This window comes from Ambystoma mexicanum, chromosome 6q (assembly GCF_040938575.1).
Source record: "Ambystoma mexicanum isolate Mex_15411 chromosome 6q, UKY_AmexF1_1, whole genome shotgun sequence".
Classification (NCBI taxonomy): Eukaryota; Metazoa; Chordata; class Amphibia; order Caudata; family Ambystomatidae; genus Ambystoma; species Ambystoma mexicanum.
In genome coordinates this window covers 149,370,288-149,442,376 of record NC_090937.1, presented here as the reverse complement: position 1 = coordinate 149,442,376, position 72,089 = coordinate 149,370,288, and positions in this window count along the sequence as shown.

Sequence of the window (72,089 nt, the reverse complement as noted above, 5' to 3'; positions counted from 1 at the left end):
TGCGATTGAGAATTGTATAAAAAATGAGGATATGTAGACGTCCAGTACCTCTCACTTCTCACACCGAAAGGGCTGGTATTCGTTGTGATGTACTGAGGGCCAGATAGCTATCTGATACTTTGTTCCTTTGTAGACTGTACAGTTATTTGAATAAAGATCTGAGAATCTTTATAAACCTGTGTTTGGTGTATTTCCTTTTGTGGTACTCAGCCTCGATATTTCTTTTTTGATTTTACAAAGTGGGAGGGTCAAGTGGACCGACAATGTTGATGCTCACCCTCTCAAACGGTGTGCCAACCACTGGCAATGGCTGCAGTGGGGCAATGACACTGCACTGCCTCCAGTCTTGCCAGACAACTGACAAGTTGGGCAGGTCCTGCAGTGGGACTTCACTTCTACTCCCATCCGAGGCCAGTAGAAATTGGCATAGAGCCTCTGCTTAGTATTCCTGGTACCAATATGACAAGCTAAAGACACCTCATGTGGTAACTGCATCAGGAAGGGCCTGTAAACCTGGGGTACCACTGACCTCTTGAGGGCACGAGGTTCAGGCTTAGTGGGCTCACTAACAAGGAGCTCATCCTCCCAATACATCCGGAATGTCCTAATCACTTCTCCTTGTGCCTGGGACACGGCCTGTTCCCTCAGACTCTTGAGAGAGTGGCACTCTCTCTGTCCCTTACAGAAGTCCACCTGGGAGGGTCCCCTTCAGCCAACAGGCATTGAAGATCAGGGTGTTCCACCGGGTTGAGAACCTCTCCCACAGGAGAGTCTTCTGTCTCTTCTCCCTCAGGAGGTGAGTTTGGGTTTTCCACTGGACCCAGCCCGTCCGGAGCATGGATCCCAATGGGTGCTGTAGAAACAGCAGGAAGAGAAGGAACCCCATCACAGAGGTAGCTTTCTTGGTCTTCCGTCTTCTTGCCTTAGGCCTCGCCTTTGGCTCGGGTACCTGACTCACAGCCAGACCCTGTGTCACCTGTGACCTAGTGACTGCAGCAGCAGTCATGGGGAGACCATCAGAGATCAGCCTCAACTCTACTAGATCATTGCCTAATAGAATGTTAACAGGGACATTGTCCTGAACCAGGATATGAAGCTTTGCTGTCTTGTCTCCAATCATGAGTGTGACTAAGGCTACAGATGATAATTGGGGAGGCCCACCAGCTAACCTGGTGGTTCTCAGAGGAGCACCTACATAGTCCTCTGGCTTGAGCAGGGTCCAGTCCACTACTGTCATGCTTGCCCCAGTGTCTCTCAAACCAGCAGAAGGCTGGCCATCCAAGAGGACACTTCTAAAAAACCTACTGGAGTTCTGTGGGATAGTCGCCAGTACTTCTGCATACTGGTCCCAGGCCCCAAGGGACACTATGGAAATCTCTACAGGAGCACCAAATGTGATTCCTGTAGAGGAGGGGAGGACAGTGGTCTCCACCTCAGACATGGGGTAAGGGTAGATCAGGCTGGTAGCCTGGACTCCAAGTGCCTTACCTTTACACTTGGGGTCACCCTTCTTGTGATCCAGAGCCCCACAGTCCCCACAAGTGCCAGGAATGCGGGGTATGGTACTGGGACCACAGGGAGCCTGCTTTTAAGCAGGTGGACTCCCACCAACAGATAACTTATCCCCACTAAATTTTTGGGTCTTAGGAGAGGAAGGTTTTGGTTTACCCGACTGTGATTGCTTGTGGGCCTCCTCAGTTTTCGGAGTGGTCCCCTTTTCTTTGTCCTTGTTCTTCCCACTGGAGTCGTTAGGTGACACTTGGTGGGAGACCCACTTGTCAGCTTGCCTGGCCAGCTTAAAGGGATCCAAAAGGTTTTGGTCAGCAACATACTGACGCAGCTCTGGTGAACAGGCTTCAGAAAAATGCTCAAAAAACAAAAGGTGGGACAGTTCAACAAAAGTTTTCACCTTGTAACCATCAATCCATCCCATCATGTTCATATGTGCAGCACTCAGCCAGCCAACCTAAGACACATTCTCTCTTTTCTTAAAATCCCTGAACCTTTTAAGGTATTGGGTAGGTGTCTTGCCAAACTTGGCAATCAAAGCAGACTTCATGCACTTATACTGACCCCTTTCTTCCACACTCAGTTTCAGAATACAGTCATACCCTCTCTGAGGCACTCTGCTTAACAAACACTTAGACTAATCTCTCTTATCTACATCATGAATTGCACAAGCCATTTCAAACGCTTCAGTCCATTGGAGGATATCTGAACCCTCCACAAACACACCAACCAAATCTTTCATAAGCTTGGTAGCTGGGGACCTGCCACTCTCAACTGGTTTAGCTGACGTCTCCACTCTACCTTTCTCTAGCTGGATTCTCTGGTGCTCAGTGTCCCTATCTTTGAGTATGACTTGCTGTGCCAACTCCTCTTTCTTCAACTCAGCTTCAGTTTCCAACTTTTTGTATTGAAAGGCTAACTGTTCCCGTTGTAGCTCCAATTGTAAAGGTTCAAGCTTCAGGGCTTCCCCCTGAAGAGCAGTGCTGGGGTTTGGAACAGATACAGCAGGAATGGTGGCATTACCAGAATCAGATTCAGCAACAACCCCAAGGGCAGAGTCATCATTGGTTGCACCCCCCCCTTCAAGAGTTTCACCATCAGTCTGGTATTCCACCAGGGCAGCTATCAGCTCAGCCCTAGACTTATCCATAAAGTCTAACTCCCTGGCTTCACAAGCACTCTGGAGAGGTTCTAAGCTCATCCTAGTCAATTTACCATTTGCAATAGACTCCATTGCTTGTAATGCAGTTATCTTGTACACAACTAAACCTCAATGTAACAAAGTGCAGATATTTTGTAAGTGACACGGTTATACACTGTTTCTTAAAACCATAAGCATCCCACCATTGCCACCAGTGTAAAGACTGGAGTGGGTGTCTGTACTTCTGCTCTTTATATGGCAGAGGAGAGGCACAGACGACCCCAGCCAAGATTCTTGTAACGCTCACCTGAATCCCTCGGAGGCGCAGGTCTGGGCTGGGGGTTCTCGGAGTCTTCTAGGGTCACGCGCAGGCCTCGAATGCCACCCTGGAAAGGCCCTTTCCTCACTGAGATCTTGATCTGAAGGGTGAGGTGTCTGCAATTATGAGAGCAAGGGGTTAATATGGATATATAAGCCTGACTGGGTAAACTGCCTCCCCTTCCTGGTACTCCCAAGTAGTTCGTAGGCTAAATGTGCTCACCTTATGTAGGTGAAAGCGGAGCTCTCCATCCTGCGTCTGTGCAGGGGCGCCGAAGCCAGTTATTTCACTGGTTAATTGTCCAGATTCTTGGTTGCAGAGGATGAAGATTTGGAGCTAGGCCGTTGTTAGAAGCACGAACTGCGGTTGCTTGAATATGGAGGTCCGGAGAGCGATGGAATGGCGAAGGTATTGCAGGCAAGTAAGTAGAAAATGTCAATTCGAAGTTAAAAGCACTTCTTAATGTCTCTTTTCCTTTTTCAGGTCGCAGAAGCAGCTGGGTAGAAAAATGGATGTCGAGGAATGCGCCGAGGAGTGAGAAAGATGAGCGCTGCCCAAAACACGTGCGTATAGATGGAGTTTGTATTTCTTAATGATGTCCTTTTGTTTTGCAGATGCGAGTAGCAGCGTCGGCGGAGGCGAGAAGAATGCAGCGCAGGTAAGGAAAGTTTCACGGAGGTTTACTAACCAATGTCTTTGCTTCCACAGGGTGCCGGAAAAAAAATGGAAAGCTGCAGCCCGTGGCTTGAGATGCACCGATGGACTGGGTAAGTGCTGCGCTGGTTTTTATCTCGTGCTAACCTGGTGTTCTTTTCCCTTTTCAGATGCTCCTGAAGACGAAGATGGTATTTCAGAAGGTAAGATTGCAGATTTCTCTTCCCCAGATGCAGAAGTTGAAGATTCTCTGGAGCTGACACGGTGAGCGTCCTGCTGCTATTGCAGAATAACGCGAAGCACGTTGCTCTGATCGGGCGTGGTTTAAATATCTTACTGGAGTGCTTAGGTGTCTCCTTCCACAGCAGCCTCGCCCAGGTAAGAAGTCCCAGCTTCCAGAATAGTTCCAGTATCCAGTCCCAGGGAGTGGTGCTGGCCACACCCAGAAGGTAAAGTAGTTCCAGCCATGGATGGATGAGGATTTCATCCTGCAGGTGAGTGAGCAGCATGGTCTGCAGCAGGTAGGTCCACCCAAGCACCATTCCTTACATCATGAGCCCGGCACGTCCTGTGCCGGGACTGGGTCCCCTTATGAGCCTGGCGCCACTGGCGCCAGGACAAGGTCCATAAGGCCCCTATGGGAGCCGATGGGTACCTGGAAATGAAGTTGTGACCCAGCTTCCGAGGCAGTTGGGCTAAACCTGACTCCTTGGAGGCTGCGGTCATGACAATTCTCTATTATTGGTACGTGGTCGAGCAATCAAGGCCTAGCTTCTCAGGAGGTGATGCAGGCTGGTTCTTAAGTACAGTGTAGCCCCCAAGCCCCCACAAAGGAATGTCCACACACTGGGCCTCATTGCAACCCAGGCGCTAAGTGGTTAACGGTGCCGTAAAAGGCTGCGGCGCCGTTAACCACTTAGCGTCTTACTAGGAGGTCCCTTTGCGGGACCCGACCTGAACGGCTGGTCTGGACCAGCCGTTAAAGTAGGGACCCGCAAAGGGACCTCGCAGGCAAATACGGTACCGCAATTTGCCGCCTTCCCCATTCCCATTGAGCCCTATGGGGCAAAAATGGGAATGGGGAAGGACCATGGTGAAATGGGGAAATACTGCCCCGCCATACTTGGAATGGGGTGGTATTTCCCCATTTCACCATGGGGGACTCGTTACAACACCGGCACCAACCATGGTGCTAATAGCGCCATGGTTTTGCGCCGATGTTGTAATGAGGGCCACTGTATTATTTAAAACACATTCTTCATATATTTAAGTTCAAAGTTATATACAATCACAATAACTCACTTTGTGCTTAGTTAATCTACAATGGCAAATATATACCGTTCTAAAGTGGTACCACAATTATTATCAGATCTTATTAAAGTGCATCAACTATACTCTGGTTAAATGTCACACAGATCACTTAATAAAGGCAACCAACCATAGACTTAGGAGGAAAGCAGTTGGTTAGAACAATTGGCAACGTACTGGCTGCTACCGTTAAACACAGTTCTTTGTGGAGATCCCCCACCTGGGCAACCTGTAAAGTAAAGATATATCACAAGCCAGTCCATATATTGTTCTACAAGTCTTATTTCCTTCTAAGATAGTTCTACAACCCCAAAGTACCTGGAATAGCAGAGTTTGTCGTTGGGTCGTCGATGGATCCTTCTTGAGCGGCTCCCTTTAAGGCAGGAGCCACGGATCATCGAGATCCCATGAGGAAAAGGGTTGAATGACGACGGTGAGGTGGCAGCTTCGTTCCTAGCGGTGCTCGTCGATGACGGAGCGTTGGCGTCCTGCAAGAAAGAGGCATGCGGGGCACCTCAGTGACAATAGTTCAGGACCGCAAAGCGTTTAAAGAACTGTGGCCCAGCAAGGGCATTGAGTCGTCGGCGTCTGTGTGGTCTTTAGGTGGCGGGAAACCCACCGGCGGATGCTCCTCGGCACACCAGTGGCCTCGTCATTCTCTGGCGGGACAAAGTGGTCGACAGTGCAGGCGAGAGTGTCCTTGGATGAAATGTTACTTAGGCAAAGGGAGCATGGCCTTTCCGGTCGGCGACAGTGATGGACGACAGTGTCCGGGCGCCTCTCCTTGTGATTCCGCAGCTGTCCCCGTCTCCGGTCAGCAGCCTGTCGTAGGTCTGTCTACCAGGGAGCTTTGGCAAAGATCAGCTGGTGCACGATAGTCCCTCATAGCTCGAGAAGAGAGCGCCTTACCAGATCCTCTCTGGGTCAGTCCTTGGAGACACAGCAGCTTTCAGATCGACGAAGTAGAGCAGCAGCAATACTTCTCTTCGAGCAGGGCTTCAAGGTTAAGCTTCAGTTTCAACTCCAGTTTCTCTTCAGCTTCTGAACACAAATTCTAGTAGTGAGAGGCCCCCAGATATACTGCTTGATCTCCCATTCATTCTGCTAGGTCACACTCAGGCAAGCAATCGGTCAGAAGGGCATTCATGCAGGCAAGCAGCCAATCAGGTGCATGGTGCATTCAGGCCATTCACTTCTCTCCAGGCACTCACAAGTTATGTGTATTGGGACAAGTACCCAGCCATTCAACACTTCACCCTGCTACAGCCAGTCTGGCCTGGACTTCACATCAACACCATATATGGAACTTCCACCCAACAGCCAGCCAGGGGGAAAGTACAGAGTCAGGGCTTCCCAGGACTATGGGAAAAAAAGGTAACAGGCAATAGAAAGCATGAGGCCACAGGGGCCATCTTGTTTCCTATCAGGAATCAACTGATTCCAGTGCCAGGGCCTGGGTATCCCAAAATGGAGGATACTCAGAGCACCTATCAAATTCAGCATGGAGCTGCCACCAGCCCATACCTTGCTCTGTGGGCCACACATAGGTGCCCAAAAACATACACTAGGGGCACAGGGTTGCACCCCCACCGATGGGTGCCATAAGGGTATCCCATGGGTCTGTACACCAAACCAAAAACAGGAAGAGCTGCACTGCCAGGCGTCCCACATGGACTCCTGGGCAGATAAAATTACAGAACACAAATGAAAAAGGACGACAGGACAAGGACAGGGAGGCACTGTCCCTCGGAGGCACTGTCCCTCCAATACGTTTCCTGATTCACAAAAGCAAAGCAGGAAAACTATCCCCTTTGCAAGATGTAGGTTTCAGCTTGAGTATAGTGTCTTAAATTTCACCTTCTGATATCGCATGAAGGAAGAAGAAAGGGGACGTCGATCGTGTCTACAATCAACAACTGGCAAGTATAGTGGATGACATAGAACAGGTTGCATGTTAGTCGAGGTTACCAAGCAGCCAGTTCTGCTGCAGGTCCATAATTATGTATATGGCATGCTGTCAATCGGCATATGATATATCACATAAACTATACACGGAATGCTTTGTGCTCACTGGGTTTGCCTTGCAGATCGTGTAGGCATTGAGTGAATACATCACCTGCTCCCTGTCTGTTAGGGGACGATCCTGACATGAATACCATCTATGCAGCCAAAGACTTTAGGGAAGGATGCAAGACTGCAGAAGCCTGTCTTCACCACCATTACTTCTCCATTGTTCGTAATGAAAGAAATACATTTGTTCATTGAGTCCACCACTTCTTCCACACTCAAGTCCAATGTTGTTGCCTACATTTCCACAACCCAGGCAACTGTCCTATGAAAAGTACAAGTGGCACACAAATGCAGTACAAAAATGACCTTCAAAAGAGGAGGCGTTGCAATACAAGGCTCTACATTTACTTGTGTCTGATAGATTTTCTCTTCCGTCTTTTTCTGAACTTGCATATTCGTCATTGACCACCGGCACGAACAGTGTTAGGTCATATGTTATTAAGTCCAGAAACATTTGCTCTTCCATCTTTGCATTAGGAATGTTGCAGCTGTACCTGCCGTTATGCACTATGTGTGTCCTTTCTATCAGACACCAAAATAGCAATCCCTGGTTGTGCAGCTATTGCCGCTCCCAAGAACGCACAAACCAAAAATACAAAATGAGTGCAAATGTAAAGAATCAAAAACCCAATGCTGAATCGCTACTATCATACGGTCAATTCCAAACGTGCTGCCTCACAAAGATGGTGTAAATTGCCTGCATTTTACAAAATCCACACTTTAGGATATAAATCATTAAGGAACAAATATGGATGCCATTCCAAAAAAGCATAAAAATATGCACAATGGCAAAACATGCATGAACACTGCTACGCCAGAGCGTAAGGCCTTGATTCATGGAATTATTTGCATGGAAAATAGGGGACTTGCACGCAAATCCACGTTTGGCGATTCATGGAACTGACTGTGCAGGACTTTCTTGGGACTTTCATGGAGTTTGCACAAGCCCGGAACGTCTGTGCGAGCCGTTGAGCACCTTGCGCGAGACACCACACAGAGCGTGGGCGTGGCTTGCGCAGAGGGCTCGGAAGGGGCGGAACTCAGGAAATGGGGAATAACATGCGAAAAAGTGGGCGTTACAAGGGACGGTGCAGTTGAAGGTCCTTTAAATTGACAGGGTAATTCATAGAATTTCGCAGAAAAGTGTCGCAAGCGGCTGGCGCAGAGTGTCCGCGTGCGATTGACTGCGCCAGGCACGTGCGCTAAAACCGATTTCCGCGCACAGCGTATTCATGGATTTCAGGCTCCCAAACCAGCCGTGGCGCAGACTATCGCAGCTACCCTGCAGCAGCGCCAGTAACGCCCCCAAGAACGCCCTCGCGCAAGGAAAAGCCATCAAAATCGCTAAATCATCGCAAAGGGCAGCCCTAACCCTGGACCAGTCCACAGGGCTGCCAAACAAGGAACGCAAAGCGGGTAACGTGCATATCAGGGGTACGCGTGAAGTTTTACACGCGATTAGCCAGGGCACGTGTATCACAGGGGTACGCAGGAATTATCACACGCGATTTGGCTGGGTACGTATATTACAGGGGTGCGCGGGAATTATCACACGCGATTTGGCTGGGTACGTGTATTCCAGGGGTGCGCGGGAATTATCACACGCGATTTGGCTGGGTAGGTGTACTACAGGGGTACACGGGAAGTTCTACACGCGATTCGGCTGGGTACGTGTATTACAGGGGTGCGCGGGAATTCTCACATGCGATTTGGCCAGGTACGTGTATTACAGGGGTGCGTGGGAATTATCACACGCGATTTGGCTGGGTAGGTGTATTACAGGGGTGCGTGGGAAGTTCTACACGCGATTGGCCAGGGTACGTGTATTACAGGGGTATGTGGGAATTATCACACGCGATTTGGCTGGGTACGTGTATTACAGGGGTACACGTGAAGTTCTACACGCGATTCGGCTGGGTACGTGTATTACAGGGGTGCGCGGGAATTTTCACATGCGATTTGGCCAGGTACGTGTATTACAGGGGTGCGTGGGAATTATCACACGCGATTTGGCTGGGTAGGTGTATTACAGGGGTGCGTGGGAAGTTCTACACGCGATTGGCCAGGGTACGTGTATTACAGGGGTATGTGGGAATTATCACACGCGATTTGGCTGGGTACGTGTATTACAGGGGTACACGTGAAGTTCTACACGCGATTCGGCTGGGTACGTGTATTACAGGGGTGCGCGGGAATTTTCACATGCGATTTGGCCAGGTACGTGTATTACAGGGGTGCGTGGGAATTATCACACGCGATTTGGCTTGGTACGTGTATTACAGGGGTGTGCGGGAATCATCACACGCAATTAGGCTGGGTGGGTCCTCACAGGTGTTCCCTGTACACCCTCCACAGCCCCTGCAGGCAGCCCACAAAACAGGGGACTACCCTGCACACCTGCTCATGTCCACCTGCACCCCCACCCCCCAGCAGTGCAGGGGCAGCCTCCACCAGGCCCCCACTCATGTCACCCACCACCCCCACCCCCCAGCCACCAGGGTCACCCTCCACCAGGCCCCCACTCATGTCTCCCACCACCCCCACCCCCCAGCAGTGCAGGGGCAGCCTCCACCAGGCCCCCACTCATGTCCCCTATCACCCCCACCCCCCCGCCACCAGGGGCACCCTCCACCAGGCCCCCACTCATGTCTCCCACCACCCCCACCCCCCAGCAGTGCAGGGGCACCCTCCACCAGGCCCCCACTCATGTCTCCCACCACCCCCCACCCCCCAGCAGTGCAGGGGCAGCCTCCACCAGGCCCCCACTCATGTCCCCTATCACCCCCACCCCCCAGCAGTGCAGGGGCACCCTCCACCAGGCCCCCACTCATGTCACCCACCACCCCCACCCCCCAGCCACCAGGGGCACCCTCCACCAGGCCCCCACTCATGTCTCCCACCACCCCCACCCCCCAGCAGTGCAGGGGCAGCCTCCACCAGGCCCCCACTCATGTCACCCACCACCCCCACCCCCCAGCCACCAGGGTCACCCTCCACCAGGCCCCCACTCATGTCTCCCACCACCCCCACCCCCCAGCAGTGCAGGGGCACCCTCCACCAGGCCCCCACTCATGTCTCCCACCACCCCCACCCCCCAGCAGTGCAGGGGCACCCTCCACCAGGCCCCCACTCATGTCACCCACCACCCCCACCCCCCCGCCACCAGGGGCACCCTCCACCAGGCCCCCACTCATGTCTCCCACCACCCCCACCCCCCAGCAGTGCAGGGGCAGCCTCCACCAGGCCCCCACTCATGTCTTCCACCACCCCCACCCCCCAGCAGTGCAGGGGCAGCCTCCACCAGGCCCCCACTCATGTCCCCTATCACCCCCACCCCCCCGCCACCAGGGGCACCCTCCACCAGGCCCCCACTCATGTCTCCCACCACCCCCACCCCCCAGCAGTGCAGGGGCACCCTCCACCAGGCCCCCACTCATGTCTCCCACCACCCCCACCCCCCAGCAGTGCAGGGGCACCCTCCACCAGGCCCCCACTCATGTCACCCACCACCCCCACCCCCCCGCCACCAGGGGCACCCTCCACCAGGCCCCCACTCATGTCTCCCACCACCCCCACCCCCCAGCAGTGCAGGGGCAGCCTCCACCAGGCCCCCACTCATGTCTTCCACCACCCCCACCCCCCAGCAGTGCAGGGGCAGCCTCCACCAGGCCCCCACTCATGTCCCCTATCACCCCCACCCCCCCGCCACCAGGGGCACCCTCCACCAGGCCCCCACTCATGTCTCCCACCACCCCCACCCCCCAGCAGTGCAGGGGCAGCCTCCACCAGGCCCCCACTCATGTCACCCACCACCCCCACCCCCCAGCCACCAGGGGCACCCTCCACCAGGCCCCCACTCATGTCTCCCACCACCCCCACCCCCCAGCAGTGCAGGGGCACCCTCCACCAGGCCCCCACTCATGTCACCCACCACCCCCACCCCCCAGCCACCAGGGGCACCCTCCACCAGGCCCCCACTCATGTCTCCCACCACCCCCACCCCCCAGCAGTGCAGGGGCAGCCTCCACCAGGCCCCCACTCATGTCACCCACCACCCCCACCCCCCAGCCACCAGGGGCACCCTCCACCAGGCCCCCACTCATGTCTCCCACCACCCCCACCCCCAGCAGTGCAGGGGCAGCCACCACCAGGCCCCCACTCATGTCACCCACCACCCCCACCCCCCAGCTACCGGGGGCACCCTCCACCAGGCCCCCACTCATGTCTCCCACCACCCCCACCCCCCAGCAGTGCAGGGGCAGCCTCCACCAGGCCCCCACTCATGTCACCCACCACCCCCACCCCCCCGCCACCAGGGGCACCCTCCACCAGGCCCCCACTCATGTCTCCCACCACCCCCACCCCCCAGCAGTGCAGGGGCAGCCTCCACCAGGCCCCCACTCATGTCTCCCACCACCCCCACCCCCCTGCCACCATGTGCAGCCCCCACCAGATCCTCACAATGTGCGTAATGGTCAGCCTCCACAGCCAAAAAGCCCTACCAAGTAACCCATTCACCCACATGGAAATGGAAATCACATGTTACACCCCCAATGTTCATGAAGCAAATGAACCCATGTCCGTCACACACATATTTTCCAATTGAATGGGAAAACACACAACATGACATGCATGAAACCAATGAGATGAAACCACACAGTGAACAATGTAAAAAAAAATGTATTAGAAAAAAATACGAATGCTTAAGAAAGAAAACTAACTACAATGTAAATGTGAAAAAAGAAGCTGCATGTCCGCATAAAAACACAAAACTAGAAAATCTAATCCAAAAAATTTTGTCCAAAGTGAAATGTCAAAACTCTCCGTGCAACAAAGAACTATGTACAAAAATAACAAGGGTCCATCATCACAACAGAACTAAGGAAACCTCCTAAAAAACCTACCTAAATATCAACTATATACAAAAAGTGGAGCAGTGTCCGTCGACTCCAAATCATAAGAAAAAACAAAGGAAACCTAAAACTAAAGAACTATATACAAAGGCGGCGGGCAAGTCCAGCGGCTCACTCTGTGGTGTTCCGGGCCAGGGCATCATCGAACTCCTGTTCGATGTCCCGGAGGCGGTCCAGTTCCATGGCCCCGAGGGTCCGCAGGGACGACGCCGTGTCCTCCTCCAACCCCCTGCGGATTGCCTCGAGGCACTCGGCCCGCCTCAGGGCCCTCCGCATGGAGTTCTCCGCCCTGACCATTGTGAGCCGCGCCTCTTCCGCCCGCCGCCGCTCCGCACCTATGGCGTGGCCCAACCGCTGCCACACGGAAGACACTCTCTGTCCTGGGTCCTCCTGCCCTCCGGCCGATGCCTGCCCCTCCGATGTCGAAGGCCCCGAGCCTTCATGGCTCCCACCATCTTGCTGCTGCTGCTGCTCTGCCTCTACCCGTGCACTGCCTCCTGCTGCCTGCACATCCTCCGCCGGCTGGGGTGCAGTTGTTGATGTGGCCACCCCTGCTGGACGTCCGACTCCCGACTGTGGCAGGGATGCCTCCTCCACCAGCCTGGTCGCACTGTCAGAGGCAGCTCCACAGGGCACCCAGGTGACTGATGGGTGGGAAGATGGCACAGAGGACGACTGGCGCGTAGGGGGTCCAGTTGAGGAGGGGGTCGGAACAAGCCCCATCAGACGGAGGAATCCGGTCTGGGTGACCTGTCCCAGCAGGCTGACGTGGTCAACGAGCCATTCGAGATGACGTGCAGTCTCTCCATGAAAAGACTGCAGGTCAGCTCGCATGGCCCGTTGACGCAACGCCACACCAGCCAGGACAGGCTCAACCCGGACCTGGATAGCCACGTCCGCAGGCAGAGGAAGGCCAGTTGACGTCAGCTCATCCCCTGCCTGAAAACGGGTCTGGACGTAGGCATCCCTGCTGGTGCAAGATGATGCAGGGACAGGATCGGGGACAGGATTGCACACAGGCACCTCCGCGGCCGCCTGTGCTGCCTCCTGTCCCTGGTCCTGCACTGCACCACTAGCACCAGTGGGATCCCCACCTCCAGACCCCGTCTCTGGTGCTTGCACGGCCTCCTCCTCCACCAGACCCCCCACCAACCTGGATGACTCTGTGCCATCTTCCCCTGTTGGGCCCTGTGGGGTCCCAGCTGCCCCTTCTGCTGCCGAGGAGTCCAACTGCAACCTCCGCCTCTTGGACCTCCCCCCGGCAGCTGCGGCCTGGGACGCGGCACCGGACTCCTCACTCCCCGACGAGATGACAACACGGGAGGGGAGCCGGGCCTTGCGTCTCCGGCTGGCGGTCGGATCCCCGCCGCTGTGCTCCACAGCACCTTCTGCGCCCTCTTCATCAGTTGACGCTGCAGACAGGGAGAAACGAAACACAGGCATCAGGGCACTGTACAATGGACACATACACGCACGACAGTTGCACATGAGTGGCATTGGCAAACCTCAGACATGTCATCACAATCCCCAACACACATGTCATTGCAACTGGCACACATGAGCCATACCACAGCCATATCGCAACTGCCACCACCATCCCTACACATACAACAGCATCAGCAGCCAAAGGGGAGCCATACATCACATGCAACACAGGAAGTGCACCACACATGTACACACACCACCACACTTGCATGCATGTCTACACCTCTGCCAAGTGTCGCACTGTTCAGACGGGCATCCATGTCACATCTGCCAATCAGGCTTCCACATACCGCTGTCACATGCATCCATGTAGCATCACTGTTGCACCTTTGACAAATACACACACATGCACATGTACACAGTGCTCATACATGCAGCCGAAAACAACATACATGCCTGACATCACGGACATGTCTACTTACATACACATTCATCCAAACATGTGTGCACGCACAACTGCATTTGCCATGCAAGCCCACACACACAAGCACCATCCATGTCTCACACATTACAGCCCTCGCATGTGTCAGCCCCACGGCCCTGTACACCCCCACCCATACTCCACCCCATACAAACAGATGTGCAACCGGCACAATGGGGAATGATCACCACACGCCCTGCTCACAACCAGGATGCATGTACACTCACCGCTCGACTCCAGGCGGCTCTGCTTCTCTAGGACCTGGACGTGGAGCGCTGGGGATATGCGTTCCAGGACCCCCATCTGTTCTTCCGACAAGTGGCCCCGGCGCCCCTTGGCATCCGCTGCCTTCAAGAGGCGCCGGGCCTTGTTCAGGGTCCTGGACCTGAAGTCCTCCCAGCGCTTCCTGACATGTTGTAAGTCCCGGACTGCCACCCCCTCCGCGTTGATGGCAGTCACGATGTCTGTCCAGATCCGAGTCCGTCCTTCCTTGTCGGCGCGGGAACTTCCAAAGAGGGCATCATACTGCCCCAGGACTTGCTCCACCAGGACACCAACTTCGGTGGCACTGAAGCTGGTGCCCCTCTGCCTCTCTGGCCGGGGGTTGTCAGTGGTCACAGATGGTGTTAGCCCCGACATGACAACCCCAGAGGCAGGAGTGGGTGGGCAACTGGGTCCTGGGGCTGGGCTGTGGAGCGATGGAATTCCAGTCGGGAGTCTTCTGTTCCAGCAGGGGTGGTCACAGCAACAGCACCCCTGGCTGATGTGCAGGCAGCAAATGGCAGTGCACGTGGGCAGCAGGCAGTCAGGCAGCAGCAGATAGCAGGTGGGAGCGTGCTCGGGGCTCTGGGGGGCAGTAATTCGGCCTTCTGGGCAGGAGCGTGGTCTCCCGTGTGCTCACGCGTGGCCAGCTTGGTACGGAGTGAATTGGCACGTGAAAATCCTGCACGTCAGCGTGAAAACCGAGGAAAGGCCCTTAGCGCGTAAGTACGTCAGCACGCATACGCGATTCCATTGGACCAAAGGCCCTCAGCGCGTAAGCGCGTCTGTGACGTGACCCGCACGGGTGTTTCCCACACAGCACGTGATGACAGAGCACACGTGGAAAGACTGCACGTCAGAGTCTCATCGCGTGTAATTGGACAAAAGTGCGTGTACACGCGATTGGCCTATGTACGTGTATATGAGGTGTGCGCGGACACTTACACACGCAAGTACGTCAGCGCACCTGTATCCCGGTGTACGGCCATTTCCACCAATCACACGCAATGAGACTCTGACGTGCAGTCTTTCCACGTGTGCTCTGTCATCACGTGCTGTGTGGGAAACACCCGTGCGGGTCACGTCACAGACGCGCTTACGCGCTGAGGGCCTTTGGTCCAATGGAATCGCGTATGCGTGCTGACGTACTTACGCGCTAAGGGCCTTTCCTCGGTTTCCACGCTGACGTGCAGGATTTTCACGTGCCAATTCACTCCGTACCAAGCTGGCCACGCGTGAGCACACGGGAGACCACGCTCCTGCCCAGAAGGCCGAATTACTGCCCCCCAGAGCCCCGAGCACGCTCCCACCTGCTATCTGCTGCTGCCTGACTGCCTGCTGCCCACGTGCACTGCCATTTGCTGCCTGCACATCAGCCAGGGGTGCTGTTGCTGTGACCACCCCTGCTGGAACAGAAGACTCCCGACTGGAATTCCATCGCTCCACAGCCCAGCCCCAGGACCCAGTTGCCCACCCACTCCTGCCTCTGGGGTTGTCATGTCGGGGCTAACACCATCTGTGACCACTGACAACCCCCGGCCAGAGAGGCAGAGGGGCACCAGCTTCAGTGCCACCGAAGTTGGTGTCCTGGTGGAGCAAGTCCTGGGGCAGTATGATGCCCTCTTTGGAAGTTCCCGCGCCGACAAGGAAGGACGGACTCGGATCTGGACAGACATCGTGACTGCCATCAACGCGGAGGGGGTGGCAGTCCGGGACTTACAACATGTCAGGAAGCGCTGGGAGGACTTCAGGTCCAGGACCCTGAACAAGGCCCGGCGCCTCTTGAAGGCAGCGGATGCCAAGGGGCGCCGGGGCCACTTGTCGGAAGAACAGATGGGGGTCCTGGAACGCATATCCCCAGCGCTCCACGTCCAGGTCCTAGAGAAGCAGAGCCGTCTGGAGTCGAGCGGTGAGTGTACATGCATCCTGGTTGTGAGCAGGGCGTGTGGTGATCATTCCCCATTGTGCCGGTTGCACATCTGTTTGTATGGGGTGGAGTATGGGTGGGGGTGTACAGGGCCGTGGGGCTGACACATGCGAGGGCTGTAATGTGTGAGACATGGATGGTGCTTGTGTGTGTGGGCTTGCATGGCAAATGCAGTTGTGCGTGCACACATGTTTGGATGAATGTGTATGTAAGTAGACATGTCCGTGATGTCAGGCATGTATGTTGTTTTCGGCTGCATGTATGAGCACTGTGTACATGTGCATGTGTGTGTATTTGTCAAAGGTGCAACAGTGATGCTACATGGATGCATGTGACAGCGGTATGTGGAAGCATGATTGGCAGATGTGACATGGATGCCCGTCTGAACAGTGCGACACTTGGCAGAGGTGTAGACATGCATGCAAGTGTGGTGGTGTGTGTACATGTGTGGTGCACTTCCTGTGTTGCATGTGATGTATGGCTCCCCTTTGGCTGCTGATGCTGTTGTATGTGTAGGGATGGTGGTGGCAGTTGCGATATGGCTGTGGTATGGCTCATGTGTGCCAGTTGCAATGACATGTGTGTTGGGGATTGTGATGACATGTCTGAGGTTTGCCAATGCCACTCATGTGCAACTGTCATGCGTGTATGTGTCCATTGTACAGTGCCCTGATGCCTGTGTTTTGTTTCTCCCTGTCTGCAGCGTCAACTGATGAAGAGGGCGGAGAAGGTGCTGTGGAGCACAGCGGCGGGGATACGACCGCCAGCCGGAGACGCAAGGCCCGGCTCCCCTCCCGTGTTGTCATCTCGTCGGGGAGTGAGGAGTCCGGTGCCGCGTCCCAGGCCGCAGCTGCCGGGGGGAGGTCCAAGAGGCGGAGGTTGCAGTTGGACTCCTCGGCAGCAGAAGGGGCAGCTGGGACCCCACAGGGCCCAACAGGGGAAGATGGCACAGAGTCATCCAGGTTGGTGGGGGGTTTGGTGGAGGAGGGGGCCGCGCAAGCACCAGAGACAGGGTCTGGAGGTGGGGATCCCACTGGTGCTAGTGGTGCAGTGCAGGACCAGGGACAGGAGGCAGCACAGGCGGCCGCGGAGGTGCCTGTGTGCAATCCTGTCCCCGATCCTGTCCCTGCATCATCTTGCACCAGCAGGGATGCCTACGTCCAGACCCGTTTTCAGGCAGGGGATGAGCTGACGTCAACTGGCCTTCCTCTGCCTGCGGACGTGGCCATCCAGGACCGGGTTGAGCCTGTCCTGGCTGGTGTGGCATTGCGTCAACGGGCCATGCGAGGTGACCTGCAGTCTTTTCATGGAGAGACTGCACGTCATCTCGAATGGCTCGTTGACCACGTCAGCCTGCTGGGACAGGTCACCCAGGCCGGATTCCGCTGTCTGATGGGGCTTGCTCCGACCCCCTCCTCAACTGGACCCCCTACGCGCCAGTCGTCCTCTGTGCCATCTTCCCACCCATCAGTCACCTGGGTGCCCTGTGGAGCTGCCTCTGACAGTGCGGCCAGGCTGGTGGAGGAGGCATCCCTGCCACAGTCGGGAGTCGGACGTCCAGCAGGGGTGGCCACATCAACAGGTGCACCCCAGCCGGCGGAGGATGTGCAGGCAGCAGGAGGCAGTGCACGGGCAGAGGCAGAGCAGCAGCAGCAGCAAGATGGTGGGAGCCATGAAGGCTCGGGGCCTTCGACATCGGAGGGGCAGTCATCGGCCGGAGGGCAGGAGGACCCAGGACAGAGAGTGTCTTCCGTGTGGCAGCGGTTGGGCCACGCCATAGGTGCGGAGCGGCGGCGGGCGGAAGAGGCGCGGCTCACAATGGTCAGGGCGGAGAACTCCATGCGGAGGGCCCTGAGGCGGGCCGAGTGCCTCGAGGCAATCCGCAGGGGGTTGGAGGAGGACACGGCGTCGTCCCTGCGGACCCTCGGGGCCATGGAACTGGACCGCCTCCGGGACATCGAACAGGAGTTCGATGATGCCCTGGCCCGGAACACCACAGAGTGAGCTGCTGGACTTGCCCGCCGCCTTTGTATATAGTTCTTTAGTTTTAGGTTTCCTTTCGTTCTTATTATTATTTGGAGTCGACGGACACTGCTCCACTTTTTGTATATAGTTGATATTTAGGTAGGTTTTTTAGGAGGTTTCCTTAGTTCAGTTGTGTTGATGGACCCTTGTTATTTTTGTACATAGTTCTTTGTTGCATGGAGAGTTTTTACATTTCACTTTGGACATGATTTTTTTGATTTGATTTTCTAGTTTTGTGTTTTTATGCGGACATGCAGCTTATTTTTTCACATTTACATTGTAGTTAGTTTTCTTTCTTTGGCATTTGTATTTTGTTCAATACATTTTTTTTTCCATTGTTCACTGTGTGGTTTCATCTCATTGGTTTCATGCATGTCATGTTGTGTGTTTTCCCATTCAATTTGAAAATATGTGTGTGACGGACATGGGTTCATTTGCTTCATGTACATTGGGGGTGTAACATGTGATTTCCATTTCCATGTGGGTGAATGGGTTACTTGGTAGGTCTTTTTGGCTGTGGAGGCTGACCATTACGCACATGATTGGGGATTGTGAGGACCTGGTGGGGGCTGCACATGGTGGCAGGGGGGTGGGGGTGGTGGGTGACATGAGTGGGGGCCTGGTGGAGGCTGCCCCTGCACTGCTGGGGTGTGGGGGTGGTGGGAGACATGAGTGGGGGCCTGGTGGAGGGTGCCCCTGGTGGCGGGGGGGTGGGGGTGATAGGGGACATGAGTGGGGGCCTGGTGGAGGCTGCCCCTGCACTGCTGGGGGGTGGGGGTGGTGGGAGACATGAGTGGGGGCCTGGTGGAGGCTGCCCCTGCACTGCTGGGGTGTGGGGGTGGTGGGAGACATGAGTGGGGGCCTGGTGGAGGGTGCCCCTGGTGGCGGGGGGGTGGGGGTGATAGGGGACATGAGTGGGGGCCTGGTGGAGGCTGCCCCTGCACGGCTGGGGGGTGGGGGTGGTGGGAGACATGAGTTGGACATGGGTGGGGGCCTGCTGGCAGGTGCCCCACAGTGCTGGGGGGTGGGGGTGGTGGGAGACATGAGTGGGGCCCTGGTGGAGGGTGACCCTGGTGGCTGGGGGGTGGGGGTGGTGGGAGACATGAGTTGGACATGGGTGGGGGCCTACTGGCAGGTGCCCCACAGTGCTGGGGGGTGGGGGTGGTGGGTGACATGAGTTGGACATGGGTGGGGGCCTGCTGGCAGGTGCCCCACAGTGCTGGCGGGTGGGGGTGGTGGGAGACATGAGTTGGACATGGGTGGGGGCCTGCTGGCAGGTGCCCCACAGTGCTGGGGGGTGGGGGTGGTGGGAGACATGAGTGGGGCCCTGGTGGAGGGTGACCCTGCAATGCTGGGGTGTGGGGGTGGTGGGAGACATGAGTGGGGCCCTGGTGGAGGGTGACCCTGGTGGCTGGGGGGTGGGGGTGGTGGGAGACATGAGTTGGACATGGGTGGGGGCCTACTGGCAGGTGCCCCACAGTGCTGGGGGGTGGGGGTGGTGGGAGACATGAGTGGGGCCCTGGTGGAGGGTGACCCTGCACTGCTGGGGGGTGGGGGTGGTGGGAGACATGAGTGGGGCCCTGGTGGAGGGTGACCCTGGTGGCTGGGGGGTGGGGGTGGTGGGAGACATGAGTTGGACATGGGTGGGGGCCTACTGGCAGGTGCCCCACAGTGCTGGGGGGTGGGGGTGGTGGGAGACATGAGTAGGGCCCTGGTGGAGGGTGACCCTGCACTGCTGGGGTGTGGGGGTGGTGGGAGACATGAGTGGGGCCCTGGTGGAGGGTGACCCTGGTGGCTGGGGGGTGGGGGTGGTGGGAGACATGAGTTGGACATGGGTGGGGGCCTACTGGCAGGTGCCCCACAGTGCTGGGGGGTGGGGGTGGTGGGGGACATGAGTTGGACATGGGTGGGGGACTGCTGGCATGTGCCCCACAGTGCTGGGGGGTGGGGGTGCAAGGGGACATGTGTTGGTGTTCATTAGTTCAAGGAGACATGTGCCTTTGCTGGGGGGCATGCCCATGTTGGGTGGGCTGCCTGCGGGACATGACCAGGGATGCAGGGTAGTCCCCTGTGGTGTGTGCTGCCTGCAGGGGCCGTGGAGGGTGTACAGGGTACACCTGGGAGGACCCACACTGTCAAATCACATGTGGGACTCCCCGGCACCCCTGAAATACACGTACCGTGCAGAAATCGCGTGTAAAACTTCCCGCGCACCGCTGAAATACACGCGCCCAGGCTATTCGCGTGTAAAACTTCCCGTGCACCCCTGAAATACACGCGCCCAGGCTATTCGCGTGTAAAACTTCCCGCGCACCCCTGAAATACACGCGCCCAGGCTATTCGCGTGTGGAACTTCCCGCGCACCGCTGAAATACACGGGCCCAGGCTATTCGCGTGTGGAACTCCCCGCGCACCCCTGAAATACACGCGCCCAGGCTATTCGCGTGTGGAACTTCCCGCGCACCCCTGAAATACACGCGCCCAGGCTATTCGCGTGTGGAACTACCCGCGCACCCCTGAAATACACACGCCCAGGCTATTCGCGTGTGGAACTTCCCGCGCACCCCTCAAATTCACGCGCCCAAGCTATTCGCGTGTGGAACTTCCCGCGAACCCCTGAAATACACGCGCCCAGGCTATTCGCGTGTGGAACTTCCCGCGCACCCCTGAAATACACGCGCCCAGGCTATTCGTGTGTGGAACTTCCCGCGCACCCCTGAAATACACGCGCCCAGGCTATTCGCGTGTGGAACTTCCCGCGAACCCCTGAAATACACGCGCCCAGGCTATTCGCGTGTGGAACTTCCCGCGAACCCCTGTAATACACGTAGCCCGCTCCCCCAGGCCCGATCGCGTGAGGAACTTCCCGCGCACCCCTCAAATTCACGCGCCCAGGCTATTCGCGTGTGAAACTTCACGCGAACCCCTGAAATACACGTAGCACGCTCCCCCAGGCCCGATCGCGTGAGGAACTTCCCGCGAACCCCTGTAATAAACGTAGCCCGCTCCCCCAGGCCCGATCGCGTGTGGAACTTCCCGCGCACCCCTCAAATTCACGCGCCCAGGCTATTCGTGTGTGGAACTTCCCGCGCACCCCTGAAATACACGCGCCCAGGCTATTCGCGTGTGGAACTTCCCGCGAACCCCTGAAATACACGCGCCCAGGCTATTCGCGTGTGGAACTTCCCGCGAACCCCTGTAATACACGTAGCCCGCTCCCCCAGGCCCCATCGCGTGTGGAACTTCCCGCGCACCCCTCAAATTCACGCGCCCAGGCTATTCGCGTGTGAAACTTCACGCGAACCCCTGAAATACACGTAGCCCGCTCCCCCAGGCCCGATCGCGTGAGGAACTTCACGCGAACCCCTGTAATACACGTAGCCCGCTCCCCCAGGCCCGATCGCGTGTGGAACTTCACGCGAACCCCTGTAATACACATAGCCCGCTCCCCCAGGCTCGATCGCGTGAGGAACTTCACGCGAACCCCTGTAATACACGTAGACCGCTCCCCCAGGCCCGATCGCGTGAGGAACTTCACGCGAACCCCTGTAATACACGTAGCCCGCTCCCCCAGGCCCGATCGCGTGAGGAACTTCACGCGAACCCCTGTAATACACGTAGCCCGCTCCCCCAGGCCCGATCGCGTGTGGAACTTCACGCGAACCCCTGTAATACACGTAGCCCGCTCCCCCAGGCTCGATCGCGTGAGGAACTTCACGCGAACCCCTGTAATACACGTAGACCGCTCCCCCAGGCCCGATCGCGTGAGGAACTTCACGCGAACCCCTGTAATACACGTAGCCGGCTCCCCCAGGCCCGATCGCGTGAGGAACTTCACGCGAACCCCTGTAATACACGTAGCCCGCTCCCCCAGGCCCGATCGCGTGAATAACTTCACGCGAACCCCTGTGATGCACGTACCCTGCAAATCGCGTGTGACACTTCCCGCGCACCCCGGTATACATGCACACGTATTTTTTGTCAGCGGGTGTCCGTGTTTGTGGGTACCCCTTTGCACGTCATTTTTCCTGGAGGCCCACAGTATGGGACATTCATCATGGCAGTATATAGGTGCTATTTGTTGGCGCACCTTTTGGCGCACATTTCTTACAGCCGCAGAGACGCTACCGCCTCCTTTCTTGTGGCGGTCGTGTTTGTGCCTGTGCGCTGGTTTGAGCGTGCGCTTTTTTCCCCTATTCTATTCCATGAATACGTGTTGTAGGCGAGCGTGTGGGCGTTCCGCGCACTTGTGCCCTGTACTTCCCCCGTGACGCCCACGTTTTGGCAAGTTGTTCCCCATTCCGAGTGTTACGCCCGTGTTCCGCCTACTTTTATTGCGTGCGCCGCGCTATGTGCGAATTTCGCTGTGGCCTGTGCGATTTTCGCTGTGACCTGGCGCACGCTGTTAGATGGCCTGTGCGCCAACGTGCGCCAACGTGCGCCGCGCACTTTTTTATCGCACATCCGCTGGTTTTCTCGCGCACGGCCTTCCATGAATCGACGTGCGCTGCTTTTCGTGCGATTTTCGCACTTGCACTGCGATTTTCGCTATTCCACTGCGATTCGCACGTTTTTGCCCACTTGCGCCGCGCTAATTATTCCATGAATCGGCCTCTTAGTCTTCCTCAGAACCAAGATGGGATATGTTTCCCTTAACGTGTATAAGTTGTCATCTTTGAACTTATTTGAACCCAACTATTCACTTCCGTTCTGCTACTATTTTCTTTACCTTCTTTCCTCCTCTTTTCATTGTCAATTTTCACCACATAAACCAAAATGAAAAAAGTGCAGTTTCTAGTTAAAACCATCAGCTATTTTGACACGAAATGACCAATTGTTGGAGGATAATGTTACTCTTCCATGTTTAATATATTATGTCCAGAATATATATATATTTTTTTAAATCAGACCATGCCAGCTTCAAATTGAAATCATGGATCTTTTAAAGATGTATTACGCCGTGACATTATATTACCTAATAAAATACTCTAATCATTTGGTATTGTTGTGTTCTCTTTTTATTTTCCTATCCATGTCATCTTAACACAAGTTGCATTTTTTAACCCTAATCATACTACACATTACACATTATTTAACAGCAGAATCCATTCCTGCTTGGTTTCCATCTTTCTATGTTTTTGATTGTACCAAAAAACGGTGTTGTTGATTTTGCAGGCCCCCCTCATGCTTTCTGTAGAGAAACGTTAGGCATGATTTTCCACTGTACACAGAGAGTTTCTCCCTGATTATGGGCGACGACTAGCCCTTTCAGTCTTCTAAGGAAAAGATAAATCATTACCTGTGATATTACCCAAGGGGTTAACTGTAGTGGCAGGTTTATGTATTTATTGCATTCTGTTAAAAAGTCATGGTTACTTAAACGTGCTTACTTTCATCCAGATCAATGGTATACTGCTTGCTGAACTAGAAACATGGCTAGGGGGGCAAGGAAATACACTACACAAGCTTGCTTATCTACTTTTATAACCCTTTAACCCACCTCTGTTTGGTTCTTCAGCTAAAGACCCACCTATAAGACAACACTATTGCATCATGGTACAGCTAGGGAGAAATGGCATGCCTGTGTTTGACAGGACTTTACTGAACGACAAGCATAGTGCTTATATATCGAGTGGCTGAAGGCACACCTGGTTAAGACATTTGTATTACACCAGTGGGGAGGAGTGGGCACGGTCAGTAACTGGGTGTGAATGGTCATAGGGATTAGTATGGCCATGTTTAGTCAATGGGTGGGTGAATAAACAAGCAACACCTACAAGCTATGTGTCCCTCCTCATATGCCAATTCTCCTTATCTATATTCTAATGCAATAGTTTTGACTTATAGGTGGTGCAAGCAACACCTAATAGACCTATCTGAAAAGTTAAATATTGTCTGTGCACTCTGCTTTTGAAGAAAAGGGCCACCCAGGGGATTGAACCTGGGCTCAAGTGGAGCCCTGCTTCCGTTTCATTACGGGTGGTGGTAAGCTGAGGCTGGCGTTGCAGAGCCATCAGCAGAAAGGAAGGGTGAACAGGAGCTGACAACTCCAGAAAAGGTGAGGACGAGTGGAGGGGCAGTGACAGCAGGGGATGACACCGCACTGCCGAAAACCTGAGGTGACAGCCAGCAAGCAGCTTGTAACAGAGATGTTCCTCAGTAGTTTTGGCTAGTATTCCCAGTATAGTGAGAGGCCTGCAGTCATCTACCAGATGCTAATGTACTAGCAATTGAGAGATCAGTTAAGACACTAGAGGGGAAATTCATAGATTTCAGTGCAGAGGCAGCACACGCGAGCAGCGCAGAGAGGGAGCGTGCGCCAGCGTGTGCCAGCCGTGTGCGCTAAACAGCATTCTGGTGCACCGCGTATTCATGGATTTTCCAAGCCATTTTGAGCACTGGCGCAGCGAACATCCCGCAGCACCAGTTATGCCCCCAAGAATGCCACTTGTGCAAAATGTAGTCGCGCACCCCTCGGAATACGCGTACCCCGCTCACGCCAGGTAAATTGCAGAGAAAAAGTACCCCCTGTGGTGTGGGCTTCATGTGGGGCATGCCCAGGGTGGATGGCCTGCCTGCGGGGCATGGGGAGGGTGAGTGGGCTGCCTGTGGGGCATGCCCAGGGTGGATGGAGTGCCTGCATGTATTCCGGGGTTACGCGGGGAGTTTCACATGCGATAGCTCTTGTGTGAGCGGGATACATGTATTTTCGGCGGTGCACGGGGAGTTTCACATGCAATAGGCCTGGCGCGAGCGTGGTATGTGGTATGTGTATTTCGGGGGTGTGTGGGAAGTTTCACACGCGATAGGTCTTGGGCGAGCGGGGTACGTGTATTTCGGGGGTGCGTGGGAAGTTTCACACGCGATAGGCCTTGGGTGAGCAGGGTACGTGTATTTCAGGGGTGCGCAGGAAGTTTCACATGAGATAGTCCTGGCGAGAGCGGGGTACATGTATTTCGGGGGTGCGTGGGAATTTTCACACGCGATAGGCCTTGGGCGAGCGGGGTGTGTGTATTTTGGGGGTGCGCGGGAAGTTTCACATGCAATAGTCCTGGCGGGAGCGGGGTACATGTATTTCGGGGGTGCGCTGGAAGTTTCACACACGATAGTCCTGGCGAGAGTGTGGTACGTGTATTTCGGGGGTGCGTGGGAAGTTTCACACGCAATAGACCTGGCAAGAGCAGGGTATGTGTATTTCGGGGGTGCGCAGGGAGTTTTAAATGTGATTTGGCATTGTGGCCCCTCCCGGGTGTGCCCTTTCCCCCCTCCCCATGCCCCGAAGGCAGCCCACACCACAGGGGACTACCCTACACCCCTGACCATGCCCTGCAGGCAGCCCACACCACAGGGATCTACCCTACACCCCTGACCAGGCCCTGCAGGCAGCCCACATGGCACCATGCACTTGTGAGCACACTTGTGAGCCCCGACTCATGTCCCCTATCCACCCACCCACCATTGACGGGCACCTGCCAGCAGGCCCCGAATCATGTCCTCCACACACCCACACAGCATTGACGGGCACCTGCCAGCAGGTCTCGACTCATGTCTCCCACCCACCCACTATTGACGTGCACCTGCCAGCAGGCCCCTACTCATGTCCCCCGATCACATACCCACCCACCAACCCACCATTGACAGGCACCTGCCAGCAGGCCCCGACTCATGTCATACACCCACCCACCTACCATTGACGGGCACCTGCCAGCAGGCCCCGACTCATGTGCTCCACCCACCCACCATTGACGGGTACCTGCCACCAGGCCCCGACTCATGTCACTCAGACTGACATCTGCCAGCAGGACCCGACTCATGTTCCCCACCCATTGACGGGCACCTGCCATTGACGGGCACCTGCCAGCAGGCCCCGATACGTGGCCCACCAAACACCATGTTCTAACAAAAGAGACCCATGGGCCTAATGCCCACACAAATCCCCCGGTCCCCAGTACTAGCACACAACCATCCACTGCACCCACTCCCAAAGTACCCATGCCATGAGAGCCTCAAAAGAACCACCATGGCCATGCATAAAAGTACAACAGAGCCACACAGTGGCAACACATGACTGAGGCAATGCTCATTGAAACATGCACAAAACCAAAGAGAGTACACAACACCAATAATGAAGAAGTATGATTTGTATTAAAATACGCAAAGAAAAAACATCATGATACATCAAACTTGTAAATGAAGAAATTATGAAATCCAAAATAAAAATAAATCCAATGTAAACCAAAAATCCACAAGAGGAAAAAACGGAATTTGTCCATTTCAAATGTACAAATAAAGTACATGAAAAAAAAAAAAAAAAAACATTGATCCATGGGTTGACATATAACAAAAGTATGTACAAGTGTGGAACTATATACAGTGAAAGTCCAAAGGGTCCATGATGAAGGAAACCTACCAAAAACCCTAAAAAAATAACTATGTACATAAAGTGGAGAAAAGTCCATGAACGTCAAAATAAAGAAAAAACAAATGAAACCCAACCCTAAAGAACTATGCACAAAGGCGGCGGGCAAGTCCAACGGCTCACTTGTTGATGTCCCGGGCCAGGGCATCATCGAACTCCTCTTCAACGTCCTGGAAGTGGGCCTCTTCCCTGGTCCTGAGGTCTTGCAGGGATGCAGACATGGCCTCCTCCAGCTCCCTGCGAGTTGCCTCGAGGCACTCAGCCGCCTCAATGCCCTGCGCATGGAGTTCTCCACCCTGACCATAATGAGCCGTGCCTCTTCCGCCCGCCACCGCTCCGCATCTATTTGTCGGCCCAACTGCTGCCACACGGAAGACACACCCAATCCAGGGTCCTCTTGCCCTCCGGCCGATGCCTGCCCTGTGATGTTGATGGCCCGAGCCATCATTGCTCCCACCTTGAGCCTGCTGCTGCCATGCATGTGCCCTGGCTGTGGATGCCTGTAAGTCCTCCTCCTGCTGGGGTCTAGTTGTTGGGGTGACCACCCCTGCTGGACCTCCGACTCCCGACTGTGGCAGGGATGTGTCCTCCACGAGCCTGGCCGCTGGGTCAGGGCCAGCTCCACAGGGTGCCCCAGTCAGGACAGACTCAACCCTGTCCCGGATAGCCACGTCTGCAGGCAGAGGAAGGCGAGTGTTGTTCGCGCATCCCCTCCCTGAAAACGGGTCTGGCCGAAGGCATCCCTGCTGGTGCGGGATGCTGCAGTCACAGGATTGCGGACAGGATTACACACAGGCACCTCTGCTGCGGCCTGTGCTGCCTCCTGTCCCTGCCCCTGGACTGCACCACTAGTACCAGTGGAATCCCCCCTCCAGGCCCCATGCGTGGGCCTTCCACAGCCTCCTCCTCAACCTAAGCTGGGTGACTCCGTGCCATCTTCCTCCATAGGCCCCTGTGGGGTCTCAGCTGGCCCTTCTGCTGCAGAGGAGTCCAGCTCCGGCCTCCGCCTCTTGACCTACCCTCAACAGCTGCGGCTGCGGGCGCGGCACCAGACTCCTCACTCCCTGAAGAGAAGACAACCCGGGAGGGGAGCTGGGCCTTGCGTCTCCGGCTGGCGGTGGGATCCCTGCCGCAGTGCTCCACAGCACTGTCTCCGCCCTCTTCATCAGTTGACGCTACAGACAGGGAGAGACAGAACACAGGCATCAGGGCACTGTAAAATGGTTTGATACACATATGACAGTTGTACATGAGTGGCAGTGTCAAACTTCACAGATGGCATCACACTCCCCAACACACATACCATTTGAACCCACACACATGCACAAATTAACAGGAATGTTGCAGCAGGCAGCACCATCCATACACATACAACAGCATGAGCATCCGAAGGTTACCCTGACGTAACATGCAGAACGGGGAGTGCTGAACACATGGGAGGAAGCAGGAAGCAAATTTGAGTGGGCACCACAGGAGTATCGAATCCTTCTGGCGTTATCAAAAGTTTCTAGTGTGATAAGTCTTTGTTAGGAAGTTAGATCCTCTATGCAGGAGCTGGCTGAAAAAGGCCTGGAGACACCCAAACCCAAAAAATACAGCAAGAAACAAAGATTAGGTGAAAACCCAATCATACAGCCGCTCTCTGGAATCCCATACTGGGTTTTATATTAGTTGTAATTTCACTATGTATAGTTCCTTCGATCCAATTCTTGAAAAAATACAAAAGTCAAATATATTGGGCCTCATTACGACCCAGGCGGTAAGTTACCGCCTGGGCCGTGACTTTACCACCATGGCGTAAACTACGTTTACGCCATGGTGGTTGGCGGACTTACCGCCCCATTCCGACCTAGGCGGGGCGGTAAGTCCCCAATCCCCATTTACCCTTCCCCATTCCCATTTTTGCCCCATAGGGCATAATGGGAGTGGGGAAGGCGTTAATTACGCCACCGTAAATTACGGTGGCGTAATTAACTCCATGGTCCCTTAGCGCCATGGATTTTAACACCTGCTAAAAGCAGGTGTTAAAAGCACCATGGCGCTAGAGGACCTCGTAATTGGCGGTAAGGGGTCGGAGCAGCTAACGCTGGCGTTAACCCCTTACCGCCAGGGTCGTAATGAGGCCCATAGTGATTTTTCAATGTTGAAAATTATTTTATAGAAAGAAGTGACTAGTAGCCACCAAAATTGTTCTTCGTGAGGAAGAGATTGCCATAAATCACTCTATCTGAAGACTTATTTTTGTGCCAATGCATTTCGGAATATAACAAATTCCTTCATCAGGGCAAGTCTGATGTAGGTGAGTAATGGCGAAATCTATGTTTCAGAGGTCAGGCTGCTCCACCGTGTACGGCGAGTAGGTGCATATGTAAAGAACGAAGCGGAGAAGTTCTCTCAGCGTCTGCTCTGATTTATGGCAATCTCTTCCTCACGAAGAACAATTTTGGTGGCTACTAGTCACTTCTTTCTATAAAATAATTTTCAACATTGAAAAATAACTATATATTTGACTTTTGTATTTTTTCAAGAATTGGTTCGAAGGAACTATACATAGTGAAATTACAACTAATATAAAACCCAGTATGGGATTCCAGAGAGCGGCTGTATGATTGGGTTTTCACCTAATCTTTGTTTCTTGCTGTAGTGCTGAACACATGCACAAACACCACTAGACATACATGCATCTGTACATCTCCACCACCTGTCACAGTGAAATCATAGGCAACTATGTCACATCTGCCAATCAGCCTCCTACATGTCGGTGTCACATGCATCCATGGTGTATCACAGTTCAACACATGTCAAATACACACAGACACATGTACACTGTGCATGTACATGAAGGTGGAACCAGCATTCATGTGTCACACCCCAACCATGCCACAGTACATGCACAGAAATGCTAACATGTGTGCATCCCCACATGCATTTGTGCCTCATGCATTTCAACACATGCACCATTGATGTGCCTCACACATGACTGGACTCACATGCGGCAGGCTCATGTCCCTGCACATACACAACCATACATGGCCCTTTCCAGACATATGTCCAAACTGCACACTCCTGGCAAACCTCAACATGCACTGCATCCAATCAGTACACATGGACACTTACAGCTCGACTCCAGATGGGTGTGCCTCTCAAGGACATGGAGGTGGAGCGCTGGGCGTATAGTTACCCTCATCTGCTTGTCGCTAAGGCGGACCAGGCACCCCTCTGCATCCTCTGCCTCCAAGAGGCGCCGGGCCTTGCTTAGGGTCCTGGACCTGAAGTCCTCCCAGCACTTCCGGATGTGTTGTATGTCGCGGACTGCTACCCCCTCCACGTTGATGGCAGCCATGATGTCCTTCCAGATCCTCTTCCGTCCTTCATTGTCAGTGAGTGCTCTTCTCAAGAGGGCATCATAATGCACCAGGACTTGCTCCACCAGGATACCAACTTCTGCGGCACTGAAGCTGGTAGCCCTCTGCCTCTCTGGCTGGGGGTTGCCAGTGGTCTCTGATGGTGTTTCCCCCGACATGGAAATCCCAGAGGCAGGTGTGGGTGGGCAACTGGGTCCTGGTGCTGGGCTGTGAAGCGATGGAACTTCAGTCGGGAGTCTACTGTTCCAGCAGGGGTGGTCACAGCAACTGGACCCCGGCAGATGGCTGATGTGCAGGCACCAAATCGCAGGGCACTTGGCCAGCAGGCAGCAGAAGATGGCAGGTGGGAGCGAGCTCAGGAGTCTGGGGGGCAGGAAAATGGCTTTCTGGGTAGGAGCGTGGTATTCTGTGTGTTGTCGCGTGGCCAGCTTGATACGGAGTGATTTGGCACGTGAAAAAACTGCACTTCAGCGTGTAATTCGAGGAAAGGCCCTTAGCGTGTAAGCGCATCTGTGACATAACACGCACGGGCGTTTCCCTCCACACGGGTGCATAGTGATTGTACACGTGCAAAAACTGCACGTCCTGGTGTCACTGCGTGTAATTGGAGGAAAGGCCATTAGCGCATATGCGCTTAAGTGATGTCGCGTGTGTGGGCTGGGTTAAAAAGTACGCGTAGAACGCCATTTTATTGTACGTGCTTTTTGTGGAGAGCAGGCGGGTGATTCTTGTACTTCTTGTGAGTTCACACACGATTACTTCACAACGGTTCCAGTTCGTACTCCTTGTATACTCAGACAGCGTTCAATTCTTCTTTTGGTGGGGGTGTTGCCAACGCGCACACTTGTGTCTTTTTCACGTTCTTTTTCCAGGCAGACGGTGAGTCACGCACATATTTTTCAACTGTGGTTGCCCCCGTGTGTCGCGTACCCATTCAGAGGTCATTGTAGCCTGCGTGTACCATGCGTACGCTTATTTTTGTGTTTCTGGGTGCCACAGCGTAGTGCGGGTTCTTCATTCTATGCACTTGGTCTACCAGGGGTCGTGTGCACGTTACATTTTGTTTTCGGGGTATCTGAGTATTGCGTGACCCGTCATCTTCCCCCAGGGGTCACAGACAGCCTTGCTAGAGCACCAGGGTACGTATTCCATCTAGTACCCCGCCCCCTTCACCCCAATTGCCCAGGACAATTGTTTACTGCACCTTCCATTCACACAAGAACATCAGTGCCATGGTTGGGAGGCGACCAAGTGGTAAGGGAGGCAAAGGTGGCCGACCTCTAAGAGGTGTCCGCGGTAGGGGACTGGCCAGGATGTGCAGGGTGGCCCAAGAGGCCAGTGTGTGGAGGACCAATCAGGGACACCTATGCCCCTCCACCCACATGGGTCAGGGAGATGCAGCTGACACCATCCCAGCTCAGGCCTTGTTAACCCAGCCCATATTGTTGACCAAACTGGCACAGGATGACTCACAGGCCGACTTCCGTGTCACCAAGTCAAAGCCACGTGTGGCGGTGAAAGTTGCTGTCACCAGGCCACGTGGATCTGGGGCAGCAATGTCATCTGCTGCCCCAAGTAGCCAGGGTGAGGAGGCTGCAGGGGCAGCTGCTGCTCAATCCACCCAAGCTCTGAGTCACCCAGCCGGGACAGTGTTGGTCCAAGACCATCACACCAAGGTTGGTCCTGCCAACATCACCCAGCAGCCAATGCATGTAATGAGACCTTTGGTCTTCGTACCTTTGGCTATTTCCAGTGCCCAGTCCACCTGCGCTTCAGCCCCTACCGACCAGAGTGGCGTAAGCCACTCAGAGTCAGCACCGTCTCTCAAGAGGAAGAAGGGTGCTCTTGCAGTACAGGCTGGGACCCCAGGCACGACTCCCCCCTCCGGCACGTCAAGGAAGAGAAATTTCAATGATGTGGAACTAGACGCACTTGTGGGCTACGTTTGCGGCCCATGGCTGCAAAATGTTGGTGACTGCAGGGTGCAAGACTACGACTGCTCAACGTAGGGCCCACTGGCAGCGCATCGTGGACCAGATTAGTTCCCTTGGATTTGTGAGGCGCACAGCTGATGATTGCTCAAAGCGGTGGAATGACCTCAAACACAGAGCAAAAAACAAGCTGGCTTTCAATCATAAATCTACTCTTGTGACTGGCAGTGGGTCTCCACCAGAGGAGGAAGTACTCAGAGAATATGAGTCAATTGCTGGAGGCTTCATCACAGAGGATCAGATCCAAGGCGTGGGAGACATAACAGATCTTGCGGCAATGTCTGGTGAGTGGGTATGCATGTGTGTGCAAACCATGTGTATGTTGCTTGGGTGATGTGTTCTGATTGAGTGCCAGGTGAGGCTGTTTAGTCATGACTCTTATGGGTCACCCATGTGGTGCCGCCAATCCATCCCCTGGCCTTGGGTTTGGGTTTTACAGTATCCCTTCTGACCGCAGTTAACAATTTGCACCTGATTACTGCACTTGCCCTTCAACTGCCATCATGCCACAATATTGTTCATACTGTTTTCCTCTTCATTCTGCCTGATTGATGGAATCCTTTGCATGATTGACACACATTTTTGTGCCGTTCTGCCCCAAATTCAACATACTTCAGACATACATTTCACCCCACAATGCCCCACATTTGTTTACTTATTATGGGAATGATTTCATCAATCAGGCTGATTGAGTATTGTGCACCTACACATGCCCTGCACACAATCACTTTGGGGCCCTGTTTGAATGTTCAACATGACAATTGTCTTCTGTCATGTCCAAGTGACCAACCATTAATGTATCCATGTGCCTGCCATCACTGTATTAGTGAACACTGGCTTTGTTGCAGCGTGTGGCACATGCGTGTTTTGTCACACTTTTTTGCATGTTCTATTTCATGATGTCCATCTAACATGGATGGGTGACAGTACTGAATTGCTACCATCTGGGTGTCCTTGTCAAATATGCCATGGCTATGCTACGTGCCATCTGTGTGCTGGCATGTGTCATGTATGTGGATTGTACATGCCACTCACAGGATAATGTGTGATGCAGGTGCTATGAAGCATGCAGCACATGTGTTGCTTTTCCATCTTGGAGTCCTCAGTGTCTGCTTTTCAGCTCCCCTTCCACTTCATTGCCAGTACATGCATGCCAGAGTTATTGTCATGTGTGACATGTGTCATTTATGTATTCGATGTACACAACGTGATACTTATGTGTGTGGGCTGTGCTGCTCATGCCTGTCTTCATTACTTTTCTTTTATGTTTTTGCAGGTGATGAGGCACTAGATGCTGTTGAGGAGGAGGAGATGGTGCAGGGGCGGGAGTACTCACAGCCCAAACTTGGCACCAGTGGAGGACATGAGGTGGTGGTGGGTGAAAATCCATTACTCCTACAGACCATCCTGTCCACGGGTGCCTCTGGGTACACCTCCGAAGACCTCTATGCCTCAGGTGCTGAATCTGACATTGAGACCAATGCCCCGTTGCAGGTGAGTGTTTTTGGCAGGGATGCTGTTCTGTCCAACCCACCTGCACTGGGGGTAGAGGCCTCTATGGGGCATTCAGTGTTGGAAAGTCCACCTGTGGTGGTTACAGATGCAGGGTCAAAATCCACTATATTTGCTCTTGTTCCTGGGCCCACAGATCAAAGGAGGAATGCAGTCCTGCAGCCTCAGGCAGTGCCAGCACAGCAAGGTGCATATCACCTTGCCCCAAACAGGTGTGGTGCCCGCCAACGCGGTGGCCGTGCACCACCAGGCAATACTGTGTGGGAGAACTCCATGTATACTATTGCAGCTCAAAAAGGGGCATTGTGTGATATGATGGCTCAGGCTGTGGATAGGGTGGCCACTTCCATTCTCCCCCCTGAAAGGCAGGTGGAGCTCCAGCAGCAGGCAACAGCATCCATGTGCCGCTCACGCAGGGAGGACATGTTGGCATCCAACAGGGACTGACAGGCTGAACTGAACACTCTGCGCACAGCCATATCTAGAGACTCACAGGTCCACAGGGATGCCCTGAGGTTAGAACACAGGACCCTCAGAGATAGTCTGGGTGCACTTGAGGTGTCCCAGAATACAGGGCAGAACAGCAGCTGGAGCAGCTAATGCGCACACTGTCAGCTAAGCTCCAGGCAACCCGTGAGGAGATCCGGGCATCATGCGAGGCCTTGCAGGCAGAAATCCATGCTACCCATGAGGTGCTTCATGGGGATCTCCGTACCATCATACTGCAGAACCAAACCTTTCAGACCTGCATGCTTGCTGCCATGGAGGAGCATGCCAGGGCTTTGTGTGGTGTGCCTCCCATATCACGCACACCTTCTAATGTACCACCAGAGGGTGATGACAGCGACGGCAGTTCTCCCACTATAGGATAAACGTGCAAGCCATGAGCCATGGAGGTTTTTTTTTTTCTCAACAGCCACACATGTGGGTGTTGGGGTGCACCCTGTACCTCCTACCTCCTGGGGGCCTCCCCCACCCCTGGTCCACACATGGCCATTTTTTATTTTCATTTTTTTTTTTTTACAATATTTTTCTTTTTTTATTTTGGTTTTTTCATATTTAATTCCAAATTGCAAATTAGAATTAGAATTTAATTTTTTGATTCACTTTTTTCTTCTTCTTTTTTCTATTCATTATTTTCATTTTCATTTCATATTTAATTAGATTTTTTATTTTTCATTTAATTTTTTTATTTAAATTGTATTCTGATTTTTGGTTTATTATTTTTATTATTTTGTTTACTTTTCATTTCCTTTTTATTTTTATTTTTCTTCATTTAATTTGCATTTACTTCTTTTGTTGATATCCATTTTCTTTCAGATTGCAAATTCATGTTACAGTATGTTGCTTTGTGTGGCTCCGGTAGGCATCCACTGTGTGTTCCAGCTGGGCACATGCAGGCTTGTCTTGTGTTTGGGTTAGAAACTTGGGTTCCTGAGACACACGCCCCTCCTGCTTCCCCTTTCCATGGGCTCGCAAAGGGTGTGACCAAATGACAGTAACTTACACAGAGGTATTGGGCTCCCATAAGTTGTGTGGGCAGTCTGTAGTCCAAACTGTGTATACATCCCTAGTGGGGATTGGTGTTGATTTCTCCACTGCATGGTTGATTTGTATGCTGTATTACATACAGGACTTTTGCATAAATACATGTAGCTTCTTCATGTCTTAATGAGCCTGTCTCCATTGCAGAAGAAGTTCATGTTGTCTGCAGTACACTGCCACATTTGCCTACCACAACACACTGCAGTTGGAAGGGGTAAATGTGCTGCCTTTGTCAGGTTGTCACACTTGCAGTACTTTCATTTTTTACTTTCATTCTTTGCCACTGTTGGATCCTGTACTAATGTTTTGTCTTGCTGGTAAGTATTTGTTCATGTGTGCTGTTTCTTTTTCATTAGTGAGAGGAAATTGTCTCTGGCCTGTTTCCATTTGGGACAGTGCATTTTGTGACACTTGTGTCATGTGTTGTGCGTTCATTTGGTTGTTTTCACATAGCATGCCATGCCATGGTGTGTTGGGTAGCTGAGATGGGGTTAGGGAGGGGTTGGGTGACATACCACTATTTGGTTGTAGTATTTTCCAAGGGGGTAGTCTTTCATGCTGCATGAATGTGTGCCTTTTACTGACACAGCATTGGGTGTGTTTAAGTAGCTAGGGATGCACACAATGTAGCACTTCCAGGTAAACAATCTAAGGGTGGTATGGTTGTGACAGTTGACTGTCCCTTTTGTCATCCTCATTAATTGTCAGCTGGTATGTGCCAGGCCTCTATGCACTCTGCAGGGGTGGGATTTTAGGTGAGGAAATTTGCCTCAAGCCGGGCATAGGCTGCCTCACCATGTGCCCTTTCACCTCCCATGCGCAGCGGGTGTGCATGTGGTTGGGATGTGGGGGCACCACCATGTCCACCGGCACACCTCACCGGGTTGCAACGTTGTACAGGACACATGCTGCCACTATGATCCAGCACACTAATGTGGGAACATATAGCAGCAGCCCACCAGAGCGGTCAAGGGAGCGAAAGCATGAATTGAGCACTCCGAATGTGCGCTCCACTATGCCTCAGGCTGCAATGTGGGCTGTGTTGTATCTTAACGCGCATGGGCATTTCCCTCCACACGGGTGCATAGTGATTGTACATGTGCAAAAACTGCATGTCCGGGTGTCACTGCGTGTAATTGGAGGAAAGGCCCTTAGCGTATATGCACATATGTGACGTCCCACATGTGGTCTGGGTTAAAAAGTACGCATATGATGCTATTTTCTTGTACGTGCTTTTTGTGGAGAGTGAGCGCGTGATTCTTGTACTTCTTGTCGGTTCACACGCGATTACTTCACAACGGTTCCAGTTCGTACTCCTTGTATACTCAGAAAGCGTTCAATTCTTCTTTTGGCGGGGGTGTTGCCAACGCGCACACGTGCATCTTTTTCAGGTTCTTTTTCCAGGCAGATGGTGAGTCGCGCACGTATTTTTCAACTGTGTTTGCCCCTGTGTGTCGCGTACCCATTCAGAGGTCATTGTAGCCTGCGTGTACCATGCGTATGCTTATTTTTGTGTTTCTGGGTGCCACAGCGTAGTGCAGGTTCTTCATTCCAAGCAAGTGGGCTACCAGGGGTCGTGTGCATGTTAAATTTTGTTTTCAGGGTGTCTGAGCGTTGCATGACCCGTCATCTTCCCCCAGGGGTCACAGACAGCCTTGCTAGAGCACTAGGGTACGTATTCCATCTAGTACCCTGCCCCCCTCATCCCAATTGCCCAGGACAATTGTTTACTGCACCTCCCATTTGTACAAGAACATCAGTGCCATGGTTGGGAGGTGACCAAGTGGTAAGGGAGGCAAAGGTGGCCGACCTCTAAGAGGTGTCCGCAGTAGGGGACGTGACCAGGATGTGCAGGGTGGCCCAAGAGGCCAGTGTGTGGAGGACCAATCAGGGACCCCTATGCCCCCCCATGGGTCAGGGAGATGCAGCTGACACCATCCCAGCTCAGGCCTTGTTAACCCAGCCCATATTGTTGAGCAAACTGGCACAGGATGACTCACAGGCCGACTTCTGTGTCACCAAGTCAAAGCCACGTGTGGCGGTGAAAGTTGCTGTCACCAGGCCACGTGGATCTGGGGCAGCAATGTCATCTGCTGCCCCAAGTAGCCAGGGTGAGGAGGCTGCAGGGGCAGCTGCTGCTCAATCCACCCAATCTCGGAGTCACCCAGCCGGGACAGTGTTGGTCCAAGACCATCACACCAAGGTTGGTCCTGCCAACATCACCCAGCAGCCAATGCATGTAATGAGACCTTTGGTCTTCGTACCTTTGGCTATTTCCAGTGCCCAGTCCACCTGCGCTTCAGCCCCTACCGACCAGAGCGGCGTAAGCCACTCAGCGTCAGCACCGTCTCTCAAGAGGAAGAAGGGTGCTCTTGCGGTACAGGCTGGGACCCCAGGCATGGCTCCCCCCTCCGGCACGTCAAGGAAGAGGAGTTTCAATGATGTGGAACTAAACGCACTTGTGGGCTACGTTTGCGGCCCATGGCCGCGAAATGCTGGTGACTGAAGGGTGCAAGACTACGACTGCTCAACGTAGGGCCCTCTGGCAGTGCATCGCAGACCAGATTAGTTCCCTTGGATTAGTCAGGCGCACAGCTGATGATTGCTCAAAGCGGTGGAATGACCTCAAACGCAGAGCAAAAAACAAGCTGGCTTCAAATCATGCCTCTGCTCTTGTGTCTGGCAGTGGGTCTCCCCCAGAGGAGAAAATACTCACAGAACATGAGTCAATCGCTGGAGGCTTCATCACAGAGGACCAGATCCAAGACATGGGAGACCTACCGGATCTTGAGGTAATGTCCGGTGAGTGGGCATACATGTGTGTGCAAACCATGTATATGTTGCTTGGGTGATGTGTTCTGATTGAGTGCCAGGTGAGGCTGTGTAGTCATGACTGCTATGGGTCACCCATGTGGTGCCTACAAACCATCCCCCGGCCTCGGGTTTGGGTTTTACAGTATCCCTTCTGACCACAGTTAACAATTTGCACCTGATTACTGCTTGCCCTTCAACTGCCATCATGCCACAACATTGTTCATACTGTTTTCCTCTTCATTCTGCCTGATTGATGGAATCATTTGCATGATTAACACACATTTTTGTGCCGTTCTGCCCCAAATTCAATATACTTCAGACATACATTTCACCCCACAATGCCCCACATTTGTTTACTTATTATGGGAATGATTTCATCAATCAGGCTGATTGAGTATTGTGCACCTACACATGCCCTGCACACAATCACTTTGGGGCCCTGTTTGAATGTTCAACATGACAATTGTCTTCTGTCATGTCCAAGTGACCAACCACTGATGTATCCATGTGCCTGCCATCACTGTATTAGTGAACACTGGCTTTGTTGCAGCATGTGGCACATGAGTGTTTGTCACACTCTTTTGCATGTTCTATTTCATGATGTCCATCTCACAAGGATGGGTGACAGTACTGAATTGCTACCATCTGGGTGTCCTTGTCAAGTCTGCCATGGCTATGCTACGTGCCATCTGTGTGCTGGCATGTGTCATGTACGTGGATTGTCCATGCCACTCACAGGATAATGTGTGATGCAGGTGCTATGCAGCATGCAGCACATGTGTTGCTTTTCCATCTTGGAGTCCTCAGTGTCTGCTTTTCGGCTCCCCTTAAACTTCATTGCCAGTGCATGCATGCCAGAGTTATTGTCATGTGTGACATGTGTCATTTATGTATTCAATGTGTACATGGTGATGCCTATGTGTGTGGGCTGTGCTGCTCATGCCTGTCCTCATTACTTTTCTTTTATGTTTTTGCAGGTGATGAGGCACTAGATGCCGTTGAGGAGGAGGAGATGACGCAGGGGCAGGAGTACTCACAGCCCCAACCAGGCACCAGTGGAGAACGTGGGGTGGTGGTGGGTGTAAATCCATTACTCCTACAGACCATCCTGTCCACGGGTGTCTCTGGGTACACTTCCGAAGACTTCTATGCCTCAGGTGCTGAATCTGACATTAAGACAAATGTCCCGTTGCAGGAGAGTGTTTCTAGCAGGGATGCTGTTCTGTCCAACCCACCTGCACTGGGGGTAGAGGCCTCTATGGGGCATTCAGTGTTGGAAAGTCCACCTGTGGCGATTACGGATGCAGGGTCACACTCCACTATATTTGCTCCTGCTCCTGGGCCAGCAGATCAAAGAAGGAATGCAGTCCTGCAGCCTCAGGCAGTGCCAGCACAGCAGGGTGCACATCACCTTGCCCCAAACAGGTGTGGTGCCCGCCAACGCGGTGGCCATGCGCCACCAGGCAATACTGTGTGGAAGAACTCCGTATATACTGTTGCAGCTCAAAAAGGGGCATCGTTTGATATGATGGCTCAGGCCGTGGATAGGGTGGCCACTTCCATTCTCCCCCCTGAAAGGCAGGTATAGCTCCAGCAGCAGGCAACAGAGTCCATGTGCCGCTCACACAGGGAGGATATGTTGGCATCCAATAGGGACTGACGGGCTGGACTGGACACTGTGCACAGCCATATCTGCAGAGTCACAGGCCCACATGGATGCCCTGAGGTTAGAACGCAGGTCCCTCCGAGATACTCTGGGTGCACTTGAGGTGTCCCAGAGTACAAGGTTAGAACAGCAGCTGGAGCAGCTAACACGCAAACTCTCAGATGAGGGCCAGGCAACCCGTGAGGAGATCCGGCATCATGCGACGCCTTGCAGGCAGAAATCTGTGCTACCCATGAGGTGCTGCATGGGTATCTCTGTACCATCATCCGGCAGAACCAAACCTTTCAGACCCGCATGCTTGCTACCATGGAGGAGAATGCCAGGGTTTTGCGTGGTCTGCCTCCCATATCACGCCCATCTTCTAATGTACCACCAGAGGGTGATGACAGCGACGGCAGTTCTCCCACTATAGGGTAGCCGTGCAGGCCATGAGCCCATGGAGGTGTTTTTTTTCTCAACATCCATGCATGTGGATGTTGGGGTGCACCCTGTACCTCCTCCCTCCCGGGTGGTTCCCCCCCACCTCTGGTCAATACATGGCCATTTTTAATTTTTCTTTTTTCTTTTTTTCTTTTGGTTTCTTCATATTTCATTCCGAATTGCAAATTAGAATTAGAATTTAATTTTTTGATTCACTTTTTTTCTTCTTCTTTTTTCTATTTTTTATTTTCATTTTCATTTCATATTTAATTAGATTTTTTATTTTTAATTTACATTTTTTTATCTATATTGTATTCTGATTTTTAGTTTATTATTTTTATTATTTTGTTTACTTTTCATTTCCTTTTTTTATTTTTCTTCATTTAATTTGCATTTAGTTCTTTTGTTGATAACAATTTTCTTTCAGATTGCAAATTCATGCTACAGTATGTTGCTTTGTGTGGCTCCCATAGGCATCCACTGTGCATTCCAGCTCGGCACATGCAGGCTTGTCCTGTGTTTGGGTTAGAAACTTGGGTTCCTGACACACACGCCCCTCCTGCTTCCCCTTTCCATGGGTTTGCAAAGGGTGTGACCAAGTGACAGTAACTTACACAGAGGCATTGGGCTCCCACAAATTGTGTGGGCAGTCTGTAGTCCAAACTGTGCATACATCCCTAGTGGGGATTGGTGTTGATTTCTCCACTGCATGGTTGATTTGTATATTGTATTACATACAGGACTTTTTGCATAAATACATGTAGCTTCTTCATGTCTTAACGAGCCCGTCTCCATTGCAGATGCATTTCATGTTGTATGCAGTACACTGCCACATTTGCCTACCACAACACACTGCAGTTGGAAGGGGTAAATGTGCTGCCTTTGTCAGGTTGTCACACTTGCAGTACTTTCATTTTTTACTGTCATACGTTGCCACTGTTGGATCCTGTACTAATGTTTTGTCTTGCTGGTAAGTATTTGTTCATGTGTGCTGTTTCTTTTTCATTAGTGAGAGGAAATTGTCTCTGGCCTGTTTCCATTTGGGACAGTGCACTTTGTGACACTTGTGTCATGTGTTGTGCGTTCATTTGGTTGTTTTCACATAGCATGCCATGCCATGGTGTGTTGGGTAGCTGAGATGGGGTTAGGGAGGGGTTGGGTGACATGCCACTATTTGGTTTAGTATTTTACAAGGGGGTAGTCCTTCATGCTGCATGAATGTGTGCCCTTTACTGACACAACATTGGGTGTGTTTAAGTAGCTAGGGATGCACACAATGTAGCACTTCCAGGTAAACAATCTTAGGGTGGTATGGTTGTGACAGTTGACTGTCCCTTTTGTCATCATCATTAATTGTCAGCTGGTATGTGCCAGGCCTCTGTGCACTCTGCAGGGATGGGATTTTAGGTGACGAAATTTGCCACAAGCTGGGTACAGGCTGCCTCACCATGTGCCCTTTCACCTCCCATGCACAGCGGCCGTGCATGTAGTTGGGGATGTGGGGGCACCACCATGTCCACTGGCACACCCCGCCGGGTTGCAACGTTGTGCAGGACACATGCTGCCACTATGATCCTGCACACTACTGGGGGTGCATATAGCAGCTGCCCACCAGAGCGGTCAAGGGAGCGAAAGCGTGAATTGAGCACTCCGAATGTGCACTCCACTATCCCCCAGGCTGAAATATGGGCTGTGTTGTATCTTACCTCGGGTGGTGTGGTGGGGTTCCGTATTGGCATCATCATGTAGGTGCTCAGAGGGTAGGCACTGTCCCCTGGGGAGGTGATAATGGTTGTTATTAGTTGGGTTTTCCTATTTCTCAGTGTCTGACATGCATGCATGTGCAGAAGCATTTGTACTCACCAATTAGCCATGTGTCGCCATGCCTCCCAGCTTCCAGGTCCCGGTTTAAGGCTGACATTCGAATTTGAAACTATCATGGCTGGACACCGGATAGTTGGCATATACTGAGGTGATGATTCCCTTGACATCACATACAGCCTGTACGTTGATGGAATGCCAGTGTTTGTGGTTTTGATCGATGTGCTTAGTGGCCCTGGTAGGACATAGAGCCACACAGGTGCAATCAATGGCACTTAGCACTTTGGGGAAGTGTACCACCCCGTAAAAGTCCTGGATGACGGCCTGCCTTTCTGCAGGTGTTCTGGGCATGTATATGTGCCTGTGGACTGAGGGGAGTGCAGTCATGATCACCAACACCTGGTGTAGGCAGCGTGACTGTGTGGCCTGTGAGACACCCCCAACTATGGCACTTGTCCGCTGAAATGACCCAGTAGCCAAGAAGTGCAGTACATTGAGCACCCTTTCCAAGGGGCTCAGTGCTTTGGCGCACAGGGTGGGTGATGTGAGGTCATCCTCCCACTCCCTGACCAGTTCTAGGATTATTAGTGGTGGGAACCTGTACCTCCCATGGACCTGGTCATCAGGCATCCCAAAAAGGCTGGTCCTGGCTAAAGAATTGTGGGGCCTAGCTATTCTCCTCCTCCTGCGGTGTCCCACGACCATTGCTGCGAGGAACGGTATATTTGTTGTAGCGTATGAGCTTGTTTGATGTTTGCGCGCACTTTTCTGCTGCGTGGGGCTGCTTACGCCTGCTTCCTGCTGGTGTACGTGTTTCTGGATTAGCGCGTCTTTTTTGGCGCACGGGTTTCCCCTGTTCGATTCCATGAATGCGTGGTGTTAGTGCGTGTTTGGGCATTGCGAGCATTTACCTGCGGTACTTCCCCTGTAATGCCCACATTTTCACGCATTGTTCCCCATTCCGCATGTTCCGCCCCGTGTACCGCTCCCTTTTCTTGTGTGCGCTACACGCTGCACGCTTTTTCTGTGCACGTCATGCACAGCGTTTAGTGACGTGTGCGCCACCCACGGATTTGGCGCACATCCCAGGGTTTACATGCGCAGCACATTCCATGAATCGACGAACAGCTGCGTGTACAGCTTTAGCACGTGTGTGCTGCAATTTTCACGCTTGCACTCCTCTTTTCGGCGCACATTTATTCCATGAATTACCCTGTAGACCTCAGGGTGAACTTTAAAGCAAGAAATATGTGATACTTGAAGTGGCCAAAATGGGAATTATTCTAACAAAACCTATTACTTATTTATGTCCATGCTTTTTAAAATAATGTTTCTATGTTCATAATGTGAAAGCCATGCGTTGTAATCGTGTTCTCGTTTCAAGAATAGATTTAATTGTCTAATTACAGTGCAAATACGACAACTAAAATACGGTTTGCAGTTTACATAACGCGCCATTTCACCCAATTTAATGTCCCTCGTTTAATCCACATCACAGTAAAGAACAGACGAATCAGCCTTGACAGAATTCATGCACAGATATCTCTTCAGAATCGTGGGATCCACAGTGATGCTTTAATGAAATATGCATTCCATAAGCACCCTGGTTGGCTTTATAAGCCAATTAAATTGGTAGTCCACCACATTGTGAAGCCGATCCCGGCCATGCCAGTAAGCGAAGGGCAGTCCGTTCAACAGAGAAGAGGGCACTCCACCCCGATAAGAAGTAAGAAAGGAAGGGAATAGGGCCTTCCAGCCCAGGAAAGTCAGACAAGGGGCATTCCCCCCTCGGCCGATACTGGCAGCTGAAGAAGCAGTGACTGTGGGCCCAAAGATCCTGGGGCAGGAAGATAGGCAGCGACAGCCCACCCTCCCCATGACCCGCTGCAAGAAAGGGTGGTTTGATTAACACCTCGTAGCTCCTGGCACCGTTGGCCCTCAGCCACTCCTCCTTGTAGCGACCTTGCTGAAACAGAAATGAACAGAAGGATATTGGAGGAAATAAACCAGAAAGAAGACAATTTGCCAAGAAAGAAACTCAAGGAAATTCTGCTGTAACAAGAAAAAAAAAAGATACAAGGTGTTGTGTGGTGGTCTAGTGTTTTCTTCTACGTGAGTGTCATGACTGTGTCATGACGCTCCTTTAATAAAAGGGGCTCTGCTGGCATGCGGAGGGCAGTGCAGCAGAGCCCCAGGAAGTGGCAACTCGTGTCTGTGTGTTACTTTGATGTGGTGGGCCCGTTGCCACGTGACCGCGGCCTGTGGGAGCAGCTGGTTTATGGTCCTGTGATTCGGGCAATACAGGGTGTCCCCTGCCCTCGGTTTGCTGGGTGCCCCCAGCGTACCTGACCTGTCGGGTGATCCCGACAACATCAGTGGACCACCCCGGTGACCGGAGGCGGGCCACAACATTGGCAGTGAGGATCGCGCCCTGGTGTGCATAACACACAGGATCGGGTCCGTGAAGCCTGTAGCTGCACTGGAGTGGTGTTAAGCCGTGTGCAGGGAGAAGGAGGCTGTAGCCACGTGTTAGCTGGACTGCTGGTAGCCCAGAGACCTTGTGCGGTGCTTTGGCACGGGTCGCCTGGCGTCAGGTGGGGTGGCTGGCTTTGTTTGCAGGGTCACCCGCGTTGCGACCGCTTGGTCTGGACAGTGGGGGGAGGAGTCTGCTCCGGCCCCGAACAAAGGAGGGGGTGGAGCCAACCCTCCGTCTGGCCCACGACCGCAAGGTGTTGAAGGCCCACCATCACTCGGGCATACAGTAAAATAAAAAAGAGGATGAAGGAAACGGACATTGTTTTCTCTTCATTCCTCGGTTCGTTATGGAGGAGCAATTTGCGTGGCCGGCGAAGCAGCCCGCAACAGAGGCATGGCCTCCAATGATCCGTGGACCGCCCCCACCAGACAACAACGGGGAACGGCAAGGACGGGCATGGCATCTGCCGATGTCAGCCCGCCGCAGGGGGAATTTCAGACGCCCACCCAGAGGAAAGGAAGGAAGGTCCCCAGGGACTCCCGGGCTGCAACGAGGTGTGTGGCCAGCAACGCCCGGCCGCGGCGGATGAGAGGGGGAGATAAACACTCTCACCTGTGTTGTGCTCCACGTGAAGGTGGGGGCGTGGCCCCAGTGGGCCACAAAAGAAAGAGATTGTGTGGGCTCTGATCCCCTCTTTTGGTCCCAAACTTGCAATCATGGGGCAAGAAGGAGGAGGACGGTCCTCCCCTAGACGATTCTACAGGGCCTGAGTGCCCAGTCTCTTCCCATGGGGTAGCGGCTCCCCAAGGAGTGCTTGTGCGCCCTGTGGGACCTCAGCATATGAGAGCCAAGGAACAGTGTGTGCGTCATCTGCACCAACCAACTACCACATCCCGAGGGTAGTAGCTCGCCAAGGCATCCACAAAGGGATAGCCACGTTGTGTGCCCGACCAGTGGTCATCATGACGGAGGATGACAATGAATGTGTATGTCGGGGACAGCTTGCGCCACTACAGCACTTTAACGTGGTGCGTGCGCCGGCCAGTTTGGGACCCGGGTGCACAGCAGGGGTAGATACCTGGAGCTGTACTTCGAGGCGGTGGAGATGAAGGACACCGCCAAACGCCCGACCCTCCAGTACTCCGCTGGATTCACTGTTCAAAGGCTATTCAAGACATTAAGACCCGCAGATCAGTCCTATGATGCAGCCATCACTGTCCTGAAGAAATACTTCCGACCCATGGTCAACAGGGACTACGAACGGTTCCAGATGAGGTGCGTGAAGCAAGAAGAAGGGGAGAGCCTTGATGCGTTCCATGGGAAGCTGCGCGGCATTGCACTGTCTTGTGCTCTGGGTGATTTTGAGGACGAAATCAGGGCCAGATCATCTACGGCTGCAATCCCTCAAATCTGCGTAAGCAAGTCCTGAGGGACCCAGCGTTGACCCTCGAACAGATCTTAGACCTGGGTCGTGCCCAGGAGCTAGCAGAGGTACGGGCCTCTGTCATGGGCTCATCCAGACACCACCTCAAATTGGAGGCCCCCATGCAGCGAGTTAAGCTGGAGGAGGTGTCAGCCATCGGCAAGTGGCAAGGAGGAAAGCCGGTGAGGCGGGGAGACTAGCCCAGGAGAGACCCCAATGCCACACTGTGCCATCAGTGCGGGTGGGATCTTCCACACCCGCAGGACTGCCCAGTGAAAGGTCACATCTTTGGGAGATGCGGGACGGTGGGTCACTTCACTCTCGTGTGCCTCGCCCCAACACCAGCCAGCATGGTGGGGACATCGCCGGGGAGTGAGTCGAGGAGGAAAAGGATCCCTAGAGTGGCTGCAGTCCAAACGGCGAAGGTACAAGGGAGAAGGCAGTATAATGCGGGAGAGGAGGCTGATGAAGAGAACATATTCTTTCTGTCCTGCAGCATCGCCACAGGCCAAATCGATCCCGGAATCTTATGAACGTCAACTGCCCACTGTTGGGCCCGTGGTGTGCGGACTGGAACACACCTGTTTGTTTTGAAGTGCTAAACGTTGAAGTTAATGAGTAGCTATTAGGTGGTGCGCGGATTGGAATGCACTCTATGTTTGCAGTGATGATGTAGGAGCCCAAGGGGTGCTCAGACTAGAATACACCAAGTTGGGCCCCATCGAGGGTCGCTGTTTATTTGCAGTGGGTGGTGATTTTTTGTCTTTGTTATAATAAAGGAGAGATGTTGTGTGGTGTTCTAGTGTTTTCTTCTACGTAAGCGTCATGACTGTGTCATGACACTCCTTTAATAAAAGGGGCTCTGCTGGCACGTGGAGGGCAGTGCAGCAGAGCCCCATGAAGTGGCAACTCGTGTCTGTGTGTTTCTTTGATATGGTGGGCCTGTTGCCGAGTGACCGCGGCCTGTGGGAGAAGCTCAGCCTGGGTACCCCTGGTGCTGAGGCTGCTCAGCTTGGGGTGATCCCCAAGCAGCTGGTTTATGGTCCGGTGATCCGGACAATACAGGGTGTCCCCTGCCCTGAGTTCTCTGGCTGCCACCATCGGGCCTGAGCTGTCGGGCGATCCCAACATCATCAGTGGCCCGCCCCAGTGACCGAAGGCGGGCCACAACACAAGGCATCTCTGCCGAGGTAGAAAGCGAGAAGGCAATCTGCCTGAAGATAATCTGGCATTATGACATAGCTACTGAAAAGGCAATCCACCCCATCAACCACGGAATTACATAGCAGTCTGTCCCTCCAGAGTGCGCTTGCCTTCGGGCACCACTTGGCCTTGCTTCTCAGGCCTGCACTTATGAAATGGGCTAGTGTCCCCGCTTCCATCTTGGTATCACAGCCTGGCACTTACCTGTTGCCCCGCAACTGACTCCTGCACTTATCTGTTGCCTTTGCAATCATCCCTCTGGCACATCATCCCTTGTGGATCCCCCTAGCACTTACCCTCTTCCCCTACACCCTTTCTCTCCTACAGACATGCTGATCGCTGCACCCTGCTGCCACAACAGACACCTGATGATCCTGATCTGGGCATTAATTGCACCCACAAAGGTACACAAATAAATAAATAAAGTAATTTTGTCACTGCAGCATCACATTGCTCCATGGGGATACAATACTGCGCAATAAGTACTGAACTCCAGCGGAACCCCACTGCTGGGATCACCTATAGCATGTCACTACGACAAGAAGGAATGCACTACTCCTCCAAACTACAGATAAAGGACTACCGACAGCAGATGAATAATTACCCGCTGCAGAATACCTTCACCAGCACCCTTCTACAACTAACAGAGAACGAGAAAATGTGCTTTAACACTAACCAAGATGAGGCATGTCACCACTCCGTTCCCGCAACTCCTCTGGCACACCTGCCATCCGGCAAGGATGGCAATCTGCTGTTCCATGAAGGAAAAGAAGACATGTAGATCAGAGTATATGTAAAGGATGGTGAGAGGAAAAGATAATGTAACAATGAGGGTCAGGAACAGACTGTTGCCACAAAGGAAAATACAATGATAGGAATAGAGGGGGAGGATGGAAACAGTGGACTAGGGTGCATGCAGGAACCCCACACGGAGAATCGAAGAATGGATCAGACACTAAAGGAAAGTACCACAGAAGGAGGGATGTCATTGGGGAGAAGGCTGAAGGAGGAAATGGTTGTCAATGCTGACAAGGAGAATGGGAAAACCAATGGATGGACGCACCAGTGAGGAAGGCTGGAAGCAGTGGCCCTGAGTAAAGATGCAGCCTCAAAAATTGTCCCTGAGAAACCACACAGGTGTCTGGGGGAAATGAGAAAAGGAAAACAGCAGAGAGAACCAAGAACAAGATGAATACCACAACGGCCACCAGAAAGAAGAAGAAGAAATATCGACTATGTAAAATACAAGGGACTGTTTTGGGTATTCCGACTGTGGGTTGCCCAATACTCTGGTCACACTAGGAACTCACAGTTTATTTTAGTGAAGTGGGTAGGGATGGATACATCTCTATCACTGAACTCACAAATGCAAGTAAGTACACTCTATCGTGCTAAAAAACACATAAAGCCGTTCCCGACTATATGTGTGTCTGTCATTTTCCGGAGGAAATTCTAAAATCTTTAATGAGCTTTCTCTGTTAGGCAGGTGCAGGAATGTCTATTAAAAAGACTGGAGAGTGTGCATTATATTCTCCAGTGGGTTCCTCTTTTGCATTTGAGCATTGAAGAATCTTGTAGGGTCCTTGATATTTATTTTTCAGGATCCTAATAGGTAAGACCCTGCCTGTGCTATTTACTGGAGCACTAGGTCAGGTCTTCCAATAGCCGACCGGTTTCTGTGGTATGAAAGTGGTTACACCACAATCCTCAGGGCTTAAGGAGGCACACAGTTAGGTTCCAGTGGCAGCATTGTCTGCATTATTTAAGGTTCTCTCCCTGTAGGGGTGACAAGAGGGGAGGAGAGAAAAGAGGGGGGGCAGGTTAACATAATCAGTGCCTTACCACCTAGATGATCTTGTCTATAGTTCAATTTCGACATACTGCATACTTCAGTATAAAAGGAAGGAGATTCTTACCCTTTCCATGTGGTAAATGATTCTATGCACGGATGGGTGAGGCAGCCTGAGACCTAGGGGCCAAAAACGTAGTGAACAACAGGTTAGGGTACGTGCTTGCACATGTGTAAGTCAAATCACAATGTATGCTAACATCATGTACATTTGTTTCAAACTCATTAAGTAACCAAAAATTGCGTGAACTTTTTGTGCGTATGGCCGCGCGAGGGCGTGCCATGTCCCATTACAGATTACCACATCTAGCCCAGGGCCGGGCATGTGTCGTGTGTGTCCGATAATCAGAGGCGAGCGTCTGTCGCTCGTTGTATGAGGTGTGGGATTACCTGCTGCTTTCGTCTGTAAAGAGGTCTGGTGGGGTGCGTGGCGTATTCTCTATGCCACCGCCCGCCAGACCTCTTTATGTTGACGATTGTCCTGACACCGCCGCATTGGGCATGCGCGTGTTGTACAACATGGCGGCCTGGGGATGTCCCAGGACGGCCATCTTGGAGTCAGGCTTCACATCAGACTCTCTATTGACACACCAGGTTTTTTGGAAAAGCGAGATCAAGTGTGCGCCAAAGCAATGCGCTTTCATCTTATCTTAGCACCAGGCTACACCGTGTAAATGGTGGAGCACATGAATGGCTGGAACTAGAGGTCTAGTCATGTATACAAATGCTGTCCTACTGCATTCGCTCGTGGGATGCTACACACGAAGAGGTCCCCATATATCGAGACCATCTCATTCACACACACATCCTCATGGTCTCTAGTCCAAGTAGCCAAGGTCATGGGTTGATGTTCACATAGTGGCGAGTGTTTGCCAACTGGTCGGTTCATTCAGTCCGATCCTGTCCGTTTTCAAACGAAAAATCCACAATTGTTCTCTTCTCAAGAGGAGGTCATGGATGTTACCTCCTCTCGTGGGTATCACCATTTTCTCTATAATGACCAAGTGAAATCTGCTGGATTATGTTGATGTTCAAGGAAATGTTCCACCATCGGTGCAGTTAACTTCTTAGTTCGTATACAAGATCGATGTTCTGCAAGCCGTATTCTGACTGGTCTTGTTGTCATTCCTACATAGCGCTTGGTACAAGGGCATGTATTGATGTAAATTACATTGCAGCTGTTGCAGTTTGTGAGATTCTTTTGCGTCCATGGGAAGTGCCAGCCAATCTCGATACTAGTTGACCTTTTGGTGCTCGAACATGCACTACATGATCCACAAGGTGTGTGGCCTGTTGCTTGGGACGTGTTCCAAAGGGTGTTGGTTCTGGGTGTTGTATCCTTAAATGAATGAACAAAGGAGTCTCTCAAGTTCTTCCATCTTTTGATGGCAAATCTAGGGGTGTCCAGCCTTTGGGAGCCAACATTGAGAATCGGCCAGATCTTCAGAACCTCTTTCTTGATTTTATTGGTGAGGGGTGAGTAGCTAAGTAAAGCTGTGATTTGTTCGGCAGATGCGTTTTCCTTTGTGTGATGTTCTAGAGTGGGTTCCCTCAGGATATTTCTCATTCTTTTTCAGTTGTTGTGGGTAGCCCTGTTCTTTAGTTTTTTAGCTAGGGCTATTGACTGTTGATTGTAGTCAGTAGCTTGTGTACAGTTGCGGCGATACCGCAGGAACTGGCCAAAGGGTAGATTTTTTTCTCAGACTGGGCAGATGGTAGCTTTTGTAGGTGAGTAACGAGTTCCTGTCTGTCGGTTTGTTGTAAACGGTACTTGTGATGTTGCCTTTACTGATCTTTAAAGTCAGATCCAGGAAATGTACTGAGACAGTGCTATGGGTTTCAGAAAATCTGAGAAACGGGTTTTGCATGTTCAACCAATCCATAAAGGAAATGAGATCGATTTCGTTGCCTGTGAAGATGAGTAATACGTCGTCAATGTACCTTGACCAAAGTTTTATTTTGTTCAGCCACGGATTGTTGTGGTGATAGATTTTTTCTTCCTCGAAGTTCGCAACATAGAGGTTGGCGAGACTGGGGGCAAAAGTTGCTCCCATCGGCGTTCCTGATACTTGTTCAAAGTGTACATTGTTGTAAATGAAGACGTTTTTTTTAGTGCAATCTCTGCTAGTTGCATCACGAAGGTTACTGGGATCGGGAGTGGTGGTTCCCTTTCTTGTAGAATCTTCTCTATAACTCGATGAGTTGCCATCTGTGGGATTTGGGTGTATAATGATTCAATGGCCAGTGTGACTAGAAGATTATTAGTTGGATTGAACGGTCGATCTTGGAGTAGTTTGATGACTGCTGTTGTATCTTTCAGGTACGACCTCATTTTACTTACTTCGGGTTTCAGGAAGAAGTCCACAAACTGTGATAATGGTTCCAGAATGGAACCAATCCCGGAGACTATCGGTCTCCAGGGTGGTGGAGAAATTCCTTTGTGCACTTTCAGAAGTGCGTAGAAAGCTGTTTTTTTAGGAAATTTAGGATTAAGGAAATCGTATTCTTTGTTACTAATTATCTCTTCGACACTTGCTTCTTCCAAGATCGGTGTTATTAGCTGTCTAATTGCCTCTGTAGGATTGACCCCTAGTTCTTTGTAGCTAGAGTGATCCTGTAGGAGATTCCGTACCATCTGGTCAAAGGCTGCAGTGTCCATTATGACGGTCGCTCCGCCCTTGTCCGCCGGTTTGATGGTTATAAGTTCATTTGATATTAGTTATTGCAATGCTCGCTTGTTTTTGTTTTAGAAGTTCTTGTAGCCAGGTACTTGTTCAGTTTCTAGTTTCTCTAGTTGTTTCAACAATGCTTTTTCAAAGGTAATTGACTCAGGGGAGATCCCATTAGGTGGAGGATAGAAGGTGGATTTGTTCTCGAGATTGGTCACACTTTTTTCTTTAGATGTAGTGGTCATTGAGCCAAAGTACTGTTTTAGGTGTGTTTTTCTAATTAGTTGTGCCACTTTTATGCGGGACTGGAAAGGGTCATGGTCTGCTGATGGCACAAAAGAAAGACCCTTTTCAAGGAGATCCAATTTGTCTGTGGTTAAGTTGTATTTGGATAGATTCATCACTAGGCTGTGTAGTACAGGTTCTGCATCTGCCTCAGGGTCGGCTGTGTTTCTGTTCATTGAGTTTAATGGGCTTATGGTCCTTGTTGGGGTTGCCCTTGTCCTCGGCCTCAGCTGTGGGTCATAATTGGTGACTGTTTCTGCCAGTGGACCTGTGGTTGCCAGTTGCCTCTGCCCTTGTTCTTCGCCTTTCCTTGCCCGCCTCGAAAAAAAGGTTTCAGTTGGTAGTTGGGATTTTGAGGGCCGGCATTGCTCATGGAGTTGTTTGAGCCTGATGTTTGAGAATCTGTAATGGGACATGGCACGCCCTCGCGCGGCCATACGCACAAAAAGTTTACGCAATTTTTGGTTATTTAATGAGTTTGAAACAAATATACACAATGTTAGCATACATTGTGATTTGACTTACACATGTGCAAGCACGTACCCTAACCCGTTATTCACTACGTTTTTGGCCCCTAGGTCTCAGGCTGCCTCACCCATCCATGCATAGAATCATTTACCACATGGAAAGGGTAAGAATCCCCTTCCTTTTATACTGAACATGTGCAGTATGTCGAAACTGAACTATAGACAAGATCATCTAGGTGGTAAGGCACTGATTATGTTAACCTGCCCCCCCCTCTTTTCTCCCCTCCCCTCATGTCACCCTACAGGGAGAGGACCTTAAATAATGCAGACAATGCTGCCACTGCAAACTAGGAGGAACCTAACTGTGTGCCTCCTTAAGCCATGAGGAATGTGGTGTAACCACTTTCATACCACAGAAACCGGTCGGCTATTGGGAGACCTGACCTAGTGCTCCAGTAAATAGCACAGGCAGGGTCTTCCCTATTAGGATCCTGAAAAACAAATATCAAGGACCCTACAAGATTCTTCAATGCTCAGATGCAAAAGAGGAACCCACTGGAGAATATAATGCACACTCTCCAGTCTTTTTAATAGACATTCCTGCACCTGCCTAACGGAGAAAGCTCATTAAAGATTTTAGAATTTCATCTGGAAAATGGCAGACACACATATAGTCGGGAACGGCTTTATGTGTTTTTTAGCATGATAGAGTGTACTTACTTGCATTTGTGAGTTCAGTGATAGAGATGTATCCATCCCTACCCACGTCACTAAAAAAACTGTGAGTTCCTAGTGTGACCCGAATAAATATCGACACCTACTAAAATGATAAGCAGGGAGAAGATGTTGTACAATGAACCCGACCATTCCACCTTAAATGAAGGCACAATTTCGAGGGCAGAGTGAAGGAATTGGCACTGGGATGAGGGAGGAAGAGGAGGGCTACTAGAGCCCCCCAGAGTAATTCACTGGTGGCAAATGTTGAGATTTTCCAGAAAGGTTTTAATCTGTGTGCTGGAAGAGGGGATCTTTGTCTATTTTCAGGGACAATGACAGCCCATGTCTGGAAAATACCTTTTCCAATATTGGGATCACTGTGGCTGCATCGATGAAGTCTTGATCTCTACCTCTGGGTAGCTGGTTCATTCTTCAGTCATTACCAGGCTGTAGTGTTCATTGAAAGAGAGTTGGCACAGACATTCTCCTGGGGTGGTGCGGGTTGGGTTGTCAGGCACGAGATGCATCAAGCAATGATTGTTTTGACAGATTGTTCAAAGCTGGGGAACCCTACCTTTTCCCAGAGGCACGCTTTAGTTTTGCGCATCTCTTGGTGCCCAGTATGTGCATGGTGCACCACCCTGTTAGTCAGGGATGCAGGAACTACTATGTGAATCTCCCATAGTAACAGTCCTTCTTCGGATAGAGATAATTTGCCTTTCATAGGAAGATGGTTTTGAGGCAGTGCTGAGCTAGTTCTCGTCGGTTTTACTGCACTCACAAAAATCAATTCCACTTCCCTGTGCACAGTGTGTATTTCAGAGCTCTGACTCACTCACCACCGGTGGTAGTCTCCATCAATTCATCCACTGATAGGGCTTGTAGTTTAATAAAATAAATAATAATAATAATTTAGCATTTATATAGCGCTACAAACCCTCAGGTATCTGAGCGCTGCTAAGTAGTACCCACGGTGTGTGGTGCTCATTTATCGACCTTGGAAGGATGAAAGGCTGAGTTAGGCCCTGCCGAGATTCGAACTTGGGTTAGCAGGCTTTGCATGGATGTCAAAGCGAGCGCTCTACTCGCTGTGCCACTTGAACGGCTGAGGAGGGCTGCTCAGGACTCATTCGCAGTTGCAGCCAGTTTTCCCAATCCTGGCCAATATTGTATGGATAATTCAAAGTCCTGAAGTTGCATTATCCACTTCGATATTCTTGGGGGGGGGGCATAGGCATGACTCATTGAAGAAAGGGATGAGGAGCTTGTGGTCCAATAGCACTTTAATCGACCAGTCTTAAGGGTATAGGTGAAAGTGGCAGCATCCCTATACCCCTACAATGGACTCTTTTTATATTTGGGAGAATCTTGCTTCCAGTGTTGTGAGTGTCCGGCTCACAAATTCAATTGGTGCTCCCCTTCATGGTTGTGTTGAGTGAGAACTGTTCCCAGGTGATGGGGACTAGCATCTACAATTAGTTCCATCGGCAGTTTTGGGTTGAAGTATGCCATCATTGAGTTTGCTGCCAAGGCAAATTAATTTCTTGTAGTCGCTGCTTGTTTAGTGCCCCACACTCAGAGTTCCGACACCTTAGTGGGTCTCTGCAGAGGCACTGCAATAGGTGTTACATTGTGGATGAATCTACCACAGTAGTTAATCAGCCTAGGAAGCTGCGGACCTCCGACTGGTTTTGAGGGGCCTGCACAGTTTTAATGTCTCTGACCCTTTTGTGGGTTTGCAGAAATCCCTTCCTTTTTGAAGGACTAACTTAAAGAATGTCAGATTGTCTTTGTGGAACTAACACTTGTGTTGTGTGAGCATAATCCCTTGCCAGGGGTTACATAAAAAGTACATCAGACACATCGACTCTGTGGCTGGTATCACCGTGACTCCGGCAATGATTGACACCCTCCTCACCTGGCAAAGACCTCAAACCCTCAAGGAGTTATAGAGTTTCCTGGCATTTTTAACTACTACCGAAGGTTTGTCACAGGATATGCCGACATCGCCCGATCCATTGTGGACCTCACCAAAGGGTATCCACTTACTCAGAGGAGCCAGAGTACTACCACCAACTCTGTAGATAATCTATGTCATCCACTGGTGCCCTTTGGTGAGCCCTGATGCCAGTAGACCTTCAAGGAGCTCAAGTAGACCCTCAAAACAGCACAGTCCTGACCTACATGGATCCTTAGTTGCCTTACATCTTGCATGTGAGTGTGAGTCTGGAGTGATTGGGAGCTGTTCGCTACCAGGAGACCAATGGTGGGATGTGACTGGTCACTTTCACCAGCCGAGGCCTGCACTAAATGGAGAAGAAGTACCCAGTCCACAAGCTGTTCTTTGGTATTGAAGTGGGCGGTAACTCAGAAGTTCCAGGATTACCTCTATGGTGCCACCTTCACAGTGAGAATGGACCATAACCCCCTAAGGTATGTGTTGAAGTCAAAACAGGATGCTACTGGACCCTCAAGGCTCACTGCACTGTCCATATACAATTTCAATGTGCAATACAGACCTGGGCTCTCTAGTATTGATGCAGGCTGATACAGCTGGATCCACCTTGTCGAACCAAGTGTCTTCAGCAGGCAGCTATATGCCAGACTGCAAGTCATCAGGAGCCAGAAAGAGCCAGTGGCGTGGATTGCTTGGGAGCCTCAGCTGAGGCGGTACCAACCATCAACTGCAACATCATCAGTTTCTAGGTATCCAAGCTACCTCCTCTGACCTAAGATGAAATCCATATGTTACAGCTAGCGGATCCTGGCATCTCTGCATTTCAGAAAAGCAAAGACCACAGGAGCGCAGGTGTCCAGAGATGTCTCTCATCACCCCGTGCAAGCTGCAATGCTGAAGGAGTGGAAGACGCTCATGCAGAAGGGTGGAATCCTGTACAAGGAATGCAAAGTTGGAGACAGGCTACAACAATGCCTGGTGTTGCCTCAGATATTCTGCCGATCTGCACTGTATGCACTCCACAGCCAGCACAGAAATGTTGGCAGGAATGGCCCCTTTGAGTTGGTTGGCCCAAGATTTTTCTAGCCAGACTAGTGGCACATGTTGAGTTTATTGCCAGCAATGTGCCAGGTGTGTCACCAGGAAGACTGTGGCTCGTCCTGCAGCCTGTCTTCATCACCTGCAGAATTCTGGGCCCATGGACCTCGTCGGTTTCGACTTCCTCAAGTTAAAGATGGGAATGTGAGAGGTACAGAACATCCTGGTGGTGACGGACTACTTTCGGTATGTGCAGTCTTTTCCCACTAAAGATGAGCATGCCATCAGTGTTGCCTGTGTGTTGCATGAGAAATACTTTGTGCACTACGGTTGACCGGCAAGGATTCATTCCGACAAGGGCCTGACTTGCGAAACAGTGCTCATCAACTAGGTGCTGGAGCTGGTTGGCATCAAGAAGAGCTGTAGAAATCCATACCACCCTCAGGAGGATTCCCAAGTGGAGGGGTTCAATCACACGATCTTGGCAATGTTGGGCACCCTGAGACCAGAGAAGAACAGATGAAGTCATCATGGGGCTACCATGACCCATCCTTACAATTGTACAAACAATGCCAGTGGGCTTACACTGTACTTCTTGATGTTCGGGAGTTACATCCGGCTGTCTGTAGATCTGTGTTTTGGAGTGTCTGCAGATAGAACAGGCAGCGAGAATTGCACAAAGCTATGTGAAGCAGCTCAAGCACCAACTAGAGCAAGCACAACAGCTCCCCCCGGCTTCCGTGGAGAAGACAGTGGAAGGAAACTGATATGATGCCACGGTCAAAGTAAAAGAGATGATGGACTGAAGGTTTTGAATTAATCTTAACCTCTGGGATTGCACTGGGCAACCCTCCAGACCATCGTTCTTTGTCTGCCAGGCCATTACAAAAGGGCAAAGACCATATGAAAATCAGGCTTGGTCCCACTCGAAAGGGGCAATCCAGCCCAAACTGCTTGGTCACATCCCTTCTGAACGAGACCACAAGCATCACAGGCATGTTTCGGTCTCATTGGGCGCTATCAATGAAGAGGTCTGGCTTCATACATTTCAACCAAGCGATTGTGTGTTAATCTGCAGCCTGGGAAATAGAGGTGGCAACACGCTAGGTGGTAAGAAGGAGGTTCAACCTTTCAGCATTGAGCGTCAGCAAGGAGAGCTCCCTGTCTTCTGACTGGGAGAGAGGGGACGGGCAAGGAACATCAAGACCTTACTGCAGAAGTGCCTGCTCTCAGTCAGGAATGAGATTGAGTTAACATTGTAAAAGAAGAATCGACCAAGGGACCACGAACAAGACAGCAGTTATAGAGGTGTCTAAGTGCTGAAAGGCCCAAAGAAGACCCATCAAAGACTCTCTCCCTGGAAGCTCATGAAGCTACTGAGATTGTGAGATCAGCAGAAGGCCAACCGGAAGGCAGTTTGGTTGCTGAGAGCAGTCATTTTGGCATCTAACCAGATAATTTCTTAGATCAGATATTTATGTGGGTCCCTACAGCCACATATTCAGATCTCACTTGTAGGGATCCTGAACCCCTTCCTGAGAGTGTTCCTTCAAAGAGCAATTCTGATCCTATCATCTCTGCTATGGTGGACATGGCAGAGGAACTCTTACCCATTCCTCCACTGGAAGATAGGGTCCCCAACTTAGTGCAGGGTTCTCCTCCAAGTCTGATGAAACCCTAGATGAGGCCCCACCTCCTCTCTATTGTTCACCCAGTGAGAGCAGACCTGTTATGATGTTAACACATGATTCATCAGGGGTCCAGTGTGAGGTTGCCATTGCCTGTTCCTATCAGTTTTCTGTTCCTCCTATTTTAGAGCAGGTTCCTAGGAGTTCAGGGATACTGTGGGAGATGCCTGAGATTCACAACATGGCAACCATTTGCTTGTCAATCAAAATCATGGATTAACAAATTTATAGTACAGACCAAGGCTATCCTCAGAGCTGAGGATAGTTTAAGGGAGGGCATCTAACCCTTTGCAGAGGATTACAAATACATAAAAGAAAGAAAGGAACCCCAGAGAAAGAGGCACGCAGAGGATAGTTTGACCCGTAACCAGGAGAAATTAGAGTAAAGGACACTGTTAAACGGATTGCTGTTGAATAAACACTTTCTCAACCGTCATGAGGGAGGGTTGAGAGGTACTCCTCTCAGGGCCTGTCACCGACACTGTCCGTGCCTTAATGGTGGTGCTGACAAGCAGTGTAGTGCCTGACATCACAGCTGCCACCCCGGGACCCTCCTATTCACCAGTGCAGGCCCCAGGAAGTCTAATTAACGGTACACCCCTCAGCAGGGAACGGCAAAGGTTATTGCTGCCTCCTGAGCCATGCACATTATTTAAATGGGCCATCCCCTACCAGGCGGCCCACTGTGACTCCTCGGGATGCAACGGGCAGAAGCAGATAGGGTTGAGTAGTGTTGTTGGGCCCCCATACTGCTGCAGTCAACACTGGGCTGCATCTGACATATGCAGTCCAGCTAAATGTATTAAATGGACTCCCGTATACTGCTGACAATTGCAGGGCTGCCTCTGACACATAGCATCCCATCACAAGACATGCTGCTTGCGGCCTGTCTGTAAAAAGAACTGTCTGTCTGCAAACAAACATCTCAACAGAGAGCAAAGAAACATCAGACAGCAGCAAGGACCATGAAAAAGCCCTGGCCAGGCTGTCTCCAAACTAAGGCACTATATAAATGTTGTACAGTGCACTGTATAGAGACTTTGTAGACATTTTTAAGTACTTTGTAAAACATTTTTAAGAACTATTTTTGAATTTTTTACAAAGGACTCTTTATTTGTAAATATTAGCTACACAGCGGCTTAAATTTATATTAGTTGCATGTGGTTCACCACGTTATACAAAAATGTCTAGAACCCTGCTGGGGTACCAGAAGCGAAAAAGTATAGATTAACAAAGAACAACTAAAGAACCTTAAACCAGCATTCCTTTGCCATATTTCCTTTTGTGTGTCAATTATTCTAACCCACTGTATTTCTAATTAAGGGTATTTGGGGAAATTCATCCTGCCCTGACCTTTGCCTGTCCAGCCATCTCTAAGATACATCAAGGCTCACAAGGTGATCTCGAAACCAGGTAAGCAGTGTGTGGAGACAAACTAAGAAGCATGGTTAAATAGTATGTTACGGCATTAAAAGTGCACTGCGTACCTGCCTACAACTGTTTCCCAAAAAGGTGCGTGGTAAAGATCACCCTGCTACAGGAGGGAGTGCCCTTAGGGCCTAATTGTCATGTTATGTAAATAAATGTATAATGTTCACAGGAAATCCCGGGGGCATAAAGGTACAAGGAAGGGGAACACAAAAACATAACAAATCCCAAAGACAGTCTGTACAAGTAAGCTAAAACGAAAGTGAGGGGAGATAGCAGAGCTGCATGGGGGTCCAGAGACTCATCTGAACAAAACGTGTTTAGTTTTTCCTTCATTTGCTCATGTGAAGTTATTGTCCTTGACTCCTTGTATATCGTGCAGGAGATTAGCAAGTGTCGGCATGGGGTGCCGTTCCCTGTTGACAGCCTTGTAGGGCAGGGACATTTCTATGCAGATATGCATTTGATCTGGATTTTTTGGGTTCTTCCATGCCACCAGTATGGGGGATATCCAAGGCATCGGTCCATCTGCCTTTAAAAAAACAAAAAACTTTGATGTTTATTGCCATTTTCGTAAGGAAATACAAACACACACATTTAACAATAACAATCACCAACCCTTGTTACTCCCACCGGCTCGGGTCGCACCATCATGACCATTCCGCGTGACAGGACATTGGATCGGCTACTTAAGGCTGAAATACAAACATTATTGGCGGCAAGGGTTCTGTGCGTAGCCTGCCAGTTCGACTACCGTTCGTGTTCGGCATAATAACCAGGAATGCACATCATCACAGCAGTTAGGTCGTAAAGCAACATTTCAAGTTTCCACCCCCTATTTCGACATAAAAGCTCTCCACTCAAGAGAAAACGTTTCCATATGGTCATTAACCACTGCTGCCAATTTCTTGTATGTGAATGTATCCCACAGTTTGATCATCAAATTATCCCTGGATGGAGAGGCCTTATCTTTCCATTTCTGGGCCAGGGCCTCCCTCCCCGCTCTCAGCATAGACAAAATAAGTATTGGGAATCTGGATTTGTCACAGTTGGCATCTGGGACGCCGATCAGCATCTGATCAAAAGACTGTGGGCCTCATTACAAATCAGGCGGTCTGGAAATAACGGTGGCGGAAAACCCGCCGCCACCGTTGTTTCCGGACCGCCTGATCCCGACTCCTGCAGGCGGGAGGTGATGTTCCCGCCAGGTTTGACCTGGCGGGTTTAACACCGCCTGCCTGCAGGCGGACGAGGAAACACTGGCAGTATTACGAGATGCTGCCGGTGTTTCCATGATCCCCATTCCCATTGAGTCCCACAGGACTCAATGGGAATGGGGATTAACACCATTCCGCCTCCGTGATTCCTGGAAAATGGGGTTGTAATGCCCCGGTAATTCAGGAAATCACGGAGGCGGAATGGTAATACGAGTCCGGTGGTAACCAGGTGGTTTTACCACCTCGGTTACCGCCGGACTCGTAATGAGGCCCTGTGTCTTTGATCCAACTACGGACTTCGACCAGTATATTTTCACCTGTGGGCATTCCCATCATACGTGATACCACGTCCCCGTCTGACCACTTTGCCTGGGGCAGAGAGGGGACGATCCCTCGAACATCTTTGAGCATCTCAAGGGCGGCAAGAGCCAACAGTGTAGTACTTTGAAATTCTGTTCCATTGCTGAGGTGTAAAGATTTCCTTTGAACATCAATGTATATATCTTACTCCAAGTGGTGTCTGGAATTTCCCCTCTGATTATTCCGCTCAGTATTGCATGAGCTTCTGCTTTCCCCCTAGCTCTGCCATAACCAGTACCTTGTAAAGTCTAGAAAGAATGCCCTTCCTTGTGGTGGCCTCGCTAAGAATCTTCTCAAAGGGTGTAAGGGGTCGCAAGATCTTAGAGCACCATCTTGGGTCAGACATTATGCCTTACAGCTGGAGGTACTCAAAAATACTTAAAGATTTCGCTCCCAGGATCTCAATCCTGGAATTCAATAAAGTGATATCCTGGGAACAGTTGGCCTGCTCTCTCAATTCCCCTGTTTGACCATGATTGAGTGTGGCGGAAGCCCCTCTTCCCCATGTCCAGTGGAACCCCCGATATCGAGCTCAGCGGCGAAGGCCGGAAGGAGATGGAGGTGTTGTTTTTCCCTTTTTACATAAACTACAGATTGCTGCAAGGGTCGGGTGGCTCTTGTTATGGCTAGGAATCGCTTTGCCAGGGACAACAGCAGGGCCCTGTCTTTTTTAGGGTGGGTGAGTAAGTTTTGGATATAGGTCCAATAGGTGCCTAGATCGTCTCCAAGGTGTTCCAACATGTCTTGCAATTGTGCTGTTTTATAGTACTGTCAGAAGTCAGGGCAACTGAAGCCTCTAAAGTCCCCAGGGCGAGTTAAGGCCAGCTACATTTTTGATGATTATGGCCTATTCCAGCTTGCACATTTCCTTCACTTCTTTGGATTGCAGGTGAAATAGGATCTGTCGATGCTTGAGAGCCACGGGTTGTACAGTCTAATCAATATGAAGGCGCTTCTTTTGTGAGCACAAGCATACAGTCCCTTGAAATAATACATCAAACTCCCACAAGACATATTGCATCTCTTCTTAGTGGACCCTTTAGAGGAACTTTACACATTCTAGATCTTCTGTTGTGTCCCAGAGGACAAGGGTTTCTGTGTCTCCGGCTGTGATGTAGAGGTAATGTGGACTTCCCCACTCATCCAAGGGGAATCGGTTCCTCGTCCTGTAATGCATATTGTCTCACTTTAGTGGGCTTCAGCACTTGTCGGGTGGGCAAACTGGGAGCTGCTCATCAAGTTCCCCGAGGCCCCAGTGTCAGTGTGGGTGTGTATGGGTGTTTTTGAAATGAGTATGAGACACTGGGACTTGCAGCACTGATATGCCCCAGGGCAAAGACTAGGAATATTACATTGTTGACTTCCGACTGTTCTGGAACTTCTATGGGCAATCTTGCTACCTGGTGTACTTTGCAATGCTTTGGTCCACTAGATTATGTTACGGGGTATGTATTGTCCTGTGCGAAATACCTTTGCAAAGTAATTGAATCTGGCACACTTCCAGAACGTGGGTGCACCATCCCCATTCTCTGATCTGTTTTGGCTGCTCTCGCCTCTCTTCCATGCATGTGTCTTAACCCACCTCTTGCACTTCTGATATGGCTACAATCTGGAATGCAGCTTCCATATTTTCTGGCTGAACTTCAGTTAACTGAATAGAGCAGTCCAGCTAGAGAATTTGTTGTGGGAGGGACACGACTCCTTAAGTATTTGTCTCCAAGGTTTGCCATGGCCTGGGGGTGCTGCATGTGGACTTTTGTTGGCTTCAACTAGAAGGGCAAGGTGACCGCTAGATGTCGCAATCTGGCATGAACAGCATCAATGAGTTTATGAGTAGTGTAATAACGGGTGACACAGGCAGAGTGAGACCAAGCCATATTTATTTGATCGACCTACACCAACGGTGCTCCACCTTCTGCACAGCCTCCCTCAACAGACCACACTGGAATCTCCCCCCAACCCCATAAGTAAACAAACAGAGAACGGCCGGGTGTGGAATTCTACACATGTAGAATTCCACACCTGAGCTCAGCATATACTATATTACTACACTTCTCCCCCTTTCACACACTTAACAACACACACCACACACACACCAACATCACAGACCCAGAGAAGAGGAATGGCTAACAGAAAAAGGGAAAACAGAGACAGGGGAGAACAGGGGACGGTAATGGGACAGGAAATTAACATGCAATGGCACCCAAAACATATTCGTTGTACCTAGAGGGAAATCTCCTCTCTCTGACCGGATAAGTCTTGCACTTTCCTGAGACAGAATCACCCTCGCCAGAGGTCAACACTGTTGATTCTGTGACACCGGGATCACTGCCAACTAATTCAGAACTCGTGGCTGCCAAACCATCACCACTTAGATCCACCCCTTTGGTAGCCGCCACCTCAATAGAAATGGGCATCGGAACAGTGTCAGGGTCACAACGACTCAATGGCTCCCCAACATCAACCGCGCCCAAACCATTTAGGTCAACTGTCACAGGAGGTACCACCTTACGCAGACCACCGGCAGAACTTGCCTCGGTAACACAACCACGTAAAACAACACTATCACTCGTGGAAATTCCGTCACCACAGGATACACCACCCTTTTCCACAACAACTACCCGTCTAAGGCTCCACCTGGAACTGTCATCCAATTTAACATATCCACGCCCCGTTTTAGCCCTGCTACGTGGTTGCATGTACTTACTTAAACCCTTAGCCACAAACCTCGGGTTTCTGATCACAACCCTATCCCCTACTTCTACGCGTAAAGGTTTCTTAACCCTCAACTGTCTTTGCCAAAAAGATGCTTGCTTCTGTCGAACTCTATCCAAAACTTGACACATGCCCACCTGCGACCGGGCACCTCCACACAATGCCGGAACCCTCAATTTAGACCCAGGCTTCCTCCTCCACATAAACTCGAACTGAGAAAAACCTGTGAGAGTAGAAGGAGTCACCCTATAAGCCTTGAGGGCTTCCGAGACCACACTGCTCCACGGAAGACCATTGGCGAGAGCCAACTGTATGACCCCTTCACAAAGCGGTTCATACGCTCCACTAGGCCGTTTGCTTCAGGATTATAGAAAGACACCCTATGATGACGGATACCCAACTTGTTGAAAATTTCCTGCATTGCACCCGACATAAATTGTGCCCCATTGTCTGTAACCACACCGGCAGGAATGCCCTCTCTATCAAACAGAGCAGAAAGAAACTCTACCACCTTCTCCGATGTCGTGGATGACAAGGCAGTAGCCTTCACCCACCTAGAGGTGTAGTCCACCATCACAACGATGAATCTCAAACCACCATCCAAGGAGTCTGTGGGCCCCATTATATCAACTGCTACTTTGGATCACACGTCCTCAGGAGCCTCCACGGGGTAGACAGGCTGGGAAATTGGCACCTTGCTCTTATCACTAGCGAACATGCTGCACAATCCTTGACCACCGTCTCGACATCATCATCCATCTTGGGCCCCCAGTACACCTCCTTGAGCCTTCTTTTGGTCATGGACCTCCCAAGATGTCCTTCATGGGCCAGAGCCACAAGTCTACCCTTGAGCGATTCAGGGGAATTCATCTTAAACCCCTGGCTACTCCCCAAAGGCCCAAGGGTAATTCCGGCCACACATGACCGTAGAGCCTGGATAATTCCTCACTACGGGTCCGCTCCTGAGTGCGGTCCTGATGTTAATCAACACCGGGTCCCGGCAATACTCCTCGCTCCACACTTGTTCACAAACCGCAGGGGCAACACTTGCAATCAAGGTACAATCATCACCCGCCACTTCTTGAGCCTGAGTAGAGAAACAGGAGGCTCCACCCACCAAGTAAAGCATTTAATTGATGTTTGGCAGGGGATGTCTGACAATCCAGATATAGGAATTAAGATCCCTGAGATCGACACACATCCTCATGCTCCCGTCCGACTTTCGTGCCAACACTACTGGGGCCAACCATTCTGAACACTCCACCTCCTCAATCACTCCTGCCTCAGGAAGTTTAGTGAGTTCTTCCTTCAAGGCATCCCGAGCCATCACAGGAACCCGCCTGACCTCATGCACAACAGGGGTAGCACCTCTCTTCAAGACTATTTTGTGGGCGAAACCCTTCAACTTGCCCAATTTGGAAGTAAAAACTTTGAGAAACCTACTCTCCAGAGTTTCTGCTGTTAAGGGTACGGGCAAGGCAGTAGTATCCCTTTTTTTTCCTGGACGTATTTCTATTTCCAGAGCAGCTTGCTCGTCCCACCCACCACCGGGTCACCCTTGTGAGCCACATAGAGTTCACCCTGGGTTTTGCGTCCTTGAAATTCTATGTCAACCCACTCGAAACCCAGAACCTTGATAGGGACGCGCCCGTAGGCGCAAGGGTTGATGTCCGGAGGCAACAGATCAGACACCCTCTTCTGGAATTTGGAACCATAGAGTTCGGGAGAAACCATAGTGTAGCAGGAACCATCAAATCGACAGGCACGTCATTAACACTGAGAGTGGCCCACACACTCTTTCTGCCAGGACCTATGCTCAACAACACACCCTCTTTGGTGTCCTTGTCTCTGCCTCTAGAGTCCTCACACCTGCAGGGTAGTACGGCATGTACAATCTCCGCCTTTTCTGTCATTTGCTTCACGCTCTTCCTTGATTCTTCCATGGCCTGAGCGATTTTTTTTTTTAAACTTTTATTTTTGCTGGCAGCGGCAGATGACATACGCACACATCAGGTCAGATATGAGATAACAATGTAAGAAAAACTACAGCGTACAGGGATGCTCATAAACAGCGAGAAATAGTCATAAGTTAAGAGCAACATTTCAGCGTTTCAGGTGACGTGGTACATAACAGTAACAATTAAGGTGAGCTGTCTACCGAAGGGTGGGCATCAAGGCTGTTAAGGTAACTGTTGAAGGCAGTCCAAATGTTTTTAGGCCTGGATCGGGCCGGGAGAGTGCTAATATAATCTTCCTCACAGTTTCGGGATGAGGTCAATAAATTCAGCCATTTCCGGAGGGTAGGAGGAGCAGCACACTTCCAGTTCTGAAGGACACATTTTTTGGCAATTATGCAGCATACATTCATGAATTTAGCTTCCCCTCTGACCCCTTCATCTCCCCACGCTCCAAACAACACACCCAGCGGGTCGGGCTCAATCAACGTATCGCAGATTTCAGACAGTGTTTTCAGGATCTCATCCCAGAATGGGGCTAGTCGAGGACAGTCCCAAAACATGTGGAGATGGCCTGCATCCTCCGCACCACAGCGGGGGCAGAGCCGAATGTCAGAGTGGGCGAACCTGGAGAGTCTGCGCGGGGTATAGTATAGCCTATTCAGCAATTTATTCTGTATCGTACCCTGTTGGTGTGGGAGCACATTTTACCCCATCATTGGTCTGTAAGGTCCACCCCTAGTTCAGAGGCCCAGTCGTCCCGCGCCCTAGAGGGCGGTGGTGTGGCAATTGTGAGAAGGAGTTTGTATAATGATGAGACCACCCCGCGGGCCCCACCAGAGTTGGCGATGTAAGAAATTGCGGGATGGTCGGGGGGTTCTTTGGGGAACTCAGGCCAGGTGTCACGGAACGCTGCCCGGAGTCTATAGTATTGCAGCATTTCCATCGGTGAACCCGAGTGGCCCAGCTTCCAAGTCTGTGGCGTTATAAACACCCCATCCGGGTAGAAATCGGTTAGGGCTAGATATCCCAGGGTCTGCCAGTGCCGTGTCAGGGCTATATCGTACGTGGGTTCCAGCCCGGGGAGACTCTAGGCGGGGAGCCACTTGTAATATGGGTGTTCCTCAGTGCCTGTAGCAAATATCTGCCTCCAGGCCGATAAGGTGGTCTGGACTGGATCTATGGGTGAGTCTGGCTCATACCGCCGATGTAAAATTAGGGTCATAATATTGGCGCCGGAGGCAGCAAGGGTTTCAAGCTTAACGTGCGGACGAGGGGGGGGCCCAGGGTACCAATAGGTGGCAAACTGTGCCTGCGCTGCGGTCCAGTATCGCAACAGGTCAGGAGCCGTGAACCCGCCTCTGTCATAGGGGAGAGTCATAGCGCCCCACTTCTTCCGGACTGCACCGGAGTGCCACAGGAACTGTGCGCACAGCCTGTGCAGGCCTGCAAAGTACTTCTTGCCAGGCCATATGGGAACATTTGTGAATGTGTACAACAATTTGGGAAGCAGAATCATCTTAACCAGTGATAACCTCCCAGCTAATGACAACGGGAGAGAGCACCAACGCGCAATCTTGGTTTCAGCCAGTTCAGCTACGGCTAAGTAATTGTTAGTTGAGAGCTTCTTTGGTCAAAGACACCTGAATTCCCAGGTATTTAATCCCATTAGGGGACCAGCGGAGCAGGTATTCCGTGGCCGGCTGGAGCTTGGTGCGCGTGAGGGGGAAAAGTTCGGATTTGGTGTAGTTGATAGTGAAGCCTGAGTATGTTCCGATACAAGTGATGTCTCGGAGAATAGGGTCAAGGTGGAGATCTGGGTTTCTGATGAACAGCAGGACGTCAGCAGCGTAGAGTGAGATAATCTCGGGGGTACCCTGGAGTCGTATCCCCTTGCGCGCGTGGTGTTCCCTGACGAAGTCCGCCATAGGCTCAATGGCTAGAGCAAACAGGATTGGGGAAAACGGGCAGCCCTGGCGGGTACCTCGAAGGAGAGGGAACAAGGCGGACGTTTGGGAGTTGACGCGAACCCTGGCAACTGGGGAAGTGTACAGTAGTCTGATGTATGCGATCATCCCGGGTCCAATGCCCATGGTCTCCAGGACAAGCCACATGTACTTCCAGGACACCATATCAAAGGCCTTCTGGGCATCTAAGGTGACCGCAACTGCACACACGTCTTGATTGATACAAGCCATGACGTTAAGGAGACTCCTAATATTGTGTGATGTGGATCTTCCGGGGACAAAGCCAGATTGGTCCTCGTGCACCATGTATGGCATAATGGGTAGGAAGCGATTAGCGATCAACTTGGCAAAGATTTTCGTATCCAAGTTCATGAGTGAGAGGGGCCGATACGAACCGCAGTCATCGCCTGGTTTACCCGGCTGGAGTAGGACCGTAATAACGGCCTCGCGTAGAGACGGGGGGAGGGATCCCAGTCGGAGAGACTCATTCCACACCTCAAGCAATTCGGGGCCTAATATGGCCACATGCTCCTGGAAGAATTCCGCCGTTAGCCCGTCGGGGTCCGGCGCTTTCCCCTTTGGAAGACTGGATATGGCCTCTACTATCTCATCCAATGTAATGGGGGAGTCCAACTGGTCTCTTGTCGCTGGGGAGATGATAGTGGTGGGAATCTGTTCTAAGAACTCACGCATCTGGGTCTCACTATGTTCGGGAGGTTGAGAGTATAGTTCGGAGTAGAAGCTAGTGAAAACCTCGAGTATATGCTGGTCGGACAACTGGGTCGTCCCCTGACTATCCCTAACACAGGTGATTTGGGATTGGCCCCACTCCCCCCTCGCCAAGGCGGCCAATGTTTTGCCAGGTCTATCTCCCTCGCCGTATTTCCGTGCAGCCTGTGGCCGACTAAAATACTGCACTTCCCTGTTGGCGTGCTCATTGAAAGTCTTGAGTTCCTCACTGATCTGGGAGAGGATGCCGGGGTCGACAGAGGCCGGATGGGCTCGCTCCAGGGCTCGTAGCTTAGTTTCAGTGCGGGACAGGGTGGCTCTTATGGATTTGAGGACCCCCGACTCCCTAGAAATGGACGCCCCCCTGATGAAGACTTTGAAGGCGTCCCAGCGGATCCCCAGGGTGGTGTCCTGTGGCGAGTTGTTCTCAAAGTAGGAGTGAATATCTGCGAGTATGTCTGCCTTGAAGACAATGTCCTGTAAGGCAGCCGATTTAAAGCGCCATGTGTTAATAGTGGGGGCCGGAATTCCCAACTCAACGGACAGCAGAATCGGTGAGTGGTCAGATAGTGTGCGTGAAAGTATGCATGTTTCGGAAACCCTGCCTAGCATACGGCCCGATAATAGGAATACATCGATCCTGGAGGAACTGTTGTGCACTGACGAGTAATAAGTGTATTCCCGCGTTAGCGGATGTAGTGCTCTCCATGCATCATGGATGTCAAGCGTCTTGCAGTGGGTCAGAAGTCTGCGCGCTGCGCCCGCTGTGGGTCTGGGGGCCATGCCAGTCCTATCCAAGGTGGTGTCCAAAATAAAGTTTATATCTCCACCCCAGATGATTTGTACTGCAACATACCCTAACAGTATGGACACCACCTGGTCAATAAAGTCGGGGGAATCGACATTGGGGCCATAGGTGTTGACCAGCAGGTAATCTCTATTGGAAATGGCGCAGTACAGCACAATGTATCTCCCTCCAGAGTCTATGTAGCTCTTGTGGAGGACAAACTTAAGTGACTTGTGGATCAATGTCAATACTCCCCTGGCACGCGTGGAATAAGAAGTAAAGTATCTGTGGGGTCCCCAAGTAGGCGCAATGCTCCTTGCCAGCGGACCAGTGGAGTGTGTCTCCTGCAGTAGCAGTACCTTGCAGCTGTGCCTGCTGGCGTATGATATGATCCTGCGACCCTTGGTATAATTACTTAGGCCCCGGACATTCCAAGACATTATGGTTACCGGCATCTTAGCGCTCTAAATACTAATACCCCTAAACCAGGAGCCCCCTGAGAGCGCTCATTGACTAGGTGACACCCGCACGTGTGACCATCAATGTATGCCACTAACTCTGCAGTCACCTGGTCCCCCAATCTCGGAGTGCTCGTAAAGGACACAGTTGTGTGCATCTCAGAAGTTTCAATGTACATCCCACCACTGCTGCTGTAATTCAAATACGAGATTGAGCCATCTCGTATACGACTGACCCGGTGTGACGCGGTCTGCCAGCCCGCCTCTGCCTTTTCTTATAACATTTCCCCAATCCCCAACCATGCCACCCCCCGCCCTCACTGCCCACCCCCAACTTGCAGTGTAGATCCCCCACACCCCCGTGTAGGTGTCACCAAATAATCCGACTCTCCCCAAGAGGTAGAGGCCAGAGGGCGAGATCCAACAGGGATACGGCCCTTTCCGTGCCCAACAGGGGCACACAAGCAGTGACAACCAATAAACCAAGAACATTGCAATTGCAGTGAGGTGTGCTGTTGCCGTGTGGGCGGCTCTTAGAGTACCATGTAGGACAGCAGCGCTGTCAGGGGTAAGTTCTGCGACAGGCGGATCTCAAGACAGGACTCCATAACCAGCTGAGCTTTGCGGACGAAACAAAGTTGAGGAAGAGTCTAGGGTTCAAATTCAGTACGGCGCCCCGTGAAGCAGGGAGAGCATTGTCCGCAGTATTCGAATCTAGTCTCAGTTCGCTCGGGCACTGGGGGAGCCTGATTCGATGGGTTTGCAGTACGTTGTTGCCATATACACGTTTCGACTCTCGGATTTACTGGACAGAGAGAAATGGAGAAATAGCTTCCGGTTTGTATTTCGCCGACTCACCCCTCATTGGCAAGGGACCTTGTTGGGTTGGGAAGTGGCAGGTGCGCCTCAATGAATTTCACTGCCTCCGCCGGGACAGTAAAGAAATATAATTTCCCATTATGTGTGATTTTGAGGCGTGCTGGGAATAGGATAGCATACGGAACATTTCGTTCTCTAAGCAGCTTCTTGACTCCGATGAACTGGCGCCTCTCCTGCTGTACCGCTATTGAGAAGTCCGGGAAGATCCTTATCGTATGTGATTCAAGGCGCAGGTCTCCCTTCTCCCGCGACAGGCGGAGGATAAGGTCTCTGTCCCGATAGTTGAGAATCCTGGCTATAATGGGCCTAGGGATGTCGCCCGGCTTGGGCCTCGGTAACAGAGCACGGTGAGCGCGCTCATCTGTAAAGTATGGGGACAGGGCTGGGTTGCCCAAAAGATCCTTAAGCAGGGATTCCACAGCGTCTTCTATGCGCCCCTTAAGAGCATTTTCAGGGACTCCTATAATACGTAGATTATTTCTGCGAGAGCGCGATTCGAGGTCGTCACACTTCGCTCTCACACTACGCATATCACGCGACAGAGAGGCAACAGTGTCCTGCAGCGCATGTATTTCGTCCTCATTAGTAGATATCCGATTTTCAGCGTCGGTAATTCTGGTCCCCGTCTGATCCACCCGTGTTTTTAAAGAGGCGACATTAGCGTTGATGTCATCTAATTTCTCGTGAAAAGAAGCAAAGTTTTTGGCCATCGATTCCATGAGCGTAGTCAGATCAGGGGGTGCGGAAGTGGGGTGGTGGTCAACCTCCAGTTCCTCCTGTATGGGCGAGTCCCGTTCCGCCTCTCCCCTCAGGACAGCTTTGGCGAATCTATCCATGGCTCCCCCCTTGGGGGTCCCCTTGATCTTGCTTGGCATTGTTGTTTTGGCTCCAGGGGCTACACAGGCCGATGGCGCGATCCCCGAGGGAAAGAGCGTGGTCCCCCGGCCAGGGGGACAGGGAGTAGATGTCGGTGTGTCCCCAGCTGAGATGGAGGCAGGGCCCGGTAGGGGCACGGGCGGGCCGACCTTAGCTGAGATGTTAGCGTGGAGCAGTCATAGAGAAGGTTCCGGGACCCCAGGGCCGGCCGCCGTAAGGGTCGAATCATGGGGGGCCACACCCCAGCACCAGTGAAAGAGCGGGATCTGACCCGCCAACAGCCGCCCCACCAGAAGCCCAGTCACCATACAATAGTCCCAAAGGGGGGGCCCGGAGGTCAGTTTCCACGGTGACACGCGGTTGGGAGATGAGACAGAGCCCGTGCCGTGGGGCATAAGGGCCAGGTACAAGTCCTCCAAGATGGGCTACCCACCCCCAGGGTGCGTGAGACAGGATCCGCTGGGCAATAACAGGGAGCTCAGCAGCCCCAAGGACTCGGGAGGGCGATAGGCCAGCATCGGGGACAGAAGGATGCAGGCGTCCCAGCCGCACAGAGCGGGGCCCCCCCACTGCTCCTCACCTCGAGGGGACGGCGCTCCACGACGGTCTGGGGCCCAACCACCCCGCAGGGGACAGCGGCGGAGGCCCACAGCTGGATGTAGAGTGGGGGACAGGGCGCGCTCCCTCGACGGCCCCAGCAGCAGGTCCCCGATGAAGCAGCTCACCCAGGGGGGGCAGCCGCAGTCGGCCACGCAGCCACGGGGTCCCGACCAGGCCGTAAGTCCGCCCAGCGGGGCACCCGGAGGGATGGATAAGGTGCACAGGAGCCGGGTCGCGTCTCGTGCCTCTGCAGCGCGCGCCGGGCTGCCGAAAGGAGGGGCGGGAGTCAGGCCAGCGCGAGGGCAAAGGCCGCCCCAGCCGGAGGCTCGCTCTGGGGTTTCCAGGGTCAGAGGAGTTCTCCGACAGCAGCACAATGATGACGGGCAGCAGCCCTGTAGATATGGGAGCAAATCGTACGTTATGGCCGCAGATGCAGGCAGATGTCCGCCAAGCCCACATGGAGCTCAAAGGCTAAGCAGAAATCTTGGGCTGCTCCACAGCGCCATCCCGGCCTGAGCGATTTCAATCACCTTCTCCAGGGGAGGATCCTTCTCAGTCCACAGCCTCTCCCTGACTCTAGAGTCACTTGTCCGCATCATAATCTGATCACAGATGTATTCTTCTGCCACACCCGTGAATTTGCATGTAGCAATTAGAGTACAAAGTGCAGTTACATAGGAGTCGATGCTCTCACCAGACCCTTGTGCCCTTGAGAAGAAATGGTACCTTTCCAGTACCACATTAGCCATCTTTCTGAACC